Here is a 72,089-nt window from a genome sequence, read left to right as displayed (position 1 = left end):
CTTCTGTTTTCTTTTGTGTATTTGCTACATTTTTTTCTTTCTGTTTTCCATGAGATTACATTTAAAATTCTAAAATTATAACAATCTAATTCAAATTTATATCAATTTAACTTCAATAGCTTAGAAAACCTGTGGTCCTCCTTTTTTGTTGTTTTCATAAATTACACCTTTATATACATGTTCCCCAAAACATAAATTTATAATTATTTATTCTGTGTGCATCTTTTAAATTATATAGGAAACAGAAAGTGAAATTATAAACCAGAAGTACAACAATACTAGCTACTATATTTACCCATTTTTTTTTTTAACTTTACTGGGGATATTTATTTCTTCATATGTCTTCATACTGTCTGGTGCTTTTATTTGAACTGAAAAGATTCTTTGTAGGATTTCTTTTTTTTTTTTTTTATTTAACTTTACAATATTGTATTGGTTTTGCCATATATCAAAATGAATCTGCCACAGGTATACATGTGTTCCCCATCCTGAACCCTCCTCCCTCCTCCCTCCCCATACCATCCCTCTGGGTCGTCCCAGTGCACCAGCCCCAAGCATCCAGTATCGTACATTGAACCTGGACTGGCAACTCGTTTCATATATGATATTATACATATTTCAATGCCATTCTCCCAAATCATCCCACCCTCTCCCTCTCCCACAGAGTCCAAAAGACTGTTCTATACATCAGTGTCTCTTTTGCTGTCTTGTATACAGGGTTATTGTTACCATCTTTCTAAATTCCATATATATGTGTTAGTATACTGTATTGGTGTTTTTCTTTCTGGCTTACTTCACTCTGTATAATAGGCTCCAGTTTCATCCACCTCATTAGAACTGATCCAAATGTATTCTTTTTAATGATTCTTTTTAATGGCTGAATAATTTCTTTTATGAGAAGTCTAGTAATAACAAACTGTCTCAGCCTTTGTTTATTTAGAAATTTGTTAACTTCACTATCATTTTTAAATTGAAATATAGTTAACCTATAGTATTGTCTTAGTTTCAGGTATATAACATAGTGATTTAGTTATATGTGTGTGTGTCTGTGTGTGCATGTATATATTGCTTTCAGATTCTTTTCTGTTATAGATTACTCCAAAATATTGGGTGTAGTTCCCTACGCTATACAGTAGGTCTTTGTTGGTTATATATTTTATGTATAGTAGTATATATATGTTAATTCCAAACTCCTAATTTCCACCACCTTTCCCCTCCTTTCCACTTTGATAACCATAAATTTGTTTTCTGTTTCTGTGGGTCAGTTTCTGTTTTGTATATAATTTCATTTGTCTAATTTTTTAAGATTCCATATATAAGCAGTATCATATGATATTTCTCTTTTTCTGTCTGGCTTGCTTCACTTAGTATGATAATCTCCAGGTTCCATGTGGCTGCAAATGGTGTTATTTCATTCTTTCTAATGGGTGAGTAACATCCCATTGTATACATACTACCTGGAAGACCGTAATCTTGACTATGCAGACTTTTGTCCGCAGAGTAATGTCTCTGCTTTTCTACACTCTGTCTAGGTTTGTTACCACTTTCCTGCCAAGAAGCAATTGCCATCTGATTTCATGGGTGCAGTCACCATCCACAGTGATTTTGGAGCTCAAGAAGAGGAAATCTGTCACTGCTTATACCTTTTCCCCTTCTATTTGCCATGCAGTAATGGGGCCGGATGCCATGATCTTGGGTTGTTCTTTTTTTTTTAATATTTAGTCTTAAGTCAGCTCTTTCACTCTCCTCCTTCACCCTCATCAAGAGGCTCTTTAGTTCCTCTTCGCTTTCTGCCATTAGAGTGGTCTCATCTGCATATCAATGGTCACGTATGGTTGTGAAAGCTGGACTATAAAGAAGGCAGAACGCCAAAGAATTGATGCTTTCCAACTGTGGTGCTGGAGAAGACTCCTGAAAGTCCCTTGGACAGCAAGGAAATCAAACCAGTCTATCTTAAGGGAGATCAACCCTGACTATTCACTGGAAGGACTGATGCTGAAGCTGAAGCTCCAGTATTTTGGTCATCTGATATGAAGAGATGACTCATTGGAAAAATCCCTGGTGCTGGGAAAGACTGAGAGCAAAGGAAAAGAGGGCATCAGAGGATGAAATGGCTGGGCGGCGTCACTGATGAAATAAACATGAACTTGGGCAAACTCCGGAAGTTGATGAGGGACAGGGAGGCCTGGCTGCTGCAGTCCATGGGGTCGCAAAGAGTTAGACACGATTCGGCGACTGAACAACAACAACATACATACCACATCTTCTTTAGCCATTCAACTGTTTTTTGACATTTAGTTTGCTTCCATGTCTTGGCTATTGTAAATAGTGCTACTATGAACATTGGGGTTCATGCATCTTTTTGAATTATTGTTTTCTCTGGATATATGCCCAGGAGTGAGATTGCAGGATCATATGGTTGCCTATTTTTAGTTCTTTTTTTAGAACATTCCATACTGTTTTTCCTAGTGGCTGCACCCTCCTTCCCAACAGTGTAGGAGGGCTCTTTATTCTCCACACCTACTCCAACATTTATTATTTGTAATTTTTTTTATAATGGCCATTCTGACTGGTGTGAGGTGATACTAATTATAGTTTTGATTTATATTTCTCTAATAATTAGCAATGTTAAACATTTTTTCATGTGCCTTTTGGCCATCTGTATGTCTGTTTTGAAGAAATGTCTATTTAGATCTTTTGCCCATGTTTTGATTTTTTTTTTAATATTGAGCTGTATGAGATTGTTGTATATTTTGGAGATTAAAGACAGTCTGTTCAATAAGAGGTGCTGGGAAAACTGGACAGCTACATGTAAAATAAATTAGGACAGTCTCTAATACCTTACACAAAAATAAACTCAAAATGAATTAAATACTTAAATATAAGACTGCTACTATAAAATCCCTAGAGGAAAACATAGGCAGAATACCATGACATAAATTATAGTACTATCTTTCTGGATCTGTCTCTTAGAGTAATGAAAATAAAACCAGAAATGAGCAAATGCGACCTAATTAAACTTAAAAGCTTTTGCATAGCAAAGGAAACTACAAGCAAAATGAAAAGACAACCTACAGAATGAGAAAAAAAAAATTTGGAAATGATGCAGTGACAAGGGATTAATCGCTGTCATTTTTTGAAGGACAATTTTGTTACAATCTTGGTTGAAAATTTTTTTTTTCCCTCTCAGCACTTTAAATATGACATCCTGCTGCCTTTGTACCTCTGTGGTTCCTGATGAGAAAATGAGTGTTAATTTTATTGAAAGCCCCTCATAAATGATGAGTCACTTCTCTCTTCTTTCTTCCAAGATTCTCTAGCTTTTAAGAGTTTGATTATAATGTGTCTCAGAGGGGGCATCTTTCTTTTCATTCAACTTGGAGTTCATTTGCTTTCTTATATTTATAGAATTATGTCTTTTATCAGGTTTTAGAAATTTTTAGCAATTATTTATTCAAGCATTCTTTCTACAATTTTCTTTTTCTTCTTCTTCTGAGACTCATAAAATGTATGATGGCTTGCTTGACAGTATCCTACAAATCTCTTAGGCTGAATTCACTTTTATTCATATTTTTTCTACTGTACCTACTCAATAATTTCAATTGCTTTTTACTCAAGTTTGCTGATTCTTCCTTCTGCCAGTTCAAATCTTATTTTAAATTCCTCTAGTGAATTTGGTTTTTTTATTTCAAGTATTATATATCTTAACTCCAGAATTTGTGTCTAGCTCCTTTCTACACTTTTCTGTATTTTCTTATATTCACTCTTTTGTCAAACATCATTTTCCTTACTTCTGTTAGTTCTTTCCTCATGACTTCCATTAGCCCGATGAGCATGTTTATAACAATTAAACTACTTGGCTAGTTACTTTGATATCTTGGTGTCCTCAGGGATGGTTTCTATTCATTTATTTTGTTCATTTGAATGCAGTATACTTTCTGTTTATTTGTATGCTTTGTCAATGTTTGGTTGTTGTTTGAATCTGGACATTTAAATGTTATACTGTGGTAACTGTAATCAGATTCTCCCCTCTCCCTAGGGTTTGCTGTCTTAGTTGGTTGTTGAAGGCTGTAGTCCATTCGTTCAGATATTCTTCTAAGCTATTTTTGCAAAATCTGAATTTCTTGTCCTGTGGTCACCAAAGTCTGTTTTCCTTTCTGTCATGTTCAACGAATGTGTTGACAGATATATCCTTGCATGAAAGAAGCTAAAAAGAAAAACGGAATCAGAAGCCAAAAAAATCAAAACAAAAAAAAATGGGGAAAATAAAAATTAATGGATAATCCAAATAGAATTGCAGATGTATACAAGAAGGATTTATTAGCATTTTGAAAAGCCTTCCAGTTTTTATTTCATGTTTGTTTTAGTACCACCAGCTTATCAATTATAATTTGTTTGTTTTTTTTTTCCATTCAGACATCAGAAACATCCATTCCATTCTCTCTTATACAAATCTAAGATTGCAGGTCAACTCTATATTAGAAAGTTTTCAATGTCCCAAAGAAGTTCCCTAACATAGTACTCTCTTTACCAGTTATTTCCAGGCACTTAATTTTCCATCTTTCTCTCTTCCTCTCACCAAGCAAGAGGAAGAAATTTTCAAAATGGAAAAGATAAACAGCAAGTATTTTGGGTTGACTAAACTATCAGTGAGTGAGTGAACAGAAATAAAAAGAAAATATACATCAGAACAATTGACTTCCAATACTAATAAATATTTCTGTAGCTGCAGTAAAAGGAACAAATTTTTCTTTTTATTTAAAGAAATAAGAAGCATTCCCTCTTCTAACAATTATTTATAGGTTGTAACTATTCCACAAAGAGATAACTGAAATGTAAATTAAATGATACATCATTTAGAAATTGAGATTGCTGCTGACATCCTATATTTTACAAACTGATGAAATCCTTTTTGAAAGAAATTATATCTTTCACCACAGTCCATTATATTTTGAGAAACATTTTAAAACAAGAAACTATAGCAGAGTTTGTATAAATGGGTTCATCAGTTTCTCTCCCCAAGTTCTCAATATAACATGGTTCAATGAGTGTTTGCATATGCTCAAAAGTGGTCAAAGCCAAAAATAGCTGTCAAATGGATATAGTAACGTATAAGTTATATTAATATTTATTTTTTCCATTTAATATAACTCTTGTAGTAAGTCAATACAATCCTCAAGAGTTAAATATATTATGTTTCAAATAAAATATAGTTAAGCGCTTAATCTGTGTTTACTATTATTAACAACACTCCATGGCAGCAATCTTTCATATTTACTACATAAAAGAAGCAATAGTAAGTCCTGGATTAAACATATGAGTCATTCATGTTCTACTTAAACTGGAAAAGCAAAGATTGATATGTTTTATATAGGCCACGATTACAATCAGAAAATTTTAATGTTGTTTTTGGTTATGGCTGTATAGTTTTCAATTTGTTCAAAAAGTTGTCTCTCTGGAATTATTTAAACATAGTAGAACATTAACCTTTTTTTTAGGTGATATGAATTGCAGCCAAAAATGACTTAAAACTTTACATGAATATATTCTATATGACTATCATTGTCTTAATGAAGCAGACTGACTTTTATCATTTTACATCAATTCGTAGATTAATGATAAACAGTACAATTTAAAGTTCAAATTAATTCCACTTGAAATTGTCATACTCTTCAAATGCATAATAAACATCTAGCCATTTTCTTTGGTTTTCAAAGAACAGAAGTATCTAAACCAAAACAAAAGCAACCAAAATAATTTGAGTTGGTGCCATACTATTTAACCTGAGAGGGTAATGTCTATGACAAAGGGAAGATGACCCATTCTATATTCTAAGAAAAAGTATACATTTCGTACTTCAACATAAAAATAAATGCTTAAATATAGAAAACTTGTATCCTATTTCATGTACAAATTCCTCTGAAAATTTGTATGTATTGCTCTCTTCATTTACTTGTTCATTTATTAACACCTTATATGTACCAAACATTATAGAAGGCACTATAAAAATAAGATCAGAAAAGAATCTCCAGTTTCTGGTATAAGAGATTATATCAAACCAGTCTTCATAACAAAAATCTTAGACTCTGGACTAAACAAAATGAAATAAATAAAAAATAATTCTTTGGAGGGAATGGAAGAATGACTAAAGAAAGCAGAAACACGAAGGAAAGAAGTCATTCAGGATGAGATCCACGTTTGACCACTTTCTCAATGAGCACACTCCTAGCCTGTGCTATATATGACGGATAGAGACCAACAAGAAAGTGACATTCTTGCTGGCTAACCAGTCAGAGATTGGAATTTGGAGCTTCCAGAATATATGAGAACTGAGGAAGAAGATCTCTGTGAAGAGGAATTCATAAAGGTGAGGGAGCCAATGATCTACAAGTGAATTCGCTCAAAGTTTTACCTTGACCACTAAACAGTGAGTTAAGGATGTTGAAAGAATATTTTGAACTGAATGATATTTTGCCTACATTTGCAAAATATCACAAAAACAATAATTAGAAGGAAATTTATAGGTGTAAGTATGTTTGTTTGAAAAGAAAAAAGGCTTCAAAATCAATGAGATAAACTTCCAACTTATCCTAGAAAAGGAGGAGCAGATTAAACTCAGAGTAAGTTGAAAGAAGGAAATAGAAAGATAAGAAAAGGTATCAGTAAAATAGAAAATAAACAGTTGAGAAAGAAAGCCAAAAATATGTTCTTTGCAAAAATAAATTTAGTAAACCTTTAGAAACTCTGATCAAGGAAATATAAATAGAAAACACATATTACTACTAATAATAATGAAGGAAACACACCACAGAGCCTACAAATATTAAAAGAATAATGAAACATTATAAATAATTTTAGACCAATAAATTCAGCAACCTAGAAAAATAGACATAGTACTAAAACTCACTGGTTAATTAATAGAAGAATACCTGTGTATCTGTTTTAAAATTTAAATTTGTAGTTTAAAACTTTCCTGCAGAGAAAAGTTCAGGCCCAGATTATTTTACCAGTGAATTATTTTACATAATCAAGGAAAAAAATAATGTCAGTTTAAATAAAACCTCCGTTAGTTTCCTAGTGCTATTGGGAACAAATATTACCACACAATGGTTAAAAACAACAAAAATTTATTCTTCCACAGCTCTGGAGGCTAAATGTCTGAAATTAAAGTATCAGCAGGACTGTGTTCCTGCAGACTCTTGGGGAAATCTGTTTATGCCTTTCTCTCAGCCCTGGGCGTTCCTTGGCCAGTAGAAGCATCACTCCATTCTACCTCTGTTGTACATGGCATTCTCCCTATGTGTCACTACCTGTGTCTCTTTTCATTTTCTTAAAAAAATACATCAGTCATATTAAATTAAGGCCCACCCTAATGTCCACAGTAGATGTAGCTTAATTATATCTGCAAATGGCCAGTTTCCAAATATCTGCAAATGGCCAATTTCCAAAAGGTCATGGTCACAGGTATTAGGGATTATGACTTCAACATGTATTTTGGCTTCTCTGGTGGCTCAGATGGTAAAGAATCTGCCTGCAGTGCAGGAGACCTAGGTTCTGTCTCTTGCTGAGGAAGATCCCCTGGAGAATTGATGGCTACCCACTCCAGTGTTTTTGCCTGGGAGGACCCATGGACAGAGGAACCTGGCTGGCTGAAATCCATGGGGTCTCAAAGAATTAGGCACAACTGAGCAACTAACACGTCAACCCATAACAAACTATTTCTGAAAATAAAGAACACGTCCCAACTCTTGAGGCCAGCATAACTGTGATCCCCAAATAAAAGAGGCATATTGATTCAAAATTCTCCAAGCCAGCCTTCAGCAATACGTGAACCATGAACTTCCAGATGTTCAAGCTGGTTTTAGAAAAGGCAGAGGAACCAGAGATCAAATTGCCAAATCTGCTGGATCATCGAAAAAGCAAGAGAGTTCCAGAAAAACATCTATTTCTGCTTTATTGACTATGCCAAAGCCTTTGACTGTGGATCACAATAAACTGAGGAAAATTCTGAAAGAGATGGGCATACAAGACCACCTGACCTGCCTTTTGAGAAACCTATATGCAGGTCAGGAAGCAACAGTTAGAACTGGACATGGAGCAACAGACTGGTTCCAAATAGGAGAAGGAGTATGTCAGGGCTGTATATTGTCACCCTGCTTATTTAACTTCTATGCAGAGTACATCATGAGAAACGCTGGGCTGGAAGAAACACAAGCTGGAATCAAGATTGCCGGGAGAAATATCAATAACCTCAAATATGCAGATGACACCACCTTTATGGCAGAAAGTGAAGAGAAACTAAAAAGCCTCTTGATGAAAATGAAAGAGGAGAGTGAAAAAGTTGGCTTAAAGCTCAACATTCAGAAAATGAAGATCATGGCATCTGGTCCCATCACTTCATGGGAAATAGATGGGGAAACAGTGGAAACAGTGTCAGACTTTATTTTTGGGGGCTCCAAAATCACTGCAGATGGTGATTGCAGCCATGAAATTAAAAGACGCTTACCCCTTGGAAGGAAAGTTATGACCAACCTAGATAGCATATTGAAAAGCAGAGACATTACTTTGCCAACAAAGATTCGTCTAGTCAAGGCTATGGTTTTTCCAGTGGTCATGTATGGATGTGAGAGTTGGACTGTGAAGAAAGCTGAGCGCCGAAGAATTGATGCTTTTGAACTGTGGTGTTGGATAAGACTCTTGAGAGTCCCTTGGACTGCAAGGAGATCCAACCAGTCCATTCTGAAGGAGATCAGTCCTGGGTGTTCTTTGGAAGGACTGATGCTAAAGCTGAAACTCCAATACTTTGGCCACCTCATGCGAAGAGTTGACTCATTGGCAAAGACCCTGATGCTGGGAGGGATTGGGGGCAGGAGGAAAAGGGGACGACAGAGGATGAGATGGCTGGATGACATCACCGACTCGATGGACATGAGTTTGAGTGAACTCCAGGAGTTCGTGATGGACAGGGAGGCCTGGTGTGCTGCAATTCATGGAGTCACAAAGAGTCGGACACAAGAGCAACTGAACTAAACTGAGTATGTATTTCACCACACCAATGAAATAAATGAGAAACTATATCCTTTCAATAAATGCAGCAAAAATATTTGTTTCTTATTAAACATTGTCAAGATAAAACTACTCTTATCAAACTAAGAATAGAAAGGAGTTTCCTCAATCTATGAAAAAAGGGCATCTATACAAAAACCGGCCTAGTTTTAAGAAATTGAGGAAAATGCAGCTTACTTTTTAGGGTCATCTATTCAGCATGTGGAGAAGGCGACGGCGCCCCACTCTAGTATTCTTGCCTGGAAAATCCCATGGATGGAGGAGCCTCATGGGCTGCAGTCCATAGGGTCGCAAAGAGTTGGACATGACTGAGCGACTTTCCTTTCACTTCTTGCTTTCATGCATTGGAGAAGGAAATGGCAACCCACTCCATTGTTCTTGCCTGGAGAATCCCAGGGACGAGCCTGGTGGGCTGCTGTCTATGGGGTCACACAGAGTTGGACACGACTGAAGCGACTTAGCTGCAGCAGGATTCAGCATGTATTGGAGGTCTTAGTGCACTAAGACAAGAAAAATACTTTTAAAAGCATAAAAAATTGGAAGTAAAGAATTCAAAATCTTTTTTACTTGTAGACAGTATGCCTGTGTATATAGACAATCCTAAGTAACTTAATTAGGATTTTAATTAAGAAATACAAGAACCAGTAAACACATTTAGCAAGATTACAGCCCGCTGAGGCAAAATACAAAAAACAAAACAAAGCAAAAAAACCCCAAACAACCAAGTTCCTGCCTTCCAGTAGCTCACAATCTGCTGAAAAGAAATCTCTATACAAATACAGTTTTAGAGTGATTTCAGTAATATGGCAGAGTATGCTGGTCCATGTTCTCATCCCCCCACAGACAGATCAAAAAACAAGCAGAAGCTGTCAAAGCAACTTAGTTAGACCTCTGGAAAACAGTCAGAGGTTTATAAGCACCCAGTGAATGCTGAATAAAGGCAGAAGGAATCTGAAAATGGTAGAAAGCTTTGTGTCATTATTACTGGCTTTTGGCTGCATCGCTCTCCTGGCGTGGCGGCTGGTATTGCCAGAGTGGGACCCTAGTCCCTGGTTTTGGAGGGAGCACTGCTGACCTTATTTGAAAATGATGGTGTAGGTCCATTCTCACCGGTCTAGGGGCTCTCTAAAGGACTGACACAAGATAGCCTTGCCTAACTCAGGACTCAGGCCAGAAGAGCAGGGTGCATAGCTGGGAAAACAACAACAACAAAAAATAGCAGGGCCAAGTAACCACCCATAGTGATGCTTGGATCTTTCTTCTTAATTAAATGTTTCATAATTATATAAAATGTTTACCTGAATCCAGAATTAAACCTAACACCAGTTCAGTTCACTTCAGCCACTCAGTCATGTCCTTTCTGTGACCCCATGAACCACAGCATGCCAGGCCTCCCTGTCCATCACTAACTCCCAGAGTCCACCCAAACTCATGTCCATTGAGTTGGTGATGCCATCCAACCATCTCATCCTCTGTTGTCCCCTTCTCCTCCTGCCCTCAATCTTTCCCAGTGTCAGGGTCTTTTCAAATGAGGAAGCTCTTCACATCACATGGCCAATGTATTGAAGCTTCAGCTTCAACATCAGTTCTTGCAATGAATACCCAGAACGGATCTCTTTTAAGATGGACTGGTTGGATCTCCTTGCAGTCCGAGGGACTCTCAAGAGTCTTCTCCAACACCATAGTTCAAAAGCATCAATTCTTCTGTGCTCAGCTTTCTTTACAGTCCAACTCTCACACCCATACATGACCACTGGAAAAACCATAGCCTTGACTAGACAGACTTTTGTTGGCAAAGTAATGTCTCTGCTTTTTAATATGCTGTCTAGGTTGGTCATAACTTTCCTTCCAAGGAGTAAGTGTCTTTTAATTTCATGGTTGCAATCACCATCTGCAGTGATTTTGGAGTCCCCCAAAATAAAGTCTGACACTGTTTCCACTGTTTCCCCATCTATTTCCCATTAAGTGATGGGACTGGATGCTATGATCCTAGTTTTCTGAATGTTGAACTTTAAACCAACTTTTTCACTGTCCTCTTTCATTTTCATCAAGAGGCTTTTTAGTTTCTCTTCACTTTCTGCCATAAGGGTGGTGTCATCTGCATATCTGAGGTTATTGATATTTCTGCCTGCAATCTTGATTCCAGCTTGTGCTTCCTCCAGCCCAGCGTTTCTCATGATGTACTCTGCATAGAAGTTAAATAAGCAGGGTGACAACATACAGCCTTGACATACTCCTTTTCCTATTTGGAACCAGTTTGTTGTTCCACGTCCAGTTCTAACTGTTGCTTCCTGACCTGCATATAGGTTTCTCAAGAGGAAGGTCAGGTGGTCTGGTATTCCCATCTCTTTCAGAATTGTCCAGTTTATTGCGATCCGCACAGTCAAAGGCTTTGGCATAATCAATAAAGCAGAAAGAGATGTTTTTCTGGAAGTCTCTTGCTTTTTTGGTGATCCAGAGGATGTTGGCAATTTGATCTCTGGTTCCTCTGCCTTTTCTAAAACCAGCTTGAACATCTGGAAGTTCATGGTTCATATATTGCTAAAGCCTGGCTTGGAGAATTTTGGAGCATTTCTTTAGTAGCGTGTGAGATGAGTGCAATTGTGCGCTCTCTAGTGTTTCCCATTCTACAACAAAAAATTATATTAAAAGAAATCTATCTATCCCCATACTCTCCACTACATTTCCTTCCTCTTGTAATCATTATCTTACCATATAAATTTGTTTTCAATTTCTCCATTTCTAACAAAGAGGACACAATACATGCATTTTTCCACCTTCCTTTCTTTTCATTTGACAATACTTCTTTGAAATAATTCCATAATGATATGTAGAGATATCACATCCATATTTAAGGCTGTACTCCATTGTGTACCATAGTTTATTCTAATCTGCCCCATATAGAAGAATATTTGAATTGTTTTCATTCTATTTTTACTATAAAACATCCTACAATAAATATCTTTATTCATACATATATTATAGTTTTGCCACTGTATATAAGGAAGATCATAAAACATGGACTTATGAATTAACTGAGAAATATATTCATAATTTTGCTATATATGCCATATTGCCTTCCACTGGGAATGTATCATTTAACATTTATCCCAGCAGTGTATGAAAGTTCCTGTTTTCCCACAGCCTCACAGAGTATGTTGTCATACTTCTATATTTTGTTACCAATCAATCTGGTAAGAAATGGTAGCACAAGGTAGTTTTAATATGCATTCTCTTATTATGAATGAAGTCTTATTATGAAGTCATCTTTATCTTTTCATATTAGAAAGTCATTTTTTCCTATTATTAAGAGCCATTTTTATTTCTTTTTTCCTCCTCTGAACAGTCTGCTTTTCTAGCTAATTTATTCCACAGGGCAGTGAGAATTTTTCCTTTTCTATTTTCAGAAGTTTCTTATATGTTATGAATATGAACCCTCTGACTATGATATAGTTTTAAATATTTTGCTCATTTTATCATTTTTATGCTATTCTGCATATAAAATTATAATTAAATGTATATACTTTATCCTTATTGTTTCTAGATTTTCATTCATCATTAGGAATATTTATTCCTACTCCAAAGTTATAAAGGAATTTACCTGTCATTTGTTTTTAAAATCTTGGTTTTATTTTTATACACAAGTCTCTGTTTCATTTTGAATTTATTCGTGTGTACTCCAAGGGATCTTTCCAAGCCAGGGATCAAACATGAGTCTCCCACAATGCAGGCAGATTCTTTACCATCTGAGCCAACAGGGAAGCCCATCATATAAAAATTGAATCTGACTTCTGGTTTTCAGTTCTAACATATAAAGAGTTCAGAAGTCATCACTCCCATTCTTACAGCAAGAAAATCTGCACAAACTGAAGATCAATGGCGTTTTTTAGACCTGTGAGAAAACTGAGGTTCCTGGGCAAATAATCACCCTGAAATCTGGAGAGACACGGGAACCTGAAGAGTTACAATTGAGCTCTGCTTGTTTGGATCAGAAGCCACTGGAGTTATTAACTGGTAGGAACCCTGAAATAGTAATTTTGAGATTGTCAAATTCCTCATGGTTGTGGGGTATATTGAGGTTCTGAGAAAGATCCTCCTGTGGATCTGGCAGAGCAACAGGAAGAATAATCATTATACATTTTGCATTGATATATAGGAATATTTGAATTTTTTTTTCACTTTCATACTTATTTATTTTTATTATTTTATTTTATTTTTAAACTTTACAATATTGTATTGATTCTGCCATATATCGAAATGAACCCACCACAGGCATACATGTATTCCCCATCCTGAACCCTCCTCCCTCCTCCCTCCCCATACCATCCCTCTGGGTCTTCCCGGTGCACCAGCCCCAAGCATCCAGTATCGTGCATCGAACCTGGACTGGCGACTTGTTTCATATATGATATTATACATATTTCAATGCCATTCTCCCAAATCATCCCACCCTCTCCCTTTCCCACAGAGTCCAAAAGACTGTTCTATACATCAGTGTCTCTTTTGCTGTCTCATATACAGGGTTATTGTTACCATCTTTCTAAATTCCATATATATGCGTTAGTATACTGTATTGGTGTTTTTCTTTCTGGCTTACTTCACTCTGTATAATAGGTTCCAGTTTCATCCACCTCATTAGAACTGATTCAAATGTATTCTTTTTAATGGCTGAGTATTCTTTTTAATGGCATACACACTGAGGAAACCAGAATTGAAAGACACGTGTACCCCAATGTTCATCGCAGCACTATTTATAATAGCCAGGACATGGAAGCAACCTAGATGTCCATCAGCAGATGAATGAATAAGAAAGCTGTGGTACATATACACAGTGAATGTTTTTTAATATGAAGGAGTATGGAATTTTGTCAAATACCTCTTCTCCATTTAAGATATGATCTTTATATCTAGGAATATACCATATTACATTAATGGATTTCCTTATTTCAGATCATCCCTGCTTTCCTGAAGTGATCACTTCTTGAATGTGCTGTGTTATTTTTGATGTGCTGCTTGTTACAGTTTGCTAATATTTTAAGATTTTTACATGGATAGTCACACACATGAGATTGGTTTGTAGTTTTCTTTTTCAGTGCAATCTTTGACATATTTTTAGAATCAATGCCCTATTAATTGTTAAAATCAATGCCCTATTAATTTTTAAAAATTCTGTATTACGATTTATTTATTTTTGGCTGTTCTGGGTCTTGGTTGCTGTACAGGCCTTTCTCTAGTTGTAGCGAGCGGGCACTACTCTCTAGCTGTGATGCGTGGGTTTCTCATTGTGGTGGCTTCTCTTGTTGCAGAGCACAGACCCTAGGGGAGGTGGGCTTCAGCAGTTGTGGCTCCTGGGCTCGAGGGCACTGGCTCAGGAGTTGTAGTGCCTGGGCTTAGTTGCTCCACGGCATGTGGGATCTTCTCAGACCAGGGACTGAACCCATGTCTCTTGCACTGGCATGCAAGCCTCTACCACTGAGCCACCAGGGAATCTCTTTACTAATTTTATAAAATAAATTTAGAAGTCTTTATTTCATTTTTCTCTATCCTCTGCATTAGTTTTAAATAGAATGGAGATTTTTCTATTCTTTAAAGTTTAGATGGAATTTCCCTGTGAAACCTTCTGGGGCTTATGCTTCTGTACTCCTCCTTGTTCATCTCTCATAATTGAGATTATTTAAAATTTCTTCCTCAACTGAGGACAGTTTTGGCACATTTTCAAAACAAAAAATTCACTTCATCTAGCAATGTGTCTCTCTCCTCACCTAAACTAGAGGTTCTTGGGGTATATTCCAACAGCAATTTTATGACACCAATTTGGTGTCCAACAAATTAGTTCAATTCTAGCATAATAATATATCATATATAACCAACTGGAGTTAGAACCCACAGGCTAAGGAGCTTAGTCTCATGATACTGTCCCCATTTGAAATGCCAGGTACAAGTCCCAGGTCCTCAGTCTACGTATAATTCTGACCAACTGTCTTTTCTTCAAATTCAGAGGATCTCATGACCCATCTTTAGGTTTGATGTTTTTCTAGAACCAGTCACAGAATTCACCGAAAGCACTATACATACAGTTATAATTATATTGTAAAGAATACAGTCAAATGGAAGATGGAGCTGTGTACAGAACCTCCCTGCCCTCTCCAAGCACGCCACCCTCCCAGCACACTGATGTGCCTACACCCCAGAAACTCCAAGAACCTCTTTGTTTTCAGAGTTTTATATGGACATTCATTACTTGCTTGATTAAATCACCAGCCACATGATTAAATGCAGTCTCTAGCCCCTTTCCCCTCACCAGAGATCAGAGAGTGAGGCTGAAAGTTTTGGCTTTCCAATCAGATTGTTGTTCAGTCACTCAGTCATGTCTGGCTCTTTGCAACTCCATGGACTGCAGCATGCCAGGCTTCCCTGTCCTTCACTGTCTCTCTGAGTTTGCTCAAACTTCTGTCCTTTGAGTCGATGATGCCATTCAATCAGATGCTTGGTATCATTTCTAGGCAACCAGCCCCTCCGTAGAAACTAAGAGCCCACTGCTGCATTACCTCTTCGGTTGTAAACTCTAGTGTGGTAGAGTGGGGCTCATTACAAATAACAGAAAACACTCCTAACTTGCAGGAAACTGTGTTTTAAGAGGAGCCTGGTGGGCTACAGTCCATCGGTTCACAACTGAGCTCACATACACACCAATAGTACTAGTAGTATTTGTACAATCATTATGTATTAAATTAGTGAACGCAAGAGTGAATAAATTATTGTGTCAGTTAGTAAGGCTATGCTTTATTTATGGAAGAAAACTTGAACTTGCCTTTGCATATGTTATCTGGTAGTGCTAATTCATTACATTCCCTTCAGGATCTCCCCAAAGTGCAGGTTACTCTAAAGCTGTGCAATCCACAGACCTGAAACCTTGATTTAAGAAATACCAATGTGATCTTATGACCAGAGCTTTCACTGTGATGTACCTAGTCTCTAGTTACCTCAAAGTATGAATTTTGCATTGACAAAAGTAGGAGAATATTTGGGATAAGGTCCAAACATCAGTTCTCTTCATTGCTCTTTTATTGACACAGGTATATTTGGAGATTTTCTAATTGCATGTTCCCTAAAGGTTGTAAAATCTAGTACAATGTGTGTGTGTGTGTGTGTGTGTGATCTCTCACATATTTCAATGGGAAAAGATCCAGTGCTCAGCTAGAACCACTTGAGGATAGGAACCAATTCCATTTGACAGTCATACCTGATGCTCCGTTAATCCTCAACATTTTGATCATCTGGATTTTGTAATTCTGTTGTTTTGTAGGAAAAGCAACTATGTTATGTGAGAGAGAAAACTTTGCAGTCTTCTCATGTTTTATTTTTTCAAGTCTGTCTTGGAGAACTTTTCCAGCTGGATGACTAATGCAGAGGGATTTTTCTCTTCCATTGCTATCATCCCTTATGTGAATTATTAATATATGTTTTTATTTATAATTCATTACCTTTTAAAAAAAGAGCCATGGATGAGCAAAGACCCAGCTGCACTTGGGCTCATCCAATGTCCCGAACTATTTTTCAAAGTTTGAGCATATTCCCAAACTTGTTTCCATGAACATTCTCCCTTTATTTATAATCCCTGGTGTGTTTAAGGGAAATGTAAGCCTTATGTTTCTTTTTCATTTATACTTAACTCATCAAGATGTTTTGCAAAACAATTTAAATGTCCAAGAAGATTTTTATTACTGATTTTCTTAGAAACAGAAAGTTCTATTCTGCCAATAGTAGAAGAGAACAACACCTATATATAAGCCCAAGAACTAATGTTTACTTCAAAATGTGAAACCAACAAGGTTTGATTAGGTTGTGACCTTGGCAATCCTGCCCTAAATCACTTGTAGGATATCATAATCTATTAACTACAAATAAGCAGTTTCATGTGTAAACTGAAACTATAATTACATGCCTTACTGCTCATTTTGCTTGTGCTTGTATTGATATAGAGCTGTGAGTCAAATTGTAATATTTCAGAAAACAAGAGTTAGAGGTACAAATCATGTGGCCAAGTTATATTAGGTTGGTTTAAAAGTTCATTCAGGTTTTGTAAAACCAGAATGAACTTTTTGGCCAACCCAAGAAAATGAATTTGTCAGCCAACCAGGGATGAAAGAGATGTAAATTCTAGTTTGTGAAGAAACAGTAAGAAACTGATTTTTTCTGTGTCTGTATAGTTTTCCATGTGACCTAATTAAAAGCATAGAATTGGAGTTTAAAATACTTCATTTCTTTAAAAGTTCCAAATGTTTTTCAAATCTTTTAGCTGCTTTTATATGGGCAATCAGTAGAGTTCAATTAGTCTAGTTTAGCCTTTAAAGTAAGACAATTAAGACTTCAATTTGGCACTAATAGAAACAGATCAGATTCGTATATTGAAGAATGAAATAGAGGCTCACCCTGAGCTTGGGTGGGGAGGGGTGGCAGTGGGGAATTTGATACATTTTATGAAACACTATCCATTTACCCTTTAGTTTCTTCAGAATAGTGGAATTGATTTTGACTTATTAAATAAAGTACTTAAATAGGGTCTATTCTTTCTTTCATAACTTTTCAAGTTTGGTGTTCTTGGTAAGGCTAGGAATTATGACATCATAGAAAAAAGTCATATATCTGTTTTAAAATCCTGACTCGTCTGCACTGATTTTCCCAGCTGTAAATAGAAAAAAAAAAATCACTTTTGCAGGGTCACTGTGTAAAGAGTCTAGTGTAATACCTGAAAATTGGCAGGTGCTCAGTAAATGCAAGTTCTCTGACAGCAGGAGAGCTCCCAGCAATCAGTGGTGTTTAAGCCTCAGTAAGCTCATTACTTAGTGGAAGTATTATAAAGTTGGCCTCAGCATCTGGATAATGGACTTGATGATTTCAAGGCTCCTTCCAACACTAATCTCTTTCTTTCAGGTTCCTTTTCACCCAAGGATGTGTTCATAACTGCTTTTTTAAGTCCATGTGCCCTAGACTAACATGGCATCATTTTGACCTATAACCTATAATCTCACAACGCTGAAGTCAATTGAGAAACTCCATGTGCCAGTTTGACAGAGGTTAACACTTTAAGAGTCCCTATTTTTAATAAGACCTGAAAATAATGCAGAAGGATGCTTTAGGGAAGTGTACTCCTTTCTAAAAAGCACATTTCGAGTACTCCAGGGCTGGTAGGAGAGAACTGTACTTCAATGAGAAACTTTTGTTTGTTTTTTGGCTAGGATTTATTAAAGCATGTGTTCATTAGAAAACAAAATAGAACAAATTTCTTTATAAAGCTATAGAAATAGAATGGACCCTCAGAGGAACCAATAAAGGGGGTGTCCATTTTACACACATCTGGCTTTCTTACCTCATACCCCCAGGACAGACTTTGCAAGTCAGTCAGTCAGTCTTTTTGACCACGGAGCTCTTGCTAAGCCTCAGAGTGCTTCACAGTGGACATTCATTCCAGAAACATACTGTGATTCTGTGATATGCACAAGTGGACTTTTGTTTTTAATCTAGACCATTCTTTCACTCATGATCCAAGTCATATGTTTATCAACTTCATCCCTAGCATTATTAGAAAAACTTGTCACTAGCTTTCTTTTCTTTTTTATATTTATTTATTTGGTTGTGCTGGGTCTTAGTTGCAACACGCAGGATCTTCGATCTTCGTTGTGGCTTGCAGAATCTTAGTTGCAGCATGTGAGGGTTTCCTGACCGGGGATGGAACCCAAGCCCCCTGTAACACAGTCTTAGCCACTGGACCACCAGGGAAGTTCCTAGCTGTCTTTATTATAAAAATTCTCAAAAGAGAAATTCTACAAAGAAATCCACTTTTGGTAATTGGTCTAGTTTACTCAAATTGGCTGCCATACTGGTACGTATCATGAAGGTACTAACCTGATCAGATAAATTTGGGGTTAGTCTTGGCAAGTATCCACGATTAACCAAAAAAGTACATTTCCTTTCTTGTGTGTATTAAAAAGAATTTCTTTGTTGTCATACTTGTTACATGAGATACAAATCAGCATGGTACTGATTTATTGTATTGATGATTTTTAACCAGCAGTTTAAAAAGTTTGATGAAAAAGACCATCTAAATGTTAAACATGAAAAATATGAATAAAACTAGGGGCTTCCCAGATGGCGTAGTGGTAAAGGAAAAAAAAAATATGAAGAAACTAGGGGATTCCCAGGTTGGCACACCTGCCAATACAGGAGCCCAAGAGAGAGGTAGTTTCCATCTCTGGGTCAAGACAATCCCCTGGAGGAGGAAATGGCAGCCCGCTTCAGTATTTTTGCTGGAAAATCCCATGGACAGAGGAACCTGGCAGGCTATAGTCGATGGGGTTGCAAAGAGTTGGATACAACTGAACAACTAAGCACACACATACAAACATGAGGGAAAAATAGAAAAATTTTAACTCCTTGAAAATGTAAAACTCAGTACCTCAGAAAGACCAAAATCAAAGTTTAAAGACCAAAAAGCACTGAAATAGATATTCATAATGTTCAATAAAAACTGGAAACATGCTTGATAAACAAATTTCATTTATCAATCAATAAAGGTAAAACTTAATACCCCCCAAAAAAATGGACCAAAAAAAATGAGTGGAAGAGTCATTAAATAAGTGACAAAATGGACTGTAACATGATTTAAAATGTTCAGCTTCTTTAATAAAAGTATTTTCAGTTGAATTAATGTTAGATTCATTTTTTTCCACAATAAAAAAAAAATATGAAAGTACCCAGTGTTGGCAAGTGTGTGGGTAACCAGAGATTACTGCACCACTGGGAGGAGGGCACCCTATAGCTGTTAAGAGCCACGTGGGGTCTATGCGTCAAGAAGCTTTATAGACGTTCAGTCCTTTTGCCTCAGTATTTCAAAATCTAAACATCTCCTTAGAAATAATGAGATAAAAAAATAGAGTTCACAATAGTACTATTTATAATGAAAAACTAGAAACTATCTATGCCCAATAATAATAATAAAAAAAATTTTCAATATAGTACACCCATATAAGAAATGAAGCTAGATTTAGAAAAGGCAGAGGAACCAGAGATCAAATTGCCAATATGTTTTGGATCATAGAAAAAGCAAGAGAATTCCAGAAAAATATCTACTTCTGCTTCATTGACTATGCTAAAGCCTTTGACTGTGTGATCACAACAAACTGGGGAAAATTCTTAAAGAGATGGGAATACCAGACCACCTTACCTGCCTCCTGTGAAACCTGTATGCGGATCAAGAAGCAACAGTTAAAACCAGACATAGAACAATGGATTGGTTAAAAATTGAGAAAGGAGTACACCAAGGCTGTATATTGTCACCCTGTTTATTTAACTTATATGCAGAGTACATCATGCAAAATGCCAGGCTGGATGAAGCACAAGCTGGAAACAAGATTGCTGGGAGATATATCAATAATCTCAGCTATGGAGATGACACCACTCTTACGGCAGAAAGCAAAGAACTAAAGAGCCTCTTGATGAAAGTGAAGGGAGAGAGTGAAAAAGTTGGCTTAAAACTCAACATTCAGAAAACTAAGATCATGGGATCCATTCCCATCACTTCATGGCAAATAGATAGGGAAACAATAGAAACAGTGAGAGATTTTATTTTGGGGGGCTCCAAAATCACTGCAGATGCTGACTGTAGCCATGACATTAAAAGATGCTTAATCCTTGGCAGAAAAGCTAGGACAAACCTAGACAGCGTATTAAAAAGTAGAGACATTATTTTGCTGACCAAGGTCCATCTAGTCAAAGCCGTCATTTTTCCAGTGTCATGTTTAATGTGAGAGTTGGACCATAAAGAAGCGTGAGCGCCAAAGAACTGATGCTTTTGAACTGTGGTGTTGGAGAAGACTCTCGAGAGTCCCTTGGACTGCAAGGAGATCAAGCTAGTCAATCCTAAAGGAAATCAATCCTGAATATTCATTGGAAGAACTGATGCTAAAGCTGAAGTTCTAATACTTTGGCCACCTGATGTGAAGAACTGACTCCTTAGAAAAGACCCTGATGCTGGGAAAGACTGAAGGCAGGAGGAGAAGGGGATGACAGAGGATGAGATGGTTGGATGGCATCACTGACTTCATGAACATGAGTTTGAACAAACTCTGGGAGATGGTGAAGGACAGGGAAGCTTGGCCTGCTGCAGTCCATGCAGTCACAACTAGCTGGACACGACTGAGTGGCTGAACTGAAGGGAACTGAGCCACTGAACAGCAATAGTAACACATAAGAAGATATCATAGAGGTATTTAAAGTGAGATTTTTTGATACTTGCCCTACAGTGTCCATTACAGCACTATTTGCCAGGACATGGAAGCAACCTGAATTTTCATCAACAGAGGAATGGATAAAGGAGTGGTACATATATACATATAAGGTAATATTACTCAGTCACAAAAAAGAACAAAGTAATGCCATTTGCAGAAACATGGATGGACTGAAAGATTGTCATACTAAGTCAAGTAAGTCAGACAGAGAAAGAAAAATTTCGTATGATATTGCTTATGTGTGGAATCTAAAAAAAAAATGGTACAAATGAATTTATTTACAAAACAGAAATAGAATCACAGATGTAGAAAACAAACTTTTAGTTGCCAGAGAGTAAGGCAAAGTGAAAGTCGCTCAGTTGTGTCCTACTCTTTGCAGACCCATGGACTGTAGCCTGCCAGCGTCCTCTGTCCATGGAATTCTCCAAGCTAGAATACTGGAGAGGGTAGCTGTTCCCTTCTTCAGGGCATCTTCCCATCCTAGGGATCAAACCGGGGTCTCCTGCATTGCAGGCGGATTCTTTACCAGCTGAGCTACCAGGGAAGCCCAGAGAGTAAGGGAGGGGAAGGATAAACTGGGAGATTGAGATTGATACATAAACACTACTATATCACACAAGGAACTCTACTCAAAACACTGTAATGGCCTATGTGGGAAAAGAATCTAAAAAGAGTGAACATATATATATATACCAATTGGATAAGAGGGGAACTGGGCAGCCATTTCCCTCTCCAGAGGATCTTCCCTATCCAGGGATCGAACCCAGGTCTCTTGCATTTCAGGCAGATTCTACTGTGTGAGCCACCAGGGAAGCCCATTACTTTTATATTTAAGAGAAAAAAGCACATTAAATATAAAAAGTATAATTCCAGTACAACATATTTGGCTATCCATGTCATTCTGAATGCCACAAGCTCATTCTTAGACTTTAATTTTACAGTGGAGAAGGAATTGTTTTTCCATTTCCCCTGGACAAAATTGACTCAAGTTGACAGCAGGATCGCAGAGGTGGGCAGAGGCAGGCAAGGCAGGCAGGGTTTTAAATCGCTGCTATCTGTTTGTCATTAGGAATTGTTTTTCTTTCCCCCTAAGACGTAAATGTCTTTTAATTATAGGTCAACTGATTCTGTAACTGAAAAGTTGAGCTGCAGATTAAATACAGCCTGCTGTTCCTATAATGAGGAGTGATTAGGATCTGAAACAGTTTTCTCCCTTGCCTGGAAAAAAGCACCAATTAGTATTAATGAATCACTACTTGTAGGAGGCAGCCAGGCTTCCAGTTTTCCCAAAATATGAGAATGACTTAATTTTGGCCAAGGTAGTCTGTTCCCTTCTTCTCACTATTATTTTATTTGTATTATTTTTTAATGAAGTCTGTTTTGAAGGAGTATCTGAAATTTTTAGGGATAATCTTTACAAATAATGATTGAGATTGTTTCTAATGATGAGTAGGTTTAAATTTCTCACATTGAAATCAAATGTACCTAGGCTGAAAACTAAGAGATTTTTGTTTGCTTGTTTGTGGTTTGGTTACATATCTGAAATAACTTGTGTACTTTTATTTTCCTGTCTTTGTTTAAGGTGAATTTTGTCTTTATTTAAAGAGATCCTCTTTGTCAGGGAATATTGAAGTAGTCGTGATTGTACATTTGTGGTGTATAATATAAATTTTACAAGCCTTTTGGGAGGTATTTTGGCATTATTGTAAAAAAGTTGAAATATGTTTATACCGTTTATATAATAAAAGCATTTCTAGGAATATATCCTAAGAAAATAATGATAAACACCCAAAGATTCATGGTTACAGTGTGGAAAGTTGGAAAAAAATGTAAAATGTGCAATTATAGATTTCTGTTAGAGACAGGAATTTTTTCTGTCTTGTTCAGTACCATATCACAAAAGCAAAAAAGTGCCTGTTCATAATAGATAATAAATATTTATTGGGTGAATAAATATATAATATACTATGAATAAAAGTAATCTAAAAAGCCATTTTTTCTGAAAATATTTAAGAGCTAAGTGAAAAGGCAGGAAAATTTTGCATGTATAGTATAACAGATATTAAGCTTATTTGAAAGTGAATATGTTTTGGAAGGGTAAAGAACAAACTACAAAAGTGATTGCCTCTGGGAAACAGGACTGGGGATTTGGGACAGAAGAAAAAGTTTTGCTTTCAATGTATAACTTTTCATGTAGTTGGTGCTTGATCCATGCATATTTTTTTTTTTTTGATCCATGCATATTCTTTTAAATTTCAAAAAGCTGACTAAAAGTGGATATTGGAATTTTATTAAAACCTTTCTCAATATCGAGATGATCATATGGCTTTTATTCTTCAATTTGTTAATGTGGTCTATTATATTGACTGATTTTCAGATATTGAAAAATCTCAAAATTTTTTTGGACATTTTTGGATACATTGAAAAATATATCCAAAATTTTATATCTGACTATATAATCCAAAAATATGTCCAATTATATAATCTAAAAGTATATCAATTATATGATACAAAAATATATCCAATTTTATAATCCAAAAATATATCCAGTTTTCAGATATTGAAAAATCCCTGGGATAAATCCCACTTGATCATGATTTATGGTCCTTTTAATGTATTGTTGGATTCATTTTGCCAGTATTTTGTTGTGGATTTTCACATCTGTACTCATCAGTGATACTGGCCTGTAATTTTCTTTTTTGTGTGATATCTTTGTCTGGTGTTGGTATCAATGTGATACTGATCTCAGATAATGAGTTTGGAAGTGTTCTTTCCTCTGCAATTTTTTGGAATAGCTTAAAGATAGATGTTAACTATTCTTTAGATGTTTGGTAGAATTCATCTGTGTATATGTGTATTTTTCTCTGTGTGTAATATTTGAAGCATGTGTGCTCAGTCGCTTAGTCATGTCTGACTCTTTGTGACCCCGTGGACTGTAGCCCACCAGGCTCCTCTGTCCATGGGATTTTCCAGGCAAGAAAACTGGAGTGGGTTGCCATTTTCTCCTCCAGGGGATCTTTCAGATTCAAGGACTGAACCTGTGTCTCCTTCATCTCCTGCATTGGCAGGCAGATTCTTTACCACTGAGCTACCTGGGAAGCCCCAATAAGGCTTAAGTCAACTATTTAATAGTAAAGCTATAAGGGTGGTATGCCTAATCCAACTGTTTAAACAGAACTGGAGAATTCACTTTAAATAAATTAAATGAGGACTACTTACTTGAACCCATGTTCTCCTTTTAAAATCACACATATGGGACCAATGCATAATGACCCCAGTTAAATACCTTATTGACATGAACCCACTCAAAAATGCCAAGACAGCAACCATTATAAATATTTTAGGCCATTGTTAAAACTGGTACCACGCCATTGGCTTAGGGTGGTTAAGATGCTGTAGCTTAATGTTGACATTTGGCATGAAAAGCTTATGGTCTGAATCATGTTCCTTTTTATGTAGTTCTGGCTCAGGAATCAGATACAGAGCAGCTGAGAAATAAATTACATTGTTGAGGTTGAAGATGAGGCACAGCAGTATGGCTCCAGCTATCTGAGAGAACAACAGGGGCCCGGAATGGGCCGGGAGCCATTCCTTCCTCAGAGTCTTGTCCAGAATGATGGCTTCCATCTGCATGTGTGTGGCCAGGATCCCACACACACGAGACAACTGGTGACTGTGGCAGATGCCGTCAAAGCAGCCAGGGGCCCGGAGCTGCGGCAGATGTGCAGAGTAGAAGACAGGGGCCAGGAGGGTCAAGGCCTATTGGCAGATCAAAAGCCAAATTTGAAAGCTCTACACCATTTTATATTTTTTCTGCTTTGTAGAATTACTGTAGAATTGTTTCTTCATTATGTTTTTTTGGAATTTTCCAACTTTCTCTATGAACAATATTACATTGTAGTTAAGATTTAAAAGATATATAATAAGTAAACGGATAAGATTGGTGGGGATAAATATGTTTCATCTTTCACCAACAGAGCAGTTTACCTGAGCCATAGGTTATAATTCCTGGGGGGTGGAAGGCAGAAGCACAGGGTAAGAGGAGATCATTTTTATACTTGAGGCTGTGATGCCTTGACAACTAAAATTAATAGAGTAAGTTCTTAAAAGGGGCTTCCCAGGTGGCGCTAGTCCTAAGCAACCTGTTGGTCAATGCAGTAGATGTACGAGATGTCGCTTCGATTCCTGGGTGGGGAAGACCTCCTGGAGGAGGACATGGCAACCAACTCCAGTATTCTTGCCTGGGGAATCTTATGGACAGAGGAGCCTAGCGGGCTATGGTCCATTGGGTCGCACAGAGTTGGACATGACTGAAGCGTCTTGGCAGACATGCACATCCTTTAAAACAGCAAGCATGAAAAATTTCTATGGGCTCTACTGGACGATGGATAGCTAATGGGAAGAGGAGGTTGGGGGAAAAGTATGTAGCTTGATTCAGATTGGAACCTCTGCATCTCTGGTGAATAGGAAGCTCTTAAGGGACTCTGAGCTCCTTGTTGAGTGCTGGAACAAACATACCAGAGTTAAGTCAGAGGACTGAAGAAGGACAAACAGATGAAAGTGAAAAGTAGAATATGGAACAGAATGAGAGCAACAGAATGGTCTATGGGAGCTGAGATCCTAGGGGATTCTGAGCCTGCTACAGTATTAGTCTATTCATATACAAAGTGGTTTGTAAATAGTCTCTATTGGCATATTTCTAAAACTTTAGGCACTTCATTTGAACCACACCATTGTGCTTCTCTACTGTAATTATAATTCTATGTATAACATGGTATCCAGGCAGGAGTTTGTATGTATAGATGGATCTGGGGAAATTGGCAGCTTCATTCCCTTGTGGGAAGCACTGTGGTTCATCAGCAGAAAGTGGAAGTGTTATGCAAACACTCTGCTGCAGGAAAACTGGTAAATGTTTGGAGTGTGACATGATATAGCAGGAAGGTTGTCACAGTTGTTCCTTATTACTAGGGAAGAGCTTCATTGCCTTCTTTTCCTCATCTCCCCCTCACTGCTCTGCTTAAAGCATTCTGCCTTTTGCAGAGATCAGAATTTGTTGATGCTCTAGCTGCTCTCATCCTGGTCTCAGTTGTCTCTGATTGCAAGTTGGGAAAATGATGTTTTCCATTCTTCCTCTTGCTCAATCACTCTGAGGCACCCATGCCATTGACCACTTTCTCCTTCATGACATTCTCTTGTTACTGACTTCTGTGAATTAGAGATTTTCCTGAGTTGTACAACATTGGTTCCTTTCTGACTTTAAGTCCTTGCTGCTCTGCTCTGCTCAGTCACTCAGTCATGTCCAACTTTGTGACTTCATGGACTGTAGCCCACCAGTCTCCTCTGTTCGTGAGATTTTCCTGGCGAGAATACTAGAGCAGGTTGCCTTGCCCTCCTCCAGGGAATCTTCCCAACCCAGGGATCAAACGTGCATCTCCTGCATTGGAGGAATGTATTTACCTCCTCATTTATCACCGAGCTACCTGGGAAGACCTTAAGTACTTCCTGTGGATAATCTTAAACAGAGATATAACAACTGCATACCAGCTTTAGCTTTCCATCCCCTGCCCTTGTCTCTCTTCTCAGTTCAATGCTCATAGTTCTAGGTTCACACTGACATTTGTGACCCCCATGTCTTATGCATTCAGTATTTTTAAATTGAATCAGCTATCTTCCAGAAAACATGATCCTCTATCTTTATTTCTCTTAATTAACGTAGAAAAGATACACCCAGTCTTCTGAGCTAGAATGCTAGAGTCTTCCTTCTCCCCTTGATTGCTTTCACCCATTGCCTGTCTCCATTCTCATCACACCACGTATCACACTCTCACCTCATGCCACATTCTTGCTTCCTTCCCCACTGCCCCCTCCACAGACTGCATGCTTTCATCCCAGTGAACCTCTCCAGGGCCCCTAGAGACATTACATTATGCAATGACACATGATGCCCTTAAATATGTTCTTTCTTCTGCTTGAAATGACCTTGGCTGCTTTGTTCACCTGATGAAAATGTATTCATCCTTCCAGGTCTCTGCACGTGTGCCTCCTCTCAGAAGTCTTCCCAGACTTACATTTCCAGAAGAATGAAACACACTTGCAGTTCTGGTTCAACAAATACTATGTAGAGTTCTATCATAATTCACATCAAGTTATACTTTCAGTGTAATATCTTCATGTCTTCATTTTCCATCATTCCATGAAAATAGGGATCCAATTAACCTAAGAAGCTTTCTAAGAATACAAAGGAAAAGGAAAACTAGATGAAAGTAATGAAAAGAGAATAGCAGGCTTCTAATGTGAGGGTTATGGGCTTTCCAGGACAAGAATCAAAATAATTGGAACAGAAGAAATAACATAGTTAAAGAAAATTTTGTGGAGCTAAAAATTGTTTATTTATGAAATTCAAAGGCCTCAGTGCATTCTTGGCAAAACTAATGAAAACAAGAATTTGCATGCTATTTGGGGAAAATGTAAGATAACATGAAAAACAAACTAACTTCTCACTTTTCTGCCATACTGACAATTTTTAAGGCAGAAATTTGCGTTTCATTCATCGCCAACTAGTCCTCATATGTGAAAGCAATAGAAAATATCATGAGATATACAAAGGTTTGGAAAATAAATTGCACGTGAACATTTGGAACAATTTTCCTAGAAATAGAGTCCATCTGAACCCTGTTATGAGTGAAAAAATGTATGCACAGGCAAGAGGAGTGCTAGGTGATTCATGCTAAGTCGCTTCAGTCGTGTCTGACTCTTTGCAACCCTATGGACTGTAGCTCGCCAGGCTCCTCTGTCCATGGAATTCTTCAGGCAAGAATACTGGAGTGGGCTGTCGTTTCCTACTCCACGGGATCTTCCCAACCCAGGGATCTAACCCGCCTCTCTTATGTCTCCTGCATTGGCAGCTGGGCTCTTTACCACGAGTGCCACCTCATAGGTCAACCTGTAAGACTGTCACCAGCCATAAGGGACTGTCACTGCAGAAGTTATAATAATAATTTGTTCTCCAGCATCACAGATGGCTGAACCGATCACAAAAATGAATCAGTAAAAAAAGTGTACAGCATGGTAATGCCTTCCATTGTTAGGCCCGAGTCAAGATTAAACTGAAGCAATTTCGTTGCATGTTGTTTAGCTTATTATGGAAATAATCTGATGATTTGATACATTCATTCCTGCTATGACAGGAACCTCTCTCAGGCAAAGTGTATCTCCAGATTTAAAGCTATCAGTTAAACAATATTATTAAATAGAATGACAGCTATTATTTAATGTTGTGGTACAGATTGTACTGCTCACCAGATCTATGTTAATTCTCTTTTTAGTCACACAGCTAGACTACTCCCAGGCCTAGCCTTTACTTTGGCCACATGACTGGGTTCCAGCAATAGAATTTGAGCTGAAGTAATACATAACAGTTCTAAGCCTAGTTCATGTAAATCACGCAGTCTTTGCTTTTTATTTTTTCTCACTCATTGGCTAAATGGAGAAGAATGCAATAGTATAGAAGACAGAGCCTCAAGATGTAATGAAACTTTGTCCTTGAATGACTGTATGAAATAGAATCCCTCATTAAACTATTATTGACTTAAGTCACTGAATTGGGGCATCATTTTGTAAAGCTATCTTATTCTTACAGACTTAAGTACCTACAAAAAGTAAAACATCAAACTGTCATTATGGTTGTGTTTTGTTGTTTTATAATTTTATTCTTTCTACCTGTTATTTATATTCATTTTATTAGTATACTTTAAGTGAAAAATCCTTGGATCTTCCATATAGTGATATCAGTCTTATATGCCTATATCTCCAATGTTCCATGCTTGAGCTCCTTGACATATGTTTCATTCTTCATTCTTCAAGGCTCTTATCACAGAACTAAGCATATGAGAGGAGTTTAGTAGTTGACTTTAATTTAACTTATAATTGTATGGAAGATTGATATTTTCTGGCTCTATAGACCGAAACAGTAGTTCCCAGTTTCCTAAAAGATGCCAAGTCTTACTTCATAGGTAGTAAAAAAATGTTGAATACTCTCTTCCAGAAAACACAGTTGTGGCTGGGAATAAGGTAGAAACAAAACAAAGTTTCTATCGTCAATATATTTATATGCAACCAACAGGGAGACAGACAAATAGGCAGATACATAATATAATTTCAGGGAATAATAACTTCTATGGGAAAAAATAAAGCAAAGTTTAGATGCAAAGGACTCATTCAGTGAGAGAAGGGGACTATTTGAGGCAAGAGTGATGTCTGTGCAGAGACTGGTGAGATACTGAAGAGTACGTCCTTTGAATTCTGGTGGAAGGGAGCAGTCCTTGTAAAGTTCTTGAGACAGAAAGGAGTTTCAACTATTCAAAGAGTTGAATAAGTTCCAGCATAAATTACAAAAACAATGGGAGGAGATGGTATCAGAGAGACAGTGATTCAAAGGGCACAACAAAGAGTTTGGACTTTATACTATATGACAGTTTCTTTACACTTAAAATTCCATTTGATTCTCACTGCAAACCTGAAAGGTAATGCTAGTATTTTTGTAGTTTCAGAGAACTGGGCTAAGAGGGTTGTACTCTAGACTACAAAATCGAAAGACCCAGAATCTTCATTATATCTTCATTCTGATTGTCTCCAAACCCTGTTGTTCAGGTAAACACCTGGATACTCTGCCTCCAGAATGTAGTCAAGCCCATGAAGGAGCCTAAATGTATGTTGAAAGTGAAAGTGTTAGTTGCTCAGTTGTGTCCATCTCTTTGTGACCCCACGGATTGGGGCCCACCAGGCTCCTCTCTCCATAGACTTGTCCAAGCAAGAATACTGGAGTGAGTAGCCAGTCCCAACCCAGGGATTGAACCCATGTTGCCTGCGTTGCGTGCAGATTCTTTCCCATCAGAGCCACCAGGGAAGGCCTCATGTATGTTATGCCTCCCCCATTCAGGTTTACAGTTCAGTTCAGTCTCTGAGTCATGTCCAACTCTTTCCCTAAGCCTCCCTGGTGGTCTAGATCTGTCCCTTCTCCTTGACAAAAATCAAACGTTCCTCCACCTAAGAAGATGGAGGAAACCTGCTTTGACTCAGTGATACCCGTTTCTTCTCTTTTGTCCCTAGAGTATTCTTGGGATTTGGGGAATTTTTGCTACGAGTCAGACATGACTGAACGACTTCACTTTCACGCATTGGAGAAGGAAATGGCAACCCACTGCAGTGTTCTTGCCTGGAGAATCCCAGGGACAGGGAAGCCTGTTGGGCTGCCGTCTATGGGGTCACACAGAGTCAGAAATGACTGAAGTGACTTAGCAGAAGCAGCTATTAAAAAAATAATAATAAATGTTTTACTTTTTCATATGAGTGCCATCCTAAAAAATACTATATCCGGGATTATCTGACCTCTTTGTGAATTCAGTGTCTACATTGTCTAATCTCCTTGTGAATTTAGTGTCTGTATTTGTGTTTATGTCTAGGATTTTCATGGTCCTTAAGCTACACAGGGCTATTTTATTGTTGAGTTAGTGGAGGTGAGGGAAATGAGTGGCAACCAGCAATCAAATGATGGTCACTAGCAAACAAAGGCTAAGTGATGTTAAGATAATCTATTTAAGTTGAGAAAGTACAGCGAGAACAGAACCATCCCAGGATACCCACAGTCTTCCAGGTGTGCTTAATAGAGGGTAACCTGCACAATGGTATTTAATTTCAGCAAAAGCAGCATTATTTGGTGTAATAAATTGTCATTCATTCGAATTGTATTAGTCCTAAAATTTTATCTTTAGAAAATTTGTTTGATTAGATTACCATTCTGTTCGTAGTTTATACCTATTTTATGTTTGTATGTCTTTTTTGTGTGTGTGTCTTAAAAAAGCACTTGATTAAAACATTTAAATTAAAATTAAATTAAAATTAGATTCTTCAAAAATATTTTCCTTTAAAAGAGATTCACACATTTCTTAAATTTAAGAAACTCTGGTTTAAAATGTATATCACATATAAAGGAAAGAAATGTTAATAGTCTTTGGTAATTTTGTAACATCAGGACTATAACTCCAACATTTATAAAATTGCTATAGCTTAATCCAGATGGCTTATTTTAATTTAAACAACAAAGGTGTCCATTGCAATGCTTTTCATGATGGTAACTATTGGAAACAATTTAAACTTTTATTATTACAGGATTAATTGAATGAGAAACATTATACAATTGAGTATGTTTTATACTTCAAAATAATATTATAGATGCATTTTTATTGATTTGGGACAATGTTCACCATATATTATTAGGTGAAAAGACTGAACAACAAAATGTATATATAATTTAATCCTATTTTCATAAAAAAAAAAAATGTGTGTTTCTGTTACATGTGTGGGGAAATCTATGCACGTGAAAAGGCCAGGCCTGAGAAAACATACCATGGGATTTAGAGTGATCTTGTCTGGACTATTGGATTATGATTTTTTCCTCTTTTGGTTTACCTGTATTTTCTAACTTTCCCACACTGATCAGAAACTGCTTTTGCAATTAAAAATAACTTAAAATTTAAAGTGTAGTTTAAATGTTTTAAAAATTGCCCAAGATAACCATTCAATTTTAAAAAGAGGCAGAAAGGAGAACTTTCATCAGGTTACATAAGAAAGATTAAAGAGTGGGTGAGGTAAAAGATGGTTCACAGATTTTGATAATTCTTTGAGAAATATGAAATAATATCAGAAATATTCGTTGGAAATAACAGGTTGGGGCATCACAAAACCACACATGGGAGTAACTTACTTAAACACTAAAATGTGGGCCTTTTCATATAGTCTGGGGTGTAATTTTAGTCTTTTATCTTCCCTAAATGAAAATAACAGAAACTGTTAAAGTCAGGTTGCAATTTTCTAGTAAGAAGTAAAGGCATTTTTTTTTTGAAAGAGTTAAGTTTTACAATTATTTCCTGATAACTCATGATCATAAAAAGGAAAATCCTAATCATTTATATGTTTCACCATTTTGAGAAATAAAATGGTGTGTATAAATCCAGAAAAGTAATGCTTGAAATAATCATGTTTTTCCCAATTATTCCTGTTTATAAACATTTATAAAATATATAAAATTTCAAAATATAAGCCAGAACATCCATATTTTTAGCACTCAGGGAGAATTGTTATTAACATTTTAATTCATATAGTTTTGGTTATTTTCATTTTTATTCACACTGTAAAAATACTTGGATTTAGTAAACATACTGTTTTACAGACTAATTTTGATTTAAAATACCCTTAGAACATTTTTCTGTATCAGAGAAGTCTTAGATAAGAAAAACATTATTTCATAGTAATCTTTTATTAAATAGTTTGCAGGCTGTTGTATTTTTGTTTAAATATTACTATCTTAAACGATACTGAGAGGATCATGTTTGCACATGAAACTTTGAGCCTCTCTTTAATTGTCATCTTAGGATAAATTCCAGGATTAGGGCTAGTGGGTCAATACGTAGGCAGTTTAAAGATATTTACACATATTGTCATTTTTGTTTTCCTTCTAGAAGACTATATCTGCTAATATACCCATCCTTGTTGACTATTTACAGTTTTACCCAACTCCTGGTAAGTACCTTGAAGGAAGAAACCCTAAAGATTCTACTTTAATTTCTAGACACTTGTGTACTTTGTATTCAGAGCTGAAGAGAAAACAGAAGGGCTATAATAATTTTAAGTTCTTACAGAACTTCCTTACTGATCAGAAAGAATGACTGTAAAAATCTTCTCACCTCAGTTTTGCAGATGGCAGAAATCAAGTTTGACAGTTCCCAGAGCTGACAGCTCCTTCATGATACCATTTCTGAAGAAGATGGAACACAGGACAGGGATCTTCTATCCCTTTGCCTTTGACAGAGTTACTTTCCAGAGTGCAATAAACATCCCAGGATATACTATTGAACTGAGTTAGAAATAAAGACCCCCAAGGCTTGGAAACCATTTAATTGCTATTCAAGCATTTCTGAAAGTGCTTGGAGCCCCTCACAGGAAAATTCCCTTATGCACAAGACAAGGGAATTGCTAATAACAGGGGTGGGAGGAAAGCCATTTTTAAGGGTAAGAATTGGCTTGGGATGCCAGAATTAAAACATTCAATGTGTCAGGTCAACCTTTATATTCAATTATAAATATTTACAGTTTCCTTTTCTTCTAAGAAGAGGAAATAGTTTTATGCTTGTTTGTTTCTTTGTTCATTTTTAATGTTGATTAGCAGGAAAAGTGTTCCATTCTCTGGCCTTGCCCCCTCCCCACCCCTGGGGATGTCATAGAGAGATGCTGTGCTGTATAACATTGCTTCTTTACACTGAGCTATACCTTATACATCACATGCACCCCTAAATGATTGGATTCCAGCCTTGCTAGTCTGTGCCCAAACCACAGGGTTAGGGTAGCAGTGGGATAATATATGTGTATCTACTCTGAAGCTACACTTAAGGTCTTAAATGCTTTGACTGTTTAATGCCTATCTCTGTTTACAGTGTTTTCCCCATAGACCTAGAGTTCCATAGGGGCTGAATCTGACTTTCTTATTCACTTCTGTATCTGCTACACAGAAGTCCTGTTGAACTGGCAGCCTGTAAGAGCACATGCTTTCCCATAATCTTACCATCACAGGGAATTCATTTTGGTTTTAACCTTTGCCAATTTGATAGCTGAAAATGGAACTCATTGTGTGATGCTGGTTAAGTTGAACATAGACACATTTGTTTATTTTTCCTTTGTAATTTGCCTCTTTGTGCCCTTTGTGTATTTTTTCAATTAAGAACTCCTCTTTTTCCTGTTGATGTAAAAGAAGTATTATTTTTTATAATTAAGGATAGTTACTAAGGATAGTTGTCTACCATATATTTTATAAATATTACTCCCCTAGTATGTTATATCTAGTGTTTTTAGTGTAGAGAGAATTTTAACTTTTTTCCTCAAATACATTGTTTTCCTTTATGATTTTTGCTTTATGCTTAGAAAGCTCTTCTCTACTAGATGTCAGTTCTTACTTTTTTTAATGTTAAACTTTAAAATTAATGTAACTCATCGAATTCAACAAAATATTATTTCAAGAGCTATTTCAATAATTATTAAATTATTACCTCAAATAATGTAATTTGTGCATTATTTTTATATTTGGAATTTTTATATTTCCAAGCTTCTTAATCTGCAAATGTTACATTGATTAGGACCCAATAGAGGAATGTCTATTTGCATACATGCATGCTAAGTTGCTTCAGTCGTGTCTAATTCTTTGTGACTCTATGGACTGTACCCACCTGGCTTCTCTGTCTACGGGATTCTCCATGCAAGAACACTGGAGTGGGCTGCCATGCCCTCCTCCAGGGGATCTTCCCGACCCAGGGATTGAACCCACATCTCTTAAGTCTCCTGCATTTTGGCAGGCAGGTTCTTTCTCACTAGCACCATCCTAAATTCAAAAGAGGAATAACTAATAAATATCACTGGGTCCCCACTTGATTTCCTCTTTGCATAGATCATTTCATAGAGGGGACAGTTGGAAACTGGTCTGCCAGGGAAAGCACTACTCTTGTATGTCTCTGTGGTCTTGGCAAAATAAACCTGTACAATGGTGCAAAAAAAAAAAAAAAAGAAGAAGCCTTGAGAAATAATGTTGACTTTTTCCTACAGTTTTTCTGAAAGAATGTGAGGTAGGGGTTTTACTCTAAATGACACAAGGAATGCTTCCTGAAAATATTGTCTGAATAGCTTCCCCTTCCCCCCAAAATTCCATATTGCAGTGTGGTAGCTAAAAATATATACTCCAGTTGTTCTCATCGAAATAATCCATGCCACTCACTATCTCACAATTTTCCTTTCTCTACTCCTCTGAGCCGAGGGGTTGGGGAGTAAAATTTCCACTCTGCCTCCGTCTAGTCAAGGCTATGGTTTTTCCAGTAGTCATATATGGATGTGAGAGTTGGACTATAGAGAAAGCTGAGTGCCAAAGAATTGATGCTTTTGAACTGTGGTGTTGGAGAAGACTCTTGAGAGTCCCTTAGACTGCAAGGAGATCCAACGAGTCCATTCTAAAGGAAATGCAGTCCTGAATATTCACTGAATATTCAGCTGAAGCTGAAACTCCAATACTTTGGCCACCTGATGTGAAGAGCTGACTTATTGGAAAAGACCCTGATGCTGGGAAAGATTGAGGGCAGGAGGAGAAGAGGATGACAGAGGATGAGATGTTTGTATGGCATCACCAACACAATGGACATGAGTTTGGGTAAACTCCGGGAGTTGGTGATAGAAAGGGAGGCCTGGCGTGCTGCAGTTCATGGGGTTGCAAAGAGTTGGACATGACTGAGCGACTGAACTGAACTGAACTGCCTCTCATGGATTATCTGGAGAAATAGCCTGCTATCCAGATTTCAGTATGACAAAGAGCATGAAAGGTGACATAGAAATCCAGAATCCTTTCCTTTTAGAAAGTGGACAGAGACTTCCAGTTTCTGGTTTTTCACATTAGATGCTTGGGAGTTGCTACTTTGTCCTAAAAGGAAAAAGCTGAAGACAGTGACAAAACAACAGCTCTTCTTGTATTCACAAGAGAAGGGTAGACACACGGCAGACTACTTGGAGAGACAGTAAAGTCTATGCATGGAGTCTAGGCTTCCCAGAGTGAAAACTCACAACGTAGAAACCACTGCAGGAGTTAAAAACCTAAATGCAATTGATGGATTACTGCAGGCTCACTGGAAAATTCTGAATTAACAACTCCAGGGGATCCAGTCACAGGAGGGCTCCCACAACACTGTGATATTTACCTCCAGGAGCTCCACCAGATTCCCACAGTAAATACTAGGGAAAAATCTCCTAGAACTTCCTGCAGGAGGAGCTGGAAGAAGACCATTTTGAAATACACTAGAGGACTCAGTTCTTCCGCCATCAGGGGAAACCAGTTAACTATAGGCTACCCTCCTGGGGCATTATTATCAGAACTTAACTGACCTAGACAGCATATTAAAAAGCAGAGACATTGCTTTGCCAACAAAGGCCCATCTAGTCAAAGGTATGCTTTTTCCAGTAGTCATGTGTGGATGTGAGAGTTGGACTATAGAGAAAGCTGAGTGCCGAAGAATTGATGCTTTTGAATTGTGGTATTGGAGAAGACTCTTGAGAGTCCCTTGGACTGCAAGCAGATCCAACCAGTCCATCCTAAAGGAGATCAGTCCTGACCATTCATTGGAAGGACTGATGTTGAAGCTGAAACTCCCGTACTTTGGCCACCTGAGCTAAGAGCTGACTCATTGGAAAAGACCCTGATGCTGGGAAAGATTGAAGGCAGGAGGAGAAGTGGACAATAGAGGATGAGATGGTTGGATGGCATCACTGACATGATGGACATGAGTTTGAGTAGGCTCAGGGAGTTGGTGATAGATAGGGAAGCCTGGTGTGCTGCAGTCCATGGGGTCACAAAGAGTCAAACAGGACTGAGTGACTGAACTGAACTGACCTGGGGGCAGGGAACTAACACAACTCTATCCAGCTCTACCCATCCTGCCTCAAGTAAGGGAGGAAAGAAAAAAGGCAAGAAACTTGTGAAGTTCACAGCCCAAAGGCACAGCTCACTAAAAGTCTGAGACCTAATTAAGACCTATAGAACACTTCCATTCCCATCTCACCACCATGTTACTAAGGCCTATTTATAGTAGTCCCTTTTGTCTTTTACATGATATCTGAATATCAAGAAAAAATTGCAAGGCATATCAAAAGGCAGAAAACACAGTTTGAGAAGGCAGAGCAAGCATAAGAACCAGACATGACAGGATGCTGGAATTATGAAATGGGGAATTTAAAATAAAGATGATTAATAGGTTAAGAGCACTAATAGATACAGTAGACAGCATGCAAGAAAAAATGGACAATGTAAGCAGAGAGACAGAAATGCTAGGAAAGAGAAGGAGGGAGAAGTTGGGAAGGAGGAAGTGTGCAGATATTGATTCAGTAATAACTTTCGGTGCTATCACAAACTAAAGCTACTGTTCTTGCACAGCAGGTGATAGTAATTTAATGCCACTTTTGATGAAAAATGGTAATGCTCATAAATTCTTCATGCTAAATCATTGAATAAAGCCTCTTTCCCTCTGATTCTCTTACAGTGTCACTTATTACCCTATTCTCAAAGGGAGACTTTTGGTGATATGATTCTTGACATGTTTTATAAACTTTCCTGATTTTATTTTTAATCAAAGCTGAGATTACTGATGGCCAAGCTCCAAGCTAGCTCAACCAGTACCTTTGATCTAATTTTTTTAAAAATTTCCCCCCTTAGAGATGGATGCCAGGTGAATTCCTTGAGTGCAGGAGTGAGATCTAAGCCTGCCGGACAGGCTCTCTTATGCAGGGCACACCCTAAACAGTTGTACAGAGCACCAGGGATCTTGAGGCCTCTTACTTATGTAAAGAACATGAAGTTGAAAAGTGGCAACATAGTGGGCAACCACCGGATTCATCATAAGGCCGTCATGCTAATTTATTGAGTTGGATGAACCGTGGCTCTGATCAAAAACTTTTTTGTACTGAACTATAGTTGATTTACACTGTTGTATTAGTTTCAGATACACATCAAAGTGATATATATCACTTATTTTTCAGTTTCTTTTCCATTGTATGCTATTACAAGATTTTGAATACAGTTCCCTGTGCTGTACTGTAGATCCTTGTCTATCTATCGTATATATAGTTATGTGTATCTGTTAATGTCAAACTCCTGATTTATCCCTCCCCCTAATTTCCCTTTGGTAACCATAAGATTGTTTTCTATGTCTGTGAATCTGTTTTTGTTTTATAAATAAGTTCATTTGTATCTCTTTTTTTAGATTCCATACATAAGTGATATCATGATCTTTGTCTTTCTTTGCCTGACTTACTTCACTTAGTATGTTAACCTCAAGGTCCATCCATGTTTTTGCAAATTATCTTATTTCATTCTTTTTCATGGATGAATAATATTCCATTGTGTATATATATTGTATCTTTTTTTTTAATTTTATTTTATTTTTAAACTTTACATAATTGTATTAGTTTTGCCAAACATCGAAATGAATCCGCCACAGGTATACCCGTGCTCCCCATCCTGAACCCTCCTCCCTCCTCCCTCCCCATACCCTCCCTCTGGGTCATCCCAGTGCACCAGCCCCAAGCATCCAGTATCGTGCATCGAACCTGGACTGGCAACTCTTTTCATACATGATATTATACATGTTTCAATGCCATTCTCCCAAATCTCCCCACCTTTTCCCTCTCCCACAGAGTCCATAAGACTGATCTATACATCAGTGTCTCTTTTGTTGCCTCGTACACAGGGTTATTGTTACCATCTTTCTAAATTCCATATATATGTGTTAGTATACTGTATTGGTGTTTTTCTTTCTGGCTTACTTCACTCTGTATAATAGGTTCCAGTTTCATCCACCTCATTAGAACTGATTCAAATGTATTCTTTTTAAGGCTGAGTAATACTCCATTGTGTATATGTACCACAGCTTTCTTATCTATTCATCTGCTGATGGGCATCTAGGTTGCTTCCATGTCCTGGCTATTATAAACAGTGCTGCGATGAACACTGGGGTACACGTGTCTCTTTCCCTTCTGGTTTCCTCAGTGTGTATGCCCAGTAGTGGGACTGCTGGATCATAAGGCAGTTCTATTTCCAGTTTTTTAAGGAATCTCCACACTGTTCTCCATAGTGGCTGTACTAGTTTGCATTCCCACCAACAGTGTAAGAGGGTTCCCTTTTCTCCACACCCTCTCCAGCATTTATTGCTTGTAGACTTTTGGATCACAGCCATTCTGACTGATGTGAAATGGTACCTCATGGTGGTTTTGATTTGCATTTCTCTGATAATGAGTGATGTTGAGCATCTTTTCATGTGTTTGTTAGCCATCTGTATGTCTTCTTTGGAGAAATGTATATTTAGTTCTTTGGCCCATTTTTTGATTGGGTCATTTATTTTTCTGGAGTTGAGCTGTAGGAGTTGCTTGTATATTTTTGAGATTAGTTGTTTGTCAGTTGCTTCATTTGCTATTATTTTCTCCCATTCTGAAGGCTGCCTTTTCACCTTGCTAATAGTTTACTTTGATGTGCAGAAGCTTTTAAGTTTAATTAGGTCCCATTTGTTTATTTTTGCTTTTATTTCCAATATTCTGGGAGGTGGGTCATAGAGGATCCTGCTGTGATGTATGTCGGAGAGTGTTTTGCCTATGTTCTCCTCTAGGAGTTTTATAGTTTCTGGTCTTATGTTGAGATCTTTAATCCATTTTGAGTTTATTTTTGTGTATGGTGTTAGAAAGTGTTCTAGTGTCATTCTTTTACAAGTGGTTGACCAGTTTTCCCAGCACCACTTGTTAAAGAGATTGTCTTTAATCCATTGTATATTCTTGCCTCCTTTGTCAAAGATAAGGTGTCCATATGTGCGTGGATTTATCTCTGGGCTTTCTATTTTGTTCCATTGATCAATATTTCTGCCTTTGTGCCAGTACCATACTGTCTTGATAACTGTGGCTTTGTAATAGAGCCTGAAGTCAGGTAGGTTGATTCCTCCAGTTCCATTCTTCTTTCTCAAGATAGCTTTGGCTATTCAAGGTTTTTTGTATTTCCATACAAATTGTGAAATTATTTGTTCTAGCTCTGTGAAGAATACCGTTGGTAGCTTGATAGGGATTGCATTGAATCTATAAATTGCTTTGGGTAGTATACTCATTTTCACTATATTGATTCTTCCAATCCATGAACATGGTATATTTCTCCATCTATTAGTGTCCTCTTTGATTTCTTTCACCAGTGTTTTATAGTTTTCTATATACAGGTCTTTAGTTTCTTTAGGTAGATATATTTCTAAGTATTTTATTCTTTCCGTTGCAATGGTGAATGGAATTGTTTCCTTAATTTTTCTTTCTGTTTTCTCATTATTAGTGTATAGGAATGCAAGGGATTTCTGGGTGTTGATTTTATATCCTGCAACTTTACTATAGTCATTGATTAGTTCTAGTAATTTTCTGGTGGTGTCTTTATGGTTTTCTATGTAGAGGATCATGTCATCTGCAAATAGTGAGAGTTTTACTTCTTATTTTCCAATTTGGATTCCTTTTATTTCTTTTTCTGCTCTGATTGCTGTGGTCAAAACTTCCAAAACTATGTTGAATAGTAATGGTGAAAGTGGGCACCCTTGTCTTGTTCCTGACTTTAGAGGAAATGCTTTCAATTTTTCACCATTGAGGATAATGTTTGCTGTGGGTTTGTCATATATAGCTTTTATTATGTTGAGGTATGTTCCTTCTATTCCTGCTTTCTGGAGAGTTTTTATCATAAATGGATGTTGAATTTTGTCAAAGGCTTTCTCTGCATCTATTGAGATAATCATATGGTTTTTATTTTTCAATATATTGTATCTTCTTTATTCATTCTGTCAATGGACACGTACATTGCTTCCGTGTCTTGGATATTGTAAATAGTGCTGCTATTAACATTGGGGTGTGTGCATCTTTTTGAATTGGAGTCTTCATCTTTTCCAGATATATGTCTAGGAGTGGGATCGCTAGATCATATGGTAACTGTATTTTTAGTTTTTATGAGGAACTTCCATACTGTTCTCCATAGTGACTGTACCAATTTATATTTTTAACATCAGTGTAGGAGGGGTTCCTTTTCTCCACATCCTCTCCAGCATTTATTATTTGTAGACTTTTTTGATGATGGCTACTCAGACTGGAGTGAAGTGACACCATATTGTATTTTTGATTTCCTTTTCTCTAAAAATTAGTGATGTTGAGCATCTTTTCACATGCCTGTTGGCCATCCATCTGTCTTCTTACATAGAATGATGATACTTTGAACAAATGATTGCATCATTAAAAAAACAAGCTAACTAAACAACCAATGGCTCACTGAAGAAATCCAAGAGGAAATAAAAAATTACCTAGAGACAAATGACAATGAAAAGATGACAATCTAAGACCTGGGGGTGCAATGAAAAGAGTTCTAAGACGGAAGTTAAGACTGAAGTGACTTAGCAGCAGCAGCATTACCTTAGGAAATAAGAAAAATCTCAAATAACCAACTTAACTTTATACCTAAAGCAACTAGAGAAAGGAACAAATAAAACCCAAAGTTAGTATAAGGAAAGAAGTCACAAAGGTAAGAGCAGAAATAAATGAAATAGACATGAAGAAAACAATAACAAAGATCAATGAAACTGAAAGCTAGTTCTTTGAGAAGACAAACAAAACTGTTAAACCTTTAGCCAAACTCATCAAGAAAAGAAGGAAGAGGACTCAAATCAATAAAACTAGAACTGAAAAAGGAGAAGTTGACACCAAAGAAGTACAAAGGATCATAAGAGATTGCTACAATAAAATGAACAACTTAGAAGAAATGGGCAAATTGTTAGAAAGATACAGTCTTCTAAGACTGAACCAGGAAGAAAAAGAAAATATGAACAAACCTATCACAAGTACTGAAGTTACAAAACAAGCTATGCCACTTAGTCCTCATTTCCAAAAACACATAATTTTTGTTTTTGAAAAAGAAGTTTCTGGCTAATGTCGTATAACTTCTGTTTTATTTTACCTCTGTCAAACCAATGTTTGATATTCTTCTATGTTGGGAGACTGAAAAAGTCTACATTTATTTTTAATTAGTGCTATGTGAGTTCCAGCTTTATTCATATTAAAAGGTGCAAAAAGAAAAGAAATAAAAATGTTCATATTCTCACTCTCTAAGGGAGATGCATGGAGCACTGTGATTATGCAAGTATCTGTGGAGAGAATGCACAGACTGGTAGAAAAGACCCAGCTAACCTAAATTCAGGGTCTGGCTGCTGAACTCCCTTTTTTTTAGCATGAATTTCCTTGATACCTAATTGCTACCGTATTTTTTTGACTTGTGATTTGGCTAGACTTTGTTTTTCAGTACCATATATTCCAAAGCACTTTGCATCCCTCTGATTTCCTCTTCCATATCTTTGGATTGTTGATGGGATAGAGGGAACGTGGAGTCAGGTGGGACAAACACAAAGGAGAACAGTGGAGTCCAGGCTACCTGAACACCTTGAGGAGTATCAGATAGTGGAACGCACTGCATGTTTGATGCACTAAGTCATGGGGAGCAAGCTCAAGGGCTTTTTTACTTAATCATGGTAGGACTCAGTGGGTGTGTATATAAGAAGAAAGCCATGTCTGTTCCTCTGATGGAGAGGGCTTTCCCATGGGCCTCACTTTTGGTCTTAAGCGTATTCTTCTCATTGCTGTCTTCATGGACATCTGTGTGTCCTCTAAGGCAGCAACCCCCAATCTTTCTGGTACCTGGGGCTGATTTTTGTAGAAGACAGTTTTGCCATGGACTGGGTGGAGGGAGGGATTTGGGATCATTCAAGTGCATTACATTTATTGTGCACATTATTTTTATTATTATTACATCAGTTCCACCTCGGATCATCAGGCATTGGATTTTGGAAGTTGGAGACCCCTGCTTTAAGGTAACTCAGTTATCTGAACCTTGGTTGATATCTATTACAGAATTACTGGCTGGTGGTGCCTGACTCAGCTCTGTTTCCTACTCATCAATGACAATGAAGTCATGCCCATTCAAGATTGAAGGGACCATTCCAAACTTCTAGTTATACTAGATTATATTTCATAAAAGAAGCTTTAAGTTCTCAAGGCATTTATTAATATAATCATTATGATTGGCAAATGTTTCTTGTCCTTCACTCTTGCCTCAGGTTGCTCAAGTCTTTGAGAGTGTTTGCATAAGATTTATTTCATGGACAGGTATTGTGTTTGAATACCTATGATAGTGTTAGACAGTCACATGGAAGCAAAAATCAGAGAATAATTAATTAGAAAGAATATTGAACTAGGTATCAAAGGACATTAGCTCTGATTCTGACTGGCTCTCTATGAACCTTGAGAAAGACCTTTGACTTTTCTGTTTCAGATGCTTCATGTATAAAAGGAGGAAAGCAATGCTTGCCTTACCCACATCAGAGGCTTGTTCTGAGAATCTTTAATGTGAAGGTACTTTTGCAAACTGTAAAGATCTTCTTAAACTCATTGTTTTCTTATTAGGAGGCTCTGCCACCTCCCTACCTGAGGGAGCCTTTTACAGACTCTCCCTGCCCCCACCCATCATGGGCATTTCTGCTGCTCTGTTTAGAGAAACACAATTTATGGGGGCACAGATACGGACCTGGATCACAGGGTCACTGCTCTGTTTCCATTACAAACACACAGGCTTCAGGCTTCAACCCTTTCCACATGCTGAACTTCATTGGAGTCCCATGTGTTGAGAGCCTTCTGGAAGAAACCCAACAATTACAGAGCAATGCACCATACAGATTTGGCCTGAATGCAGTTTCAGCCTGAACTTTCTGGGGAATGTTATGGGGTCCCGTCCTGCAGTCTTTCAACATGCAAAACTCTCCTGGGCCTGGAAGGTTTGGAAATTATTCAAGACTGAGGAGTACTGCCTCTAGGATTGAGCATCAGGGAGGACACTTTTGCCAGAATGGACCTTAAATCTCAATTCATGAGCCCGCTGCTTTTCTGTGTCTGTGTGGCCTTCTACTTAAAATGAATAAGCAAAGGATATCATTTTAAGTACAGTGGTTTTTACATTCCTAGGGCTGAATTTTCCTTTGTCCCCCAGGTTGATAGTAGTAAAATAAATGGATCCAAATGGATTTTGCAGAGAGAGTCAAAAAGCCATGCCAACTTGGCCTTTCTTGTACAGTAAATACAGTATAAGCAGCTGCCATTTAGAGAGGATATGACCTCAAGTCAATTATCAATTGTTTTATCTCCTCCTTAGGCCAGCCAAACACAGTTGCACATCGTGTTCTAGCACCCAGAATGTGACCTTGGAGAATGAGGGGCCACATGTACACAATTTCTGCCAAGGTAGAAATGTCAGCCCTGGTGTGGCATGACTACTGTAACTGGGCCTCTGATCTACAAGTCAGGTTTCCATGAACCTGTGTCTTTTGTCACATGGTTGTCCAGTGTCTCCACGTGGTGATATTTCACGTGAGTCCAAGGTAGACGGGCTTCCCAGTTGGTGCTAGTGTTAAAGAACCCACCTGCCAATACAGGAGACGTAAGAAACATGGGTGCAATCTTTGTGTTAGGAAGATCCCCCTGAGGAGGGCATGGCAACACACTCCAGTATTCTTGCCTGGAGAATTCCATGGGCAGAGGAGCCTGGAAGACCACAATCCATAGGGTCACAAAGAGTCAGACACAACTGAAGCGACTTAGCACACATGCATGCACCAGATCCAGAGGAAGGCTGGGAATGAAAATAAAATAAAATAAATTCAGTGGTATTCATTTTTCTTTTTGTGTTTACCTTAGCTTTGGCTTTATGCTGATAGTCAGCATGGAGGGGTCCACCCCAGGGCCGTTAGTTCATCCTCTGCATGATGGTACCCTTCCTGCATCAAGATGCCTACTATTGCTAATGACATGTCTCAGCACATCATAGGTACTCTTTGTTTTTTGTTTGTTTTTAATAAAATTAGGTTCTCCTTTAAAAAAGCATTGAGTAAATAATTTCCTTGGGAAAATGAAGCTTCTACATCAAAATATAATCTTCAAAAAACCACATGGTATGTGAATTAGACGTTCTCCAAGAGCTCTCTCACTATTCAGGCAGAAGTGAATAGGTAACTCAATTCCATAGGCCAGGGTTTGGTAAAATTTCTATACAGGACCAGGGCCAGATGGTAACTATTTTTGGCTTTGTGGGCCATGAAAGGTCTCTGCAGTGAAGGCTTAACTCTCCATTGTAGCATAAAAGCCACATAAACAATACTTAAAGATGTGTGGCTCCATCCCAATAAAACTTTATTTACAATAATAGACAGTGAGCCAGATTTGGTCACAAGCTATGGCTTATGGACTTCCATTATAGGTTCCTGTGTATGGTAATACTTGTTTTGGGCTATAAAAAAAATTCAGCAATCATTAGTGTGTATTACGTGCTATTGTGGATGCAAAACTGGGTTAAAACCCCATTTTATGCAGATCCGTTATCTGTTTCTGGCATCCAGCAGGACGGGATCTGGTCCCTCCCCATCAGGTCAGTGCGTCTCTCCAGTGGGCTTGCTTTTCATCACAGTCTCTCTCCCCATGTCCTTCTCCTTCTCCATCTACCCAGTGTGCCTTGAGGGCAGAAAATGGTCATTTCACCCATAAAACAGACAACTGATTCACATTCAGCTTCAATTTACACTGTGTTGGGCACGCTCACAGTCACATCTTTCATCTTCAAAACAATCCAGTGAAGTAAGCTCCATTATTCTTTGTTTACAATTGACACAGTATAGGTTCAGAGAAGTTAGGTCACATCCCCCAAGGGTTCTACACTAGTTGGTAGCGGATCTAGGGTCCAACCCAAACCACAAGAACGTTACCATAAATGTCCTACATGGCAGATTTTCTTTGGGCATAAGTAGTTTATTTTGAACAAGAGGAAAAATGGTAAGAAACATCTTAAAATCCAAATAAGGGCACTGGGAAGAGAGTGGCTGGGTGTCCAAGCCCACTTGGAGGGTGGAGTTTTGTTTTGTTTTGCTTTGTTTTAGCATTAACATTGTGGCTCTCTGCTGGAAAGGACATACATTCTTCATTCTTTTTTCATTACTTGAAAATTGTTGCAACCATTATGCAAAACCAATAAAGGGAAAACTTAAAAAAAAAAAAAAAAGTCATTTGGCAGGCAGGCAGTACCCAGTTGAGGAATAGCACAGGTCTCAGGGGAAAACAATATGCATTTTGTAAACTTTCTTAAGAGACAATTTATGGTTTTGAGAAAACAAAACAGGAAATTGAATTAAAAGGAGAAACGTATTTAAATAATGCTCAAGTGATGACATAACCAACTGAAGTCCAGCAGTCGCAACTTTAGAGTCAGGCATTGTCAGCTGCAAGAATCTTCTAGCATCGGGTTGGTGGCGTCCAGAGTGCAGAGGGATATTTTATTCCTTAATTGGTATAGCATCACAACTTTGGGTAGATAAAAGCTAATTTTTAAAATTGGAATTTGGCCCTAAATATCAGGTTCCTGGCATATCTTTACTGAAAACACTGAAATCTGACCTTCCCTCTTAATGTCATGAATTTTAGTCCTTGTTTCTGAATTGGCAGTTCTTGGCCCTGGAATGAATGTAGAGTATGTCAAGTGGGTATTCTTTTTTTCTATTATTCCATACTCAATATATCTTGTGGAGTAAGAGATTAGAAAAATAAAATGTACTACAAGAAAGCAAAGATTTTTTTCTGTCAGAAAAAAAGGAAAATCAGAAGTCATTTGCTACCATCAGTAGTAAATACACACACACACATTTTTTTTTTATGTTCCATCCAATTAAAAAAAATTGTTTCAGGAAAAGACAGTTGATCCCAGTTCAAACCAGTATACTACATTCAAACCTTCTTCTATTATTTTTTGTTTGGTTTTCCAAGATCCTTGAAAGGTAAGGGGTAAAGGAGAGAAACCGTTGACACTTAAGTAAGTTCAGATTCTGAATCTTTCAGCAAACAGTTCTAAATGAGGGTCCTTGTTCTTCACAAGTTATAAAATAATAATACTGTTATATATGTAATGAAGAATTTTATACACTTTGTGCTTTCTCTTCTTTGTTCCACATATAATTGTATGAGATAGATTATAGTATAGCTTCTATTTTTGGTGAGAATGTGGAGACTTCACTTACATATGAAAAAAGAATATATAAATATTTATTTTTTTTTCTGTTTTCTTTTGCATAACCAAATTCTTAACTACCACCCTAATCTGCTTCAGAGGGGATCAAAACCTGTTTTGTCATGCAAGTGTGATGACAATGTAATTAATTTAGTCTTAGCAAAAAAAAAAAAAAAAAAAAAGAGTATTTGATTTGCTTGCTTCTATTCATTTACTGTCATGAAGTAATGAGGTTGAGTTTGTAAACGCACATGTAAACTTTCTTGCCCAGTCCATTTTGTGATGAATAGCATACATCTCTGCAGTGCCTGGTCGGGTTCAGCAGTTCAGCTGAACACAAGTAATTGCGTCACATGGTCACTGAGCCACTTCACATCCAGGAAATGTACTAAACTTTACTCTCTGGCAGAGACGAAATCATTTAGAGCAAGAGCTGTACACACACACACACACACATGGATACACACACACGCACACGTATATAGCTCCTTCTGTATCACTAGCATCTGGCACACAGTGCATAGTAAGGAAAAAAGTCATCTAAGTGAATCAGGAAGATGAGTAGAAATTAAGCATGGATTAATTGATTCTTACAAAGGTTTATGGGGCATGGCAGAATATTGGCAGTGTGGATGCTATAATTCCTCTCTGTGTATACATGTCTCTGGGCTTAGCCACATGATGCCTTGACCAACAGAATGAAGTAGAAATGATGGCATGTGAATCTAATTCTCAGGTGGTCTTGTAGCTTCTGTACTTGTACTCTGGAACCTAGCCACCATCTCAGGCTCTCCTGCTGGAGACATGTGTCCCAGTCAACTGTTACTGATAATTTCCAGAGATTTCTGTGAGGCCAAGTTAGCCCATGACACTCCAGTTTCATTACTGGTTGACTGCAGTTTCGTAAGTGACCATAGGTAACCGAAGCAGAAGAGCCTCCCAGTTGAGCCCAGCCCAAATGGCTAACACATAGAGTAATAAGCAAATAAAATGGTCAGTCCTATAAGTCATTAAGTTTTGAGGTAGTTTTTTATACAGCAATAGATAACTTATATATGAGCTTTTGACAGCTGAATAGTTTCATCTGTTACCCCCTTAAAATGAATAAAAACAGACAATTTAATAATAAGAAACCAACTAAAGAATACCCATCTGAAAAACCTCTTAAGAATCAAACACCTCTCTATCTCATGAGGGAAGTTCTTTAAATATAATCAGCAAGGGCAGTCTGTTCTTATTTTGTTTCTTTTTCTTAGAAGAGTTAGTGATATGAAACCAAATTTGTGGTTCAACTTAAGGGCATTTCTTCACAGATTGAGGAGATGTGTTTTGTTAGATCTATGTTTCGTATTGTCTGATAATACATTAAGTGAAAAGAAATCTACTGATACTGTTTTTCTTGGGAATTTGATTTGCAACAATAATAGTTCCAGGATAATACACTTGGACTTGAGGAGTGGTCATTAGAGTAGATTGAAAATGAAATAAAACATTGAGAGAAAGTTGTCCTGCCCATTAAGGCATGGAGCACTTAGACCAATGAGGGGGGTGTGGATTTAAGAGGAGAGAAGTTTGAACTTACTTGATAAAATAGTAATAACATTTTGACTCTATGTAGGTTGGGGTCATGAGCAGTAACCACATTCTGAAAGGCTGAGGGTTTGTCCTGGCGGTGGGGGTCCTTGACGGTTTACAAGGCTTGTAGTTTTCCTCAGCCAGATTGCTAAGCAGCAGATAATCACTCTTTAGTTTAAAAATTTTGCCAATTTAATATTAAATATAGTGCAATTACTACATACTTAGCAGTGAATGAACCATTTTTTACACATTGTCTCAATTTCACAACAATTTTACAATGGAAGAAATAAGGCCACTATATTATAGATAAGGAAAGTTGAGTAACTTGCTCAATACACAGTTATAAGGAGTTGGTTGAGATCTCAGGCCCAAGATGTCTCACTCCAGAGCACTTTACTACCACAATACTAGATTGTAATCTAGAAACTAGAATGTGATGAGAGACCCTGGGAAGAAAAACACCCAAAAAGCTGTGCATTGATTCATTATAGAATTGCAAGACATTTTCACCAAATGGTTATTTTGCTCATATCTTTACCACCATGCCACCTAAATCATCTCAGATGAAAATGTAACTGCTTACAAGGAAGACACTAATTCCAATCAGTACTTTTTCTTTTCTTTCAAAATACAAAGTGAAAGGATTTCCTTGAAAAATATTCCCCCACAAACTGAAACAATATTATTTTAAGTTAGGATTTGCCATTGTGTAGAAATATTTTTTTTGTTCATTGTGTCAACTCTAATCAAGATTGAAACAAATTCAAAAATCTATCTTAAAGATATTACTGAAAAGTACCAACAGATGTTAAGTTCTCTAATAATTTTGTACTACCTTGAGCTATGTCTTCTTCTTCCAGTGAAATTGAAAAGCAGATTATGAAAATAAGTCCCCTTCCTAAATGATCTCCATGAAAGAAATGCTCTGTGTTATACTGTATCTGCATAATTCTTTTTGTAATTCAGCTGCAAGTCATAGTATTCTGTTATGAACTTCTGGGTATAAAATCACATAAATATGGAGTCAGTATGAAGTTGTTACAGATGGCAGATGAAATGAACTGAGTGGAGCAGCTTTCCAAATCTCTGTTTATGCAACACCAAAGGAAGTTTTGATATCAAATTAGTTTAGGGTTTATAAGTGATAACAAAATTTGGGTAGTGTTGAGAGATTTTCACCTACAAATTTCTGTTTGTATTTCTTTTCTGTTGCCCACAAAGATAGGAAAGTTCTCTAATCCAGTCACTTATTAATTGAGGTTCTCATACCCCATAATTGAAGTATTGATGCCCCATCTGGAAGCAAATATCTGTTGTAATAGATCCTAAGCAATAGGAAGAATAGGATCTATGCTACTAATTAATTCAGGATGCCTTTCTAGCATGTCTTTGATATGGACTGTTTTTTATTTTTTCTTTTCAATTGTTGACTAAGTGTAAATAAAGATGACCAGAGATAGGAAGAAAGGATGGAATCCATTTCTATCCTTTGAAAAGTTTCAGGGACACTTTGAAAAGCTTGAGTCTTGTAGTAAAATAACATCTATATAATTGAAATGAAACAGACAGCCATTCATGCTGTGACTACTTCAGGTTGTCTTAATATAATGAAATCATCACAAAAGGGACTTTCAGTCCAGGTGTATTTGACAACCCTGCTCTTGCAGAACTGGCAGACCTAGCTCAATTTCCCAGTTACTGTCCCAGCTGGCTTTTCAATTATTATTTTTTCAAATTATGTTTCAGTTTGAGTCATCTCTGATCATTTCAAATGTAGCAGTTACTATTCCTATCAGATAGGAAAATATGTTTTGTGAAAATATGTATCTTTTATTTTTTTATTTTTTCTCTTTGGTGATATTTGGTAAAGTAAGGAGGACAATAAGCAATTTGAAAATGGTCTCTCTGTTCCAGGTTGCTGGGCTGTGAAATTTGGGAGAAAGAAGATGAAAGTATAAGATGATGGCTTTTCGCAGCAGCGTGGATGCTGAAATGTACAGAACACATTGTTTACAGCATCTCTGGGCTGTGAATCAGCTGTGATTACAGCTGGCTGGGGCAGAGCTGAAAGGGCAGAGGCATCAAAACCCAGCTCATTTTTTAAAAAACACAAATCCTTTTCACTGCCCGTGGACGAAATGACTGACTGACATGCTAAACCTATTAAATATGTATTTTGCAAATTTCGAAATGAGCAAAAATGCTATGTAAAAATTTTTACAGATGCTGAATGATTGTAAATGTGGTTAAAGATGTGGGACTGGCTCCAACTTTGTTCTTTCGTGGGCTGCTATTAGCTTACATTTGAAATCTCTGTTGGCCACGTAGTCCACATTGTTCTTCCAAATGTAATCATTTCTCTCTTTTATCTGATCTCCTACAGTCTTTCTGTTTTCATCAATATCTGACAGCAATTCCCAAAGATCCAATAGCGTCCACTCTAATATCCTTATGTGTACTCTTTTCTCTCTTTGAAATCTAATACCTTAGCAGTGAAATAATTTATTGTGCTTTATTTAGTCTTTTATTTTTTGCATGTGTTTTGATACTATCCTTTTGAAAAGAGTTATTTGGAAATTTAAACCAACTGTTCACCAAAAGTTATGAAAGCATGATTAAAAAATTTTCTCTGTTTTTAAATCTCTTTTTTAAACCTTGATTTTTTTAGAGTGCTATGGTCAATGCCACCAAGTTCATGGGTCTGGCAGTGATGGGAAAATGAAGATGCATTTCTTGCAGTCCAGCTAATGCGTAAGCCATACAGAAGATCCGATGAGCCAGAGGATTCAGTGACAGTCCTAATTTTTCTCAAAAACTGTTAGTTTATGTGTTTGTCCCAACCTGGAGATGTTTCATTTCTTGAATTTGATCTTCTGATAAAACAATGGTGGTTCCAACACATTCTCCTAGTAAGTGAGAGCCATACTTGGTTCTAAATGGCACATACTGTATTTCTATTTGTCTTGAGTCCTAAAGAAATGCATTTTGTAAGCACTATCTGAGAAGAAATTTTTATGGGTACATTACAGTCTAGTATGTGCATTGTTAAAGGGAAAACTTATTCCAGTGAAGTAGTTGGCAGAAAACTATAAATCTTAATGGATAGGAAAATATGCCTTTCTGTAAAAAGGAAAGAAAGAAACAGACACGGAAAGCAAGCAAGACACCCTGCTAGAGACTTCTCAAAAAAATCACACCTCTGACCAGCATCTAGAATGTTCATCCTTTTCCAGTGTTTATGAATAGTCCACTTATATATTGCCATTCTCCTCTGTGCTCTTCCATTCTGTTTGAGAAAATTGTCCCTTGGCTATGCCAAAAATTTGAGGCAAAAATGAAAAATGTTTTGCTTTATTGCTAACCTGTGAAAATGTGTTTTTTTGCCAGTGTTGTGATGGTTGGGTTTTGGTTTTTTTTTTCTTTCTCACATGGCTCTAATCCTGGCTGGATAGATCTTGATGTGCAAATAAAATTCCATCCTAAATAAGTAAATTGTGTTTCTCAGTTGGAGGCTGGAAAACCCTATTCCTTAATCTTCTGCTCATACAAAATATAATTCCCACTTCTCATTACTGAAGTTCATGTCTTACCACCAGAGTGGACAAGCAAAGAAAATATCCAGGTAAGGGAAGTGTCCCTTTTCCTTTAACCAAGACATGAGAAGTTGAATTAAGGAACCTCTATGGGTACTTCCTTGGAGAAGGCTATGGCACCCTACTCCAGTACTCTTGCCTGGAAAACCCCATGGACAGAGGAGCCTGGTAGGCTGCAGTCCATGGGGTCACGAAGAGTTGGACAGGACTGAGCGACTTCACTTTCACTTTTCACTTTCATGCATTGGAGAAGGAAATGGCAACCCACTCCAGTGTTCTTGCCTGGAGAATCCCAGGGACAGGGGAGCCTGTTGGGCTGCCATCTATGGGGTCGCACAGAGTTGGACACGACTGAAGTGACTTAGCAGCAGCAGCAGCAGCATGGGTACTTCCTACAACTCTAAGTATCTTTTAGATATCTGCAGGATACTCACTCTGTTGACAAAATTTTGTCTTTAGAGACATATCTACATTACAAAGACATGAGAGACTCAGCCATTCAACAAAAAAACATACTGAGAGTCTTAAGTGCTCTGGAATCAAGCGCGAACAAAACAAACTGACCACAGAGATAGCTGTCATCAGGGAGCTATCTAACTCGCATAGTGTTCAGCACTTATATTTAATTCTTCAACCAATGAATTAATAATTTGACAGTGCTGTTTGAACCTGCGTTATGTACCACAGTTATGTTGCTACTATGTTAGGTTTTAGGATTCAAAGACTTGATCCCAACTCTCAAGAAACTCTCAGCCTAATAGTAAAGAAAAACATCTAAGCCAATACATTCAATAAATTATAATTGCCCTGGTTGCTGGGAGAAGGTGAGTGCTCAGTACTAGTGGGTCATGTGAGTAGGGGAGATACAATTTTTCAATCTAACTATACCATCCTAAAGGAGACCAGTCCTGGGTGTTCATTGGAAGGACTGATGTTGAGGCTGAAACTCCCATACTCTGGCCACCTCATGTGAAGAGCTGACTCATTGGAAAAGATCCTGATGCTGGGAGGGATTGGGGGCAGGAGGAGAAGGGGATGACAGAGGATGAGATGGCTGGATGGCATCACTGACTCCATGCACATAAGTTTGGGTGAACTCCGGGAGTTGGTGATGGACAGGGAGGCCTGGCATGCTGCAATTCATGGGGTCGCGAAGAGTCAGACACGACTGAGTGACTGAACTGAACTGATACTGTCTCCAGTGACTAGTATCTCCATGAGATTTCTTCCCTGGAACTTCTCCAGACAGGCCACATTAGAACTTGTATTATCCTGATGTGACTGTGAATTCAGCTTTTCTCCTGTAACTTACCTGTGCTTTGCAAAATTTAATTGTTTTTCTATAGCAAGTTTAGTTCATCTCATAAATTCCGACCCCACCAATTCAAAAGTTTAATTCACCACACATTTTCTATAATAAATACTCTGACGATATAAAGCCTATCAGTCTTGTTTCTCATACACTGAAGATTGGTTATTGAGTGACAAAGCTAGACTTAACATGTGTTTTTTTAACAGCAGGGAGCTCTCATAATGTAGAGTTCAGAGCTGGCTTTGTTATGTGAGCACTAGTTTAATTTAGACAGGGTAGACTGAGTATCAATTAAGACTGAGTATTCTAAGGGTATTCTGAGTATTCTAAACTGAGAGGAGCAACCCCACGTCCAAGCAGTGGTGGCTGCGTGAGTGCAGAAGGGCCAGCCGAGAGGAGCTACTCCATGTTCAAGGTCAGGAGGGGTGGCCATGAGGAGATACCCCTCGTCCAAGGTAAGGAGCAGTGGCTGCACTTTGCTGGAGCAGCCGTGAAGAGATACCCCACGTCCAAGGTAAGAGAAAACCAAGTAAGACGGTAGGTGTTGCAAGAAGGCATCAGAGGGCAAACACACTGAAACCATACTCACAGAAACTAGTCAATCTAATCACACTAGGACCACAGCCTTGTCTAACTCAAAAAAACTAAGCCATGCCTGTGTGGGGCCACCCACGAGACAGGTCATGGTGGAGAGGTCTGACAGAATGTGGTCCACTGGAGAAGGGAATGGCAAACCACTTCAGTATTCTTGCCTTGAGAGCCCCATGAACAGCATGAAAAGGCAAAATGATAGGATATTGAAAGAGGAACTCCCTGGGTCAGTAGGTACTCATATCCACTGGAGATCAGTGGAGAAATAACTCCAGAAAGAATGAAGGGATGGAGCCAAAGCAAAAACAATACCCAGCTGTAGATGTGACTGGTGATAGAAGCAAGGTCCAATGCTGTAAAGAGCAATTTTGCATAGGAACCTGGAATGTCAGGTCCATGAATCAAGGCAAATTGGAAGTGGTCAAACAGGAAATGGCAAGAGTGAACATCGACATTCTGGGAATCAGCAAACTAAAATGGACTGGAATGGGTGAATTTAACTCATGACCATTATATCTACTACTGTGGGCAGGAATCCCTTAGAAGAAATGGAGTAGCCATCATGGTCAACAAAAGAGTCCGAAATGCAGTACTTGGATGCAATCTCATAAACCACAGAATGATCTCTGTTTGTATCCAAGACAAACCATTCAATATCACGGTGATCCAAGCCTATGCCCCAACCAGTAACACTGAATAAGCTGAAGCTGAAGGGTTCTATGAAGACCTACAAGACCTTTTGGAACTAACACCCAAAAAAGATGTCCTTTTCATTATAGGGGACTGGAGTGCAAAAGTAGGAAGTCAAGAAACACCTGGAGTAACAGGAAAATATGGCCTTGGAGTACAGAATGAAGCAGGGCAAGCACCAATAGAGTTTTGCCAAGAGAACGCACAGGTCATAGCAAACACCCTCTTCCAACAACACAAGAGAAGACTCTACACATGGACATCACCAGATGGTCAACACCAAAATCAGATTGATTATGTTCTTTTCAGCCAAAGATGGAGAAGCTCTATACAGTCAGCAAAAACAAGACCGGGAGCTGACTGTGGCTCAGATCATGAACTCCTTATTGCCAAATTCAGACTTAAATTGAAGAAAGTAGGGAAAACCACTAGACCATTCAGGTATGACCTAAATCAAATCCCTTATGATTATACAGTGGAAGTGAGAAATAGATTTAAGGGACTAGATCTGATAGAGTGCTTGATGAACTATAGATGGAGGTTCATGACATTGTACAGGAGACAGGGATCAAGACCATCCCCATGGAAAAGAAATGCAAAAAAGCAAAATGGCTGTCTGAGGAGGCCTTACAAATAGCTGTGAAAAGAAGAGAAGTAAAAAGCAAAGGAGAAAAGGAAAGATAAAAGCAACTGAATGCAGAGTTCCAAAGAATAGCAAGAAGAGATAAGAAAGCCTTCCTCAGTGATCAATTCAAAGAAATAGAGGAAAACAACAGAATAGAAAAGACTAGAGATCGCTTCAAGAAAATTAGAGATACCAAGGGAACATTTCATGCAAAGATGGGCTCGATAAAGGACAGAAATGGTATGGACCTAACAGAAGCAGAAGATATTAAGAAGAGGTGGCAAGAATACACAGGAGAACTATACAAAAAAGATCTTCATGACCCAGATAATCACAATGGTGTGATCACTGACCTAGAGCCAGACATCCTGGAATGTGAAGTCAAGTGGGCCTTAAAAAGCATCACTACAAACAAAGCTAGTGGAGGTGATGGAATTCCAGTTTAGCTCTTTCAAATTCTGAAAGATGATGCTGTGAAAGTGCTGCACTCAATATGCCAGCAAATTTGGAAAACTCAGCAGTGGCCACAGGACTGGAAAAGGTCAGTTTTCATTCCAATCCCAAAGAAAGGCAATGCCAAAGAATGCTCAAACTACATCACAATTGCACTCATCTCACATGCTAGTAAAGTAATGCTCAAAATTCTCCAAGCCAGGCTTCAGCAATATATGAACTGTGAACTTCCAGATGTTCAAGCTGGTTTTAGAAAAGGCAGAGGAACCAGAGATCAAATTGCCAACATCCTCTGGATCATGGGAAAAGCAAAAGAGTTCCAGAAAAACATTTATTTCTGCTTTATTGACTATGCTAAAGCCTTTGACTGTGTGGATCACAATAAACTATGGAAAATTCTGAAAGAGATGGGGATACCAGACCCACCTGACCTGCCTCTTGAGAAACCTATATGCAGGTCAGGAAGCAACAGTTAGAACTGGACATGGAACAACAGACTGGTTCCAAATAGGAAAAGGAGTACGTGGAGGCTGTATATTGTCACCCTGCTTATTTAACTTATATGCAGAGTACATCATGAGAAACGCTGGGCTGAAAGAAGCACAGTTGGAATCAAGATTGCCAGGAGAAATATCAATAACCTCAGATATGCAGATGACACCACCCTTATGGCAGAAAGTGAAGAGGAACTCAAAAGCCTCTTGATGAAACTGAAAGTGGAGAGTGAAAAAGTTGGCCTAAAGCTCAACATTCAGAAAATGAAGATCATGGCATCTGGTCCCATCACTTCATGGGAAATAGATGTGGAAACAGTGTCAAACTTTATTTTTGGGGGCTTCAAAATGACTGCAGATGGTGACTGCAGCCATGAAATTAAAAGACGCTTACTCCTTGGAAGGAAAGTTATGACCAACCTAGATAGCATATTTAAAAGCAGAGACATTACTTTGCCGACAAAGGTCCGTCTAGTCAAGGCTATGGTTTTTCCAGTGGTCATGTATGGATGTGAGAGCTGGATGGTGAAGAAAGCTGAGTGCCAAAGAACTGATACTTTTGAACTGTGGTGTTGGAGAAGACTCTTGAGAGTCCCTTGGACTGCAAGGAGGTCCAACCAGTCCATCCTAAAGGAGATCAGTCCTGGGTATTCATTGGAAGGACTGATGTTGAAGCTGAAACTCCAATACTTTGGCCACCTGATGTGAAGAGTTGACTCATTGTAAAAGACTCTAATGCTGGGAGGGATTGGGGGCAGGAGGAGAAGGGGACGACAGAGGATGAGATGGTTGGATGGCATCACCGACTCGATGGACCTGAATTTTAATAAGCTCTGGGGGTAGGTGATGGACAGGGAAGACTGGCGTGCTGCAGTCCATGGGGTCACAAAGAGTCGGGCATGACTGAGCAACTGAACTGTACTGAACTGCTCCTACTCTTTTGACCCTATGGACTGTAGCCCACCAGGCTCCAGGATCCATGGAATTCTCCAGGATAGAATACTAGAGTGTGTTACCTTTTCATTCTCCAGGGAATCTTGCTGACCCAGGGATCAAACCGGTGTGTCCTGCATTGCAAGTGGATTCTTTACTAACTGAGCCACCAGGGAAGCTCTCTTCTAAGGATAAAATTTGTAAATAAGAGTGTGACGGCAATGTTTAAAAAAAAACTATTGTGAAGATGATACAGATTATTCTGGAAAAATTAAGCTGGGATCAAAATATCTTTTATAGCATTTGACATGCAGATAGGGAGTGTTCTTCCTGGTTGCATGTGGATTAAGTGGCCCTCCTAAGAGCTGTCACAAGTTAATATGTATGTCCTAGTCTAGCCTCATCATGTGGAAATGTAATTGCCTGCTATGATGTCAGCATCTCCCACTAGACTGCATGCAATGACGGAACCAGTGATGTCTATTTGATTCTGGCTGTGTACATAGTAGGTACTCAATATTTGTTCATTTTACATTCACTGAACAGCAAAAGCTGTGGCAAAATGTTTAATTTTCATTCAATTGATCTTTATAGCAGATTCGGGGTTTTTTTGCCAAGTTAATATATAAATTTATTTATTTATTTAAAAAATTTTATTTTTAACGGAAGGATAACTGCTTTATACTATTGTATTGGTTTCTGCCATACATCAACATGAATCAGCCATAGCACACATATGTTCCCTCCTCTTGAACCTGCCTCCCACCCCATTGCATCCCTGGAGGTTGTTATAGGGCCCCCATTTGAGTTCCCTGAGTCATATAGCAAATTCCCATTGGCTATCTATTTTTCATATGATAGTGTACATGTTTCTATGTTACTCTCTCTGTTCATCTCACCCTTTCCTTCCTCCCTCCACACCCGTGTCCATAAGTTTGTTCTCTATGTATGAGTCTCCATTGCTGCCCTGCAAACAGGTTCATAAGTATCATTTTTCTGGATTCCATATGTATTTATGGAAATAGGTATAAAGCTTTATAAAGTCCCACTAGCGGATAGAACTAAAAAAAAAAAGTTTTATGATGACTAAGTGTAAGTTTTAAAATCAGGCAGACCTTAATCTTAAAACTTTACACTTCTGTTGGCTCTGAATCATCTTCAAGCAGGTAGATTTGTCACTTGAAGGGCCTCGAAAAGTCATCTGAAGACTGGGACATCAAAGCTTAAATTCAAGGTATTTGCCACATTTCAGACAAAGGGAATGCACCCAACATTGGCAGGGAGGAAATGTCATCTCTGGTCACTTTGTAAACTGCTAACCTACCAAGATATGTCCAAGGATAAAAGTCAAAACATTTCAACAGGGTTCTATTTAGTGGTCACATTCTTGAATATTTCATCTTGTCACTATTTTATTTCCAATCAAATATAGAAAGTGGTCTCAAAAGTTGTCTTTGTTTTTCTTTTTGTGAGATGGCAGAACTGTTTTTGCTTAAATTGGAGTAGTACAACTTATTTTTTTCCTAAAACTTTCTGATAAAAAAAATTCCAACCTAGGATGCTTTTTCAAGACTTTCTTCCAACAAAAGTAGTGGATAAGGAAGAATGTGTGTATTTATTTATGCACAAAGAACTTGTTGAGCTCCTACCATGTTATGAGAGGGCAGGAGGAATGGCCATACAAAAAATAAATTGCAAACTGATTACAACTGGATTCTCTTTAGAGGTTCAGAATCTAATGGAAATGACAGACATACATACAAGTAACTATATTAAAATCAATGTATGTATGTATATATATGATATGTAATTATATATATTATATAATTAAATATATAATCACTATATATTTATTCAGCACCTGCAATGTGATAGACATGAGGCTAGGCACTAGGAATATAATAGTGACTAAGATGCAGATTCTTTGCCCTTGTGGTGCCTGCATTCAGCTTGGCAAAGCACATGATAAATGAATGAATACAAAAAAATGATTAAATACATCATCAGTAAAGAAGGGTATTAACTGTAGGACGAAGATCAAGAGGGGGCTGTGATAGAGAGTGGTAGAGTTTATCATCATGGAAAATGCGATCATGAAGATGCACATAAGTAGGTAACATTTTGGCAAATACCTGAAGAATAGTTGTCAGTCATGCAAAAAGAAGGAGTTGGGAAAGGAGGTTTCTGGCAGAAAGAATTGTCATAATAAGGGCTAGAGGTGTGATTCAGTTCAGATCAGTTCAAATGTCACATCTCTGTGTTAAAAACTTTCCTGAAACCCTCCAGGCAAAGTAGCAGAGTTGTACTCCTTTCCCAGTATTTGATGATGTTGTTAATCCTGCTACTCTGATCTGTTCCTCATTATGTTAGAATTATTTGTGTATGTGCCTGATTTCCCAATAGACCGAGTTTTCATTCACCATTCACCACTGCTCCACTGTACCTGTTGCAACACCTGGTGTAGGAGTCACGCTGTTTTATTTTCTTCTTTCTTCCGGCAGGTTGGAACATGTACCAGGTGAGAATATGAGAAGGGTGCAGAGTTTCTCATATAATGCTCGTAGAATAATTAATCTTGATGGTGTGAAAAAATGTTCTCACTGACCTCCCACATTCTGAGGGAAGAATGGGTTTCTTTTCTCTTCTCTTTCCTTTAAAAAAGAAACTATAATAACCTGTACCACTGCAGCGGAAAGCCCTTGGAAGTGGAACTGACAACTAGCAGAGAAAAAGTGAGACCACAGGGGTAAGAAACAAAAAGACAAAGTAAATGAAAGAAGAGAGAGGGGATAAATGGGGGGAAAACTTCTCAGTTTATCTTAAATAACAGAAAGATATTTAAGAATAGAGACATGACATTCTTGAATGTGTAAGAGAACCTGGGAAATTACCTAAATCTCCAACTTGTCTTGAGAATATTTTTTATAAGTTAAAGTATACAATCCCAATATGTGACATTGGACAATATTATATTATTTCCTAGACATTGTGTGTTTTATTTACTAACCAGTGAATACATGAACACAGGTAGCCCTACCCTCGCCTATCAGTGATTAGAGTAAAATGATGGATTTTTAAATAGTAAGTTTTCGATATTTTATCAGTGGGTGTTAAATAAAAGTTCAAAGCAAGAGCTATTTAATGACTGCTTCCCTTGTGGCTCGGCTGTTAAAGAATCTGCCTGCAATGTGGGAGACCTGAGTTCAGTCCCTGGGTTGGGAAGATTCCCGTGGAGAAGGGAAAGACTACCCACTCCTGTGTTCTGGCCTGGAGAATTCCATGGACAGTACAGTTCATGGGGTCGCAGAGTCGGACACGACCTAGCAACTTCCACTTTTCATAATTCTAATGGATTGTTTGAAATAAAAGTAGTTTTATCAATTCAGGCTCCTGGACATATATTATAAATGGGGAAATAAGCCCAGTATCATTTTATAATGAAACAAAATACTGACACAAAGAATTAGCTGGTTTGGTTAAAAGTTTTAAGTTTTAAAATGGTGAAATACAAAATATTTAGAGTAATTTGAACTGTGAGGAAAATAAAATGGGATATCTCAGGGGGTTCTTAGTGGGTAGGATGTAGGGTGCTAATATGAAGAAAATCAGTGATGAATGAATAATCTATTATACTTTTAGGGGTTACTTTTCTGAAAAGTACCACGACTAACAAATTTTATCTTGCAATATTGATGTCCCAGCAAACTTATGAAAGCCAATAAAAATATTATGCCTGTGAATACCTTATATAAAAACTCAAGAAGCTCTGCTTCCAAACCAAACTGAATTATTAAAAAATAAAAACAAAAATACTGCAGCTGGTACCTTGTACTAGTTAAGATAGCCTAAATCATGCTATAGTACAAGAAACTTCCTAATCCACTGAGTAACACAAAGCTTAATCCTCACTCATGGGAGGGTGTTACTTCTCATAATAGTCAAGTAACTCTTATTGAACTAACCCGACATCAGGTAATACTTGTAAACAGTGGGAAAAATTTTAAAAACTAATCCCTTGAAAACTTGTGCAAATGGCCAAACCAGGAAAATATTGGAGCAGTATCAACACTTATAAGAAGGGAAGAACACAGGGTGAATTTCCAAATGTTTAAATACTCTTAGGCTGATAGCAGTCCCCAGTGTAAACACTCCTCTGTCCAAAGAATTCTCCAGGCAAGAATACTGGCGTGAGTAGCCATTCAGTTCTCCAGGCTTCCTGATCCAGGGATTAAAGCCGTGTCTCCTGCATGGTGGGCAGATTCTTTACCACCTGAGCCACTGGGGAAGCCCATAGGGCTGAAACTCAACTAGAAAACCGTCAGGCTTCTGGCTTCAAGAACCAATTCAAGATTCCAAACAACATAGCAAAGGCTGGAAGAATGAAGTGGGAGTCTGCTGCTATCAAGTACAGAGGAGAGAGAATTTGTTGTTGGAGTTTCAGCTAATTTAACTATCTGCTATATAATGGTTAATACTTCTTGAAGGAAATAACATAATCCAGAGTATCCACACACACACACACACACACACACACAAAAGAATATATTATCCGGGGTGGGGTAGGGTGGGATTGTTTGAAATTAGTAGATGAGGATTTTAAAGCAAGTATTAAAACTATGCTAAAGTATAAACAAAACTATGTTCCTAATTACTGAAAAGTTATGAAATCCAAACAGAAACAGAAACTATAAAAAAACCAATGTAGCTTCTAGCACTGAAAAATAAAATATCTGGAATAAAGAAAAATCACTGAGTGGATTCACAGCAAGTTGGAAATGACAGAACACAAAGATAGTAAACTTAGAAATGGATGAATTGAAATTATCCAACGTAAAAAACAGAGGAAGAAACAGTCTTTTTTTTTTTTTAATAAGAATGAGTAACGTCTTCGGGCCCAGTGAAGCAATTCAAAAGGCCTAATATATATGTAACTGTAGCCTCATAAATAGGAGATAGGTAATAGAGTAAAAATTTTGAGAAATTGCTTCAATTACCAAAATTAATAAAAATTAAAAAAAACAATTTTAGTTTGAAAAAGTTCTGTGCATGAGAAAGATAATGCAAAGAAAATCAACTATGTATATCATAGTCAAACTGCTGAAAGCAGAGATAAAGAGAAAATCTTGAAAGCAGGCAGAGAGAAAAAGACACTGACCTTCAGGTGAACAACAATTTGATTAAAACAATTTGTGACTTCTCATAAGTCACACAGAAGGCCAGGAAAGAGTGGAACAATATTTCAAAGACTAAATAGGAAAACACTCTCAATGCAGAACTTTATATTGAGTAAAAATATTCTTGAAGAATGAATTATGCCTCAAAAAAGCTGAAAGAAAAAGAATGAAATCAAAAAACATTTTCAGATAAAAAGAAAGTAGGAGAATTTGTTGTCAGCAAACCTTCACTATAAAAAGTGGTAAAGGCAGTTCTTCAAGATGAAAAAAAAAAAAATGATACCAGATGGGAACTCAGGTCTTCAGGAACAAATGAAGAGCCCTGGATATCATAGATGCAACATCACATTGAAAAGATATTTTCCTCCTAATTAAAAAGATACATATAATTTTAAAGTAAAAATTATAATAATTTATTATGAAAGTTTGCTATTTACATAGAGGTAATATATGTGACAAATTTAGCATAAAGGACAAAAAAAGAGGTAAATGGCCATATGTATTTGCAAGCCTCTTATGTTTTGGGGCAAGTAATGAAATATTAACAATAAGTAGACTCTAAAAGGTCAAAGATTTATGTTTTAATCTCAACAACAAAAGATTAATATAAGACATATTGATAAAAATCCAATAGATAAATTATAATTGAATTCTAAAAATATTCAGTTAATCTAGAAGACAGAAAAGGAGGAACTGAGGAACAGAAATTGAGGGAACAACCAGAAAACATATACTAAAATGGTAGACCTAAATCCAAGTATCTCAGAGCTGATATATAGTGTAGATGCCCTATGCACTCCAGTGAAAAGGCATTATCATGTTAGATTTTTTGAAAGACCCAGTTATGTCCAATCTATAAAATATGTGCTTTAAATATAAAACATAAATAAGTTGAAAGCAGATAAGAAGGCTAGTGTGACAATCAATATCAAACAATGAATATGTCAGGACAAAAGATTCCCAAAGATACAGGGATATTTTGTAATGATAGTTATCAGGAAACATATATATGCACCTAATAACAGAACTTAAAAATGCATGAAACAAAAATTGACAGAAACAAAGGGAGAGATAAAAACATAAAATCCACCATTATAGTGAAGGATTCTTAATACCCTTTTCTAAGCAGTCAATAAAAAAATTTAAGAAAAAAAGATATTAAAGATATGGAAGATTCAATAAATAATGCCATCAACCATCTTGACCTAATTGTTACAAAGCAATCCAGCCAACAGCTAGAGAATGTACTTTTTTTCAAGTATATATGAACACTAGAAACTTCTATTGGAAAAGAAGGGTCTAATATCAGTGACCCAAGAAGTCTTTACAACCTCTGCACTGTAGGGAGCTAGAAAAAATATCCAAAAGAGGTAGAAAGAAGGAAATAATACAAGAGTAATATAGTCAATGAAATAAAAGGAAATAAAAATATAGAAAAATGGGCAAAGTTCTTATATAAATAAGGTGTTAAGTGCATGGTTGAATCAAGATTTGTTGTAACTAACTGAGATGGCGAATGGCATCCTGAAATACACATTGTGAGCACCAATAATACTTTAATTTCAAGATATCACTCTACTTATTAAGGGCTTCCATGATAGCTCAGTTGGTAAAAAATCCACCTGCAATGCAGGAGACCCCAGTTCGATTCCTGAGTTGGGAAGATCCGCTGAAGAAGGGAAAGGCTACCCACTCCAGTATTTTGGCATGGAGAATTCCATGGACTGTATAGTCCATGGGGTCACAAAGAGTCGGACACGACTGAGGAACTTTCACTTCACTTCACTGCTTATTAAAGAAACAAAGCCCCTTACTGAAACCCTTTCCACAAAGAAAACACCAGGCCCAAATGGTTTTCCTGTTGAATTATATTCCTCACTCATATAAAATGTGCTACAGGTCGTAGTGACCCCACAGGGAAACATTTCCCAAACTCAACAGCGCAGGAGATTTTGTCTACAGCGTCTTGGTATGTGGCTTCCAAGGTGGTGCTAGTAAAGAATCCGTCTGCCAAGGCAGGAGATGTAGGAGATGTGGGTTCCATCCCTGGGAGGACAGTATGGCATCCCACTCCTGTATTCTTGCCCGGAGAATCCCATGGACAGAGGAGTCTGGTGGACTACAGTCCATGGGGTCCTAAAGAGTGGGACGTGACTGGAGCAACACAGCACACACCTATCTCCTATGCGACCTCTTTGATCACTGAGGGAGCACAATAGAGAATTGAATTTCTTCCTTGCAGCCTCATCCTGGAAGGGGCTCTTCACTTCTATTCACTTTTATTGGCTAGAATATACCATATGACTTCACCACCCTTCAAGAGGTGGGAAAATATAGCTGATTATTTTGAGGAATGAAGAATATGAAACAGGAGGCAGTGAACTCTTAGCACTGTTTGTGACCCAGAACTCTTTTTCTGTAACCATCTTTGTCACGTGATCAGAAAGTATCATGATCAGTGAGGCAAAATTGTCTCCAAAGAGTGTTTGTTCAGACTGAACTTGGAAATTTGTATATTACGTTTTCCCATTCGTGATCTTACTTTTTTCATTTTTGTAAATCTTTATGAAATTCCTGAACTTTAAAAAGATGATTATAGTACTTAAAGTGTATTTCTTTTGCTGGATTTGATATTTTAGTCTTTTATCCATATTCTGAAAGGATGAGGGATTAAAAAAAAATCTACTCTTTGCTATACTCCCAGGGGCATACTGTGTTGTGCTGCGTTGCTCTGTAATTGGGAAGGACAGAGTCAGCAACAGTGATCTTTGCCCTGCTCTTTTGTTTAAGGGAATCAAATGGAATCAAATTTTGGTATGCAGATATAATATAAAATATTTTCAAACTACAAATCGGCTGGTGAGTACTATGTTAGGAAAATTGAATAAGAGCCTTAGTTGAAATTGCTCTGCTCTGAAATTGACATATATACACTCGATATTATGTATACAATAGATAACTAATGAAAACCTACTGTAGAGCACAGAAAACTCTACTCAATGCTCAGTGGTGACCTAAATGGGAAGGAAATCCAAAAAAAACAAAAGAGGGGATATATGTATGTGCATAGCCGATTCACTTTGCTGGACATCAGAAACTAACGCAATGTGGTAAAGCAACTGTATTCCAATTTATAAAAAAAAAGCTATGGAAAAAACTATTGTTTGCCTCAAGTACAAACACTCTGAAGAAGGCAATTGTCATGAAATGAGTGGGAAGGTAAGCCTGGGTAGCTGATGCGATAACTTCAGATCTTTAGTCTGAGGAAAAGAAAGCTGTGCAGTTAGTCACTGACACACACACACACAGAGCACTTATAGAACTATAGGCTGTGCCACGTGAGGGAGAAACATTGAACAGTGCAGAGTGGATACTGTCAGCTAGAGGGCAGAAGTACAGTGGGAGAAAAATGCCATGGTGCCTTGGAGATCTAGCTTTCAGAGCAGACAGCCTTGGTTTCAAATCGTCTTTCTTCCCCTTAGTAGCTTTATTACCTGGTTGGTGCCAGTTATTCCAGTTCTGTAAGCTCAATTTCTGCCTCTCCAAAATGGTGATAACTGTGCTTTCTTTGGAAGGCTCACATGGGGATTAAGTGTGTCTGGGATGTAGGAAATGCTCGGTGTATCTAGGGGCTGTTATTGTCAAGGATTCAGAAATTATCAATGCTTTGGTCGGTGAATTCAGAAAACTTTTGCCCGAAGAATGTTTTAAAGTTGTGGGGACCTTATCATGGTTGCAATTCACTTCATATGCATGGGAGAGCCGGCAGCAAACAAAGTCGATTATGCTTCTTTGTCGTTTTCCCTCTTTCTAATTTATTTACATGTTTAATATACATGCACACACACAGAGACACACACACACACACAGAGACGCACACACACACACGTTACAACACACATCTCCATCTTTTTTTCCTTTCTTTGTGGTGGTTAGCACGTGACTGAATTGAGACTTGTTGAGACAAAGTGAGACGGAAAATGAAGTCCTGAAATAAACAGTGTGAACATCAGTAATACTTTAATTTCCATGTTTCATGGTTATGCAAGCCCACTGCTTTGGAATTTCAACAGAACCTTGAACCATCACCAACTTTAATTTTCCTCACACTTCAACCAGTAGTAATTGGGTCCTCCCTCCTGCTGCTGCTGGTGCTGGCATTTTTGTTGTTGCCTTTCCTGTGCTTTCACTCACTGGGTTTAATTCTTTTTGGCAGCTGCAAGAGCCGGATGCCAAACTCCTGTGTTTGTCACAGCAGAGCCAGGGCTCCCACTCTTGCAGTGCAGCGGGCTGAACAAAGCCTCTGATTCTTCAAGTTGCCTTGATGAGATCTCTGGACTCACCAAGGCTCTTCTCCTGAGCTGACGCGAAGAGCAGGCGCTGCGCTAGGGTCAGGTACAACTGGATTCAAGTCCTCGTTCTTCCTCTCATTACTGGAGCACATTGGGCAAGTTATTTCCTCTGTGGGAACCTGAGCTTTCTCTTTTCTAATATGATGATCAAAATAGTGGGGTGTTTTTTTTGAGATTAAATGAACTAGTGTAGGTCATGTGTGCCCGGAAGGTATGAGGCCTTCAATAAATGTTAGTTATGTATGACTATTTCCATTTCTCACGGTAGGCCAGCTGTCCCCTTCAATTCATCTCTAGTTCAGTGCTTTGACATCCATGACTAGCTGTTTATGGTGGGGCTCGAGAGCTCTGGGGATGTTCCAAACACCGGCCTGTGCTTCATTCCCACACACAGGATGCATTACAGAGTATCACAAACTGGGTGGTTTAAAGCAATAGAAATTTCTTCTCATAGTTCTGGAACCCAGACATTTGAAATCAGAGTATTAGCCAGGCAAGCTCCCTCTGAATCTGTAGAATCTTTGCTTGCCTCTTTTTAGCTTCTAGTGTCTGCTAGAAATCCTTGGCATCTTTTAGCTGCATCACTCCAGTAGCTGCCTCTATTGTCACATGACTATGTGGTCCCTGTGTGTCTCTGGATCTTCACATGGCCTTCTCCTCTCTGTGTGTCTTTCTTCTAATCTTCCTACAAGAATGCTAGTCATACTGGCTTAAAGCCCCACCCTATTCTAGTATGGGGCTTCCTTGTTGGCTTAGAGGGTAAAGCGTCTGCCTGCAATGCGGGAGACCCAGGTTCAATCCCTGAGTGGGGAAGATCCCCTGGAGAAGGCAATGGCACCCCACTCCAGTACTCTTGCCTGGAAAATCCCATGGACGGAGGAGCCTGGGAGGCTGCAGTCCATAGGGTCGCAGAGTCGGGACACGACTGAGCGACTTCACTTTTATTCTAGTATGCAGCCCATGGGGTCACAAAGAGTTGGACATGACTTGGCGACTGAACAACAACATTCTAGTAGGACTTCTTCTAAGCTGTGCTGACAATAACCATATTTTCATGTAAGGTCCTCAAGGTTAAGACATATGTTTTGGAAAGGGGGCCACAATTCAACCATAACCTGTGAACTCCTTTTGTTTTTACTAATTCTGGTTGTTGTTCTCAATGTCTGTGCCTCTTGGTAGGGGATGTTATCAAGGTCTGGTCAAAAGAGGTGGCTGCGATGGACTTCTGATGGGCTCAACAGGAAAGGACCGTGGGAAGGACCAGGTTAGGACCAGACAGTTATTCTTAAACTTGAGTAGACATTGAGATTGGCTAGGGAGATTCAGAAACGATGATGCCTAGGTCCCGCCCTCAGTGAGTCTGATTAAATTCGTCTGTGTTTAAGCCTAGGGCTTAGGATTTTATAAAGTTCTCCAGGTGACTGCACTATTCAGGTAGGTCTAAGAACCACTGAACTAGAAGAACTCAAAGCAATGGTGGCAGCTTTTCTACTTGATAGGATTAAAAATAATTGAAAAAATAGGCCTGTATTTTCTTTTCCAAAATCCTTTGGGAATTCATATTTAGGATTTTTTTCAGAATTTAAAAAAGGAATAGTGAGTGTCTACACTATAAAGCATAAAACTCCCAGTATTAAGGGGGTGTCTGGATAGTACCCCTTCATATAAAACAATATTTTTTTTTCCAGTGAAATATGTAAATATCTTCACATTATAAGGTGGCCTATGTCCATTCAAGCCAGGTTTTGCTGCCAGAAGAGAATCGGTAGTCAGTTATTCAATATAGAAAAAAAAAAAGCAAACAAACAAAAACTCAGTTTCAGTTCTTTGTAGATTCTAGACTCAAGGATGGGGGATTGTGAATGTAAGTATAAAGCTCTGTGTCGATGGACCTCAGGTATTATATATCAACACTGTATACCTGACTAAAGAAGTCTTAGGTAGAAGTCACATGCAAAAAGAGTTCTGATGTGTGGCCAAAAGGGTCAGCCCTGATCACGTTCTTTCTATCAGAACCTGCTCCTGAAGCCTCTGCAGGTTAACTTCTTATCTTTGTTTAGGCCCTGAGTCGTGTCTGACTTTGCAACCCCATGGACTGTAGACTGCCAGGTTCTTCTGCCCATGGGATTTTCTAGACAAGAATACTAGAGTGGGTTGCCATTCCCTTCTCCAGGGGGTCTTCCCAACCCAGGGATTGAACCCTAGGCTCCTGCATTGGCAGGTAGATTCTTTACCACTCAGCCACTAGGGAAGCCCTCTCAGGTTAACTTAGTCATTTGCAAATATCCCTTCAAAACAACAAAGAAATAGCAGGTTTTGATTTCTGGCTGCTGCCTCAGAGGGAATCTGTACTGGGTTGCAGGGTAGCCCCCAGTTCCTATCTTTCCCAGAACCTCAGATTGTAACCTTACTCAGAGATGGAATATTTGCAGATATAATGTGTTTAATTGTGGTCATATTGGAATAGATTAGGGCCTTAATCCAATAGGATTCGTATCAGTATAAGAAAAGGAAGAGGGTCACAGTGACAGGCATGGACCAAGGGAAGACACCGTGGAGACACAAGGAGATGGCCCTGTGACCAGAGCAGCAGAGACTGAGCTGTGCAGCTACAGGCCAAGGATGGCTGCCACCACCAGAACCTAAGTGAAGGTGTGGCATGGACCCCCAGAGCCTCTGGGGAGAGTGTGGGCCTGCTGACACCTTGGTTTTGGATTTCTGATCTTCAGAACTGGGAGAAAATACATTTCTGTTGTTTAAAGCATGTAATGAAGGGGACTTTGTTATGGTGGTTCTGGGAAATTAACAGAGAACCCTAAGATTAGCACTTCAGAGAGAAAGAAACCATGTCCTGTGTTGTGCTGGATAAGATCTTTCTTCAATATCACTCTGTGAGTTGCATATGGAGAGTAGTCTCGCTGATGACACAAAGATTAATCTTATATATGTGTGGGTTTTCTCGATGACTCAGCAGGTGAAGAACCCACCTGCCAAGGCAGGAGACACAGGAAACTCGGGTTTGATTCCTGAGTCAGGAAGATACTTCAGAGGAGGAAATGGCAACTCACGCCAGTATTCTTGCCTGAAAAATCCCATGGACAGAAGAGCCTGGCAGGCTATAGTTCAATGGGTTGTAAAGAGTCAGATACGACTGAGTGACTAAGCATGCATGTATATATATGCTTATTTAAATAGAAAATTATACATATATATCTATGAGAGAAAGACATTGGAACTGCATTTTTCTCTAATAGGAAAAAAAAAAATGAAAGGATCTTGAGGCACACCAGGACACTGGTGCTATTTTTACTACAAGGAAATTTTTGGGTAATGTTTCACTTAGCTTCTAACTGGAGTGAAGCTGAGAAGAAGATCCGAAAAATATCCAGGTGCCCAAGTATTCCACACATACTTATGGAACAGATCACTATGGGGAAGTCATGAGAAAAAGTGATAATCAATGCAGAACATGTAAAAGGTGAAATAGATAAATACATAGAGGAAAAAATTGTTAGACATTTCAGGAAAGCTGACCAAGCAAATTGACTAATAGAAAGAGAGGGATGGAAATTATGTTAAGGAACGGAAGTCTGGTAATAGTTTTATTTTAAGAGACATAAACCAGAGCTGCACAAGTTGGGTCTGTTTGAGCTTGCTCCTTCTTCAATCCATGCCTCCTCAGTATATACATGCACCTCACTGCACATTCTAGCACTCAGCAGCAGCACCCAGCAGTCTTGGGCTTTCTGTAATTCCCCTCTGCCTCTTCTCTCCAAGGGACAGATTGTGTGATAATCAGGTAAAATAAATACGAGAACCTGAGTGGAGTGGGGTAGGAGGGGCTTTTCTATTGAGCATAATGTGAATTCTGGGAGCAAAGAGCCACAAGAAATGATAGACGAATTTCTACACCTGTTGTTCAGTTGCTAATTCATAGCTGACTTTTTGTGACCCCATGGACTATAGCACGCCAGGCTCCTCTGTTCTCCACTATAGTTTGCTCAAATTCATATCCATTGAGTCAGTGATGCTATCTAACCATGGGGAGCTTACTATCCATTTTCAGACAAAGAAAATCTGCATTAAAAAGTGACTTATGAATGCTTCCTAAAGATAAACAAGGACCTACTGGATAGCACAGGGAACCATATTTGTTATCTTCTGATAACCTATAATGGAAAAGAATCTGAAAAGGAATATGTATATATGTGTAACTTAATCACTTTGCGGTACTTGACACTAACATGACATTGTTTTAAATTAACTATACTTCAGTTTTTAAAAATCTAAAAATAATGCTTCCAAAGTAACACAATGCCACATACTTAAACAGTGTGTTGCAGCTGGCCAAGCATCTCCCATGTGCTATTGAAATTGGTGCTGATAAGGAAGGTAAGGCTAATGTTATCAAAACCCATTTTACACAAGGAAAGGTAGGCAAGGTGCCCAAAAGGGGCAAGTGGCAGGCCAGGCTTAGAACCAGTTCTGGTAACTTTGGGCCCAGGGCTTTCACCACTGTCCACCAAGCACTCCATGTGCCACTGAGTAGTAGAGTGGAGTAGGGGCAAGTTGAGCTCTGTTGCCGAGAATTTAAGAGGTTGGACTTTGGAATCAGATGCAAAATAGCTCTGCCTCTTAACTACATGGGTGACTTTGAACCAGTAACTTGATTTCAGCCTCTGTTTTCTCAGCTGCAAAATGAGTTTTCTTCTAATTCCTGAAGGATGTTGGTGATGATTAATGCGCTAATGTCCACAAAGGTCTTGACCTAAGTGTTGGGAGATGGTATTAATAATTTAAAAATAACACAAAAACTTTTTAGAGGTACTGAGAGTATCCAAAGTAATGAAGTGGTCTCACAGTCAGGTGAGATGTGCTAGGAAAGGAAGCTCTGTGTTCCTCCTTCTATGGTTTCTATTACTAGATATCTGCCTTCGTCTTAGCCTTAATATCATCCAGTGTGGAGTGGGGACAGTGTTTGGAATAAAACATAAACATAGGCATCTCTATATAGTTATTAAACTGTTGTTATTGTCATCACCAAAATTATTATTATCATGCTTAGATGGCTGTTGGATAACAGTTCTTCCATGTTGAGTCTGGTTGGATCCCCTCCCTGATCCTTGCAATTTATCAGATTATTCTCTTGTCTGAAACTGCAAGTTGTGACGTTTGTTTTGATGAAGGCTACTCTCTATTCCTAATTAGGCAAGTGATC

The 72,089-nt window shown here is 38.0% G+C and overlaps 1 long non-coding RNA gene across 2 annotated transcripts; it reads left to right on the top strand.

The window, feature by feature from the left end:
* The first annotated feature begins 32,879 nt into the window (after positions 1–32,879).
* LOC129653920 (uncharacterized) lies at positions 32,880–52,051 on the top strand. 2 transcript variants are annotated; one of them, XR_008715281.1, is made up of 4 exons: positions 32,914–32,930; positions 42,792–42,847; positions 43,309–43,388; positions 50,569–51,266. It is a non-coding gene; the product is annotated as an uncharacterized LOC129653920 (long non-coding RNA). The 2 variants fall into 2 exon arrangements; XR_008715282.1 differs by lacking the exons at positions 43,309–43,388; positions 50,569–51,266 and adding an exon at positions 51,323–52,051 and having other exon boundaries at positions 32,880–32,930.
* The last annotated feature ends 20,038 nt before the right edge of the window (positions 52,052–72,089 follow it).

The sequence above is a fragment of the Bubalus kerabau genome, chromosome 5 (assembly GCF_029407905.1).
Source record: "Bubalus kerabau isolate K-KA32 ecotype Philippines breed swamp buffalo chromosome 5, PCC_UOA_SB_1v2, whole genome shotgun sequence".
NCBI lineage: Eukaryota > Metazoa > Chordata > Mammalia > Artiodactyla > Bovidae > Bubalus > Bubalus kerabau.
This window is presented reverse-complemented; position numbering and strand designations above follow the sequence as displayed.